The sequence below is a fragment of the Ambystoma mexicanum genome, chromosome 5p (genome assembly GCF_040938575.1).
Source record: "Ambystoma mexicanum isolate Mex_15411 chromosome 5p, UKY_AmexF1_1, whole genome shotgun sequence".
Taxonomy (NCBI): Eukaryota; Metazoa; Chordata; class Amphibia; order Caudata; family Ambystomatidae; genus Ambystoma; species Ambystoma mexicanum.
The window spans coordinates 109,721,645-109,793,733 of record NC_090930.1 but is presented as its reverse complement, the minus strand read 5'-3'; positions in this window follow the sequence as shown (position 1 = coordinate 109,793,733).

Below are 72,089 nucleotides of genomic sequence, written 5' to 3'. Positions count from 1 at the left end.
TGGTCTGTGGGCAGATAACCTCCGTGCAAAAGGTGCAAGAGCATTCTGTGGTCGGAATCTGTACTGGTATTTCATTCTGAACTGTATTTTCATGTGTCGGTGGACGGGCAGGGTCTAACTCAAGCAAAAAGCCCAGATTGAATAAGTCCATTTTTGATTTCCATAGAGCGTTCCAGACCAGGCCCGATTTAATCCATAATCTTACAATTGATAGATTATTTTCACAAATAAAATCAATCTGGTCAAAATCACTCGAGGACAAGTCCTCCGGGGACTGGATAACTCCAAAGATATTCAAAACACTAGAACGACACAAATCATATTGTGGAAAGAATTAAAACGCTGAGTTTTGATGTCTTTTTGGTTATGAGCTTGAATTTTGGACTTCATACCAGAATTCTCATTCGGATCCCTCATGTTTGAGCAAGAGGAAGAGGGTTTAAATTGGGCCCTTGATCTTTGAGCGTTACTTGGGCGGGCCAGAGACGGATCATGGCGGAGACACTCTTCTTGAGCTTTGACAGAATTGGATAAGCTCGGAACGGTTAGAATTTCAGCCGCTCGATTTAGCTCTGGGAGTGCCTCGGACAGTCTTTTGCCAAGATAGGCATCTACAGCCGTTTTCAGGGCGGATAGACGATCTACAAAGCCAACAGATGGTATAGGAAGTATCTGAGGACCAGAGGAGCCCCTATCAGTACCGGTCGGGATGGAGTGAGTCGTGCTGCCTTGAATAAAAGGCTTAAGGGGCAAGGTTGAAGAAGCCTCACGTTCAAAAAGGTCCACCAGTTCATTCAAAGGCGCATAGTCACCCTGGGGGACTTGCGAGGCAGAACTAGATGCAGCCTCAGAGGCAACCGTTACCACTAAGGGGGTAACAAGATCTATAACACCTCCCAAGCCTTGAGGGGGAGGCGCTATAAGCGCTGAGGCGCCAATCACCAAATTGGTTGGTGGAAATATGACCTGCGGATTTTGATTAGGTTCTTTACCGGACTTACGCATTGTTGTTACTTTGGTTGTCAATTTAGACCATTTTGAGATTGTGGTTTTCTCTTGTTTTTCTGAGAAAGAGGCTGACCTTCATTGGTATTACTGATTTTAGTGACATTAGTGCGTGGAAAAGACTGAGGGGAATCAACGCTAATCCATGAATCATTTTTTTGGTTAGTTATGGCATCTATGGACTCCACAGGGTGAATTATTTTTTCAAATGTTGGAACCACTGTTAACACGGTTCTAGCGCACCGTGAATTCGAATTATTGTTCAATTCCGGACCTAACGAACTCTGCAAAATGGTGGACTTGAGGGGGACTGTGGCCAACCGGCTCGCAGTACTCAAATTTTCTAAGGTAGTAAGTCTGTGCATAATAAGGTTTAAGGTCGAGGGGGAGGATGAATTTTGCGAGCATCGTTGCATCCACTCCCCAATTTGATCAATTTTAGCTGTTTGGAGCACTATTTTTCGATCCAACTCTTCAAAGAGTTTGAAGAGACTTAATATTGTTGTGTTCACGGCCCCTAAGGTAATCTGCAAGAGGGCCGGATTTACAGATGAGTCACTAGGGGTTTTTGCTGACAAGCAGCGTCTCGGGGTTGGTTGTATGAAGGACTCTTCAATTGCATGCCTTGTAGAGTCCATAGACCCAGGAAGATTGTAGTCCGTGATGACAGACAGTCTCAAACTTTCTAGGTCAATGTTACACTGGCGTGAGGGTGAATTGATTGTTACAGATTCTTTAGCATTCACGTCAATAATCTCAAACACATCCACACAAGCTGTATCACCTACTGATGGGTGGAAGGTTTGGGGCTGCAAAATTGTTCCAGGCTCGATAATAGACTGTGTTTGAAATGTTGCATTAACAAGTGCGACCGAGTGATCCAGATTGTCTTCCTCAACTACAGTTACCAATTGATTAACCTGAAAAATTTTAATAGGAGTTTGAGGTAAGGTGAGTAGGGTTTGACCAGAAATGATCACAGTAGGGATTGATTCAGTTAGGCCTGGAGATGGGATGTTTTTAAAATCGCATGGCTGCTTGTTTGTTGTCGGCAGCGCACTTTCCAACGGGCCTTGAGCATGGATCTCTACTGCAGGATCATTTATTTTGTCATAGAAATGCCTAATGTCTTGATTTAGGGAGGGTATTTTAACAACAGTAGTAAGAGTGATAGATTTCTTGGAAAATTCACGAGGAACTCTTTTTTTCCTCACTCAATTTGAAGTTATTACCATTTACTGGAGTTTTGAGCGTTACCTTTGGTGCCACAGTCTCAGAGGTAGCTTTACTAATCAACATATCACCCGAAATGTTACTCGTGGGAGTTGCTGCGGATACCTCTGGCATGTCTGTTTTTAGCATATACAGCATGCGAGACATAAGTAGCCTTCTCGTATGGCTACTTCATGGAGTGTATAACAGACAGCTAGTACCAATATAGAATGCGCAAGTGAAAGTAATGAGAAGAGAAATGCACTTTGGAACGCTGATTAAAAAAGCATTACAAGAATTACCATGCAATAAAAAGCGCTTAATAAGTTTAGACGTCTTTGGAACTAGGGCAAAGTACACTCTTATAGTCAGATGCCATGCAATGTATAAAATGCACTGAACCCAAAGATTAGCAAAAATACATACAATAACACAACAAGGACAGTTTGAAACACTATACTCGAATGCAGTAGATATGGGTCTCTTTCAAAAAAATAGAGATAAAATTCCGGGCTGGATATGGGAGCAAGTATATGTACTGAAAAATCTGTTTAAAAAGGACAGACAAGCAGCGATGATCCTGAAAAGCTCCCAGTAATAGGGTAAGGAACGCCTGACAGCTCGAGGAGTGGCCAGAGTCCGACTCTCCCCTCTTACCCTAGTTACAATTTGAAGTTGAGTTGATGGCGGAGCATATGACCTTAGTCAGATGTACTCACACGGCCGCAGGACGAGGACAAGGACAAGTCACAACCAAACAGCAAAACAGCTGCTCCAGCCCTTAGTGCCTCCAGGGCTTAACGCCGCAAGGGTGGTTGGGCCGGGAACTTGTGCTGGGCTGCGGTCACGTGATCCGTCCCGTGAGCGTGGTGGGCCCCGCCTCTTTCAGGAAATACAGTAGGCAGGCAGGCAGCAAGAGCTCCGCTCACAGTGCTGCTGGGGCCAAAGTCAGCCTCAAACAAAGTCCAACGCTCAAATCACAGAGCGCACTTTCAGGTAAATATGTCTTTTCCAAATGCTGATGAAAATGTTGCAAATATCGTTGGTATCATTGATTGGCTATTAGCTGCTTGGGCGTTCGACTGCCACAGGGGCAAGGTCATTGTAGCAGGAGATTTTAATACTTCCACTCTCTGTACTCATCCATTGATTTCTACCACTCCGGAATCCAACACAATATATGAGATTGTAGGATGTTTGATCTTATTGGGGCAAATTTGGGATTTTCTTACCATGATATTTTGCTGGTAAACTGGCATTAAACTGCACTTACATTTAGAGATAGTTTAGTATTACCCTATTTTGGTGATGATATGTTGTTAGATTGTGTTGGTGGTAATTTAGTTTATCTTACTTTGTGGTATTTTCAGAATTACCTTATTTTTGTGGTATAGTGGTGAGCATGGCTTTTTGTACTACAGCCCCATTATAAAACAAATCTTCCCTCTCTATTGGAATATCACTTGGTTGCCTGTAGAGAACCCCCCAAACCTATCACACCCTTACAGAACCCAGTGAGTTTACTCAGAACGCCACTTATTGTGCGTGGCTGGTATTACTGGCTTATTTACATCCAGTAATCTATGTGTCTCATCTGATACTGGCTTCTTTTCAGCATGCAAAGAAGGACTCACTCACAACTCCTACACACACCTTCCTATCTTACAGGTATTTATTCACTTTCCCTTGTTTACTATTTTAGCTACAGTGGTAAATTAGCAAATGCTTTACCGCTCTGGTATAAACATCAAACCCTTGTGATTCCCCGGTATAGAAATTATTCAAAGACGCATGAATAACACCAAAATCCCAGCCTTTTTTTTTTTACACTCATGTAATTACTCACTACATGTATTATACAGCAATAATAAACAGAAATACATCTAACCACATGATATCACAGCATCGCATACAGAATATGAAAGAGAACAGAAAACAACAGGCACATTGTAAAAAATCGAATTTGGTGTTCGGCACTTTTAAACATGGAGAAGTATAAACATGCAATATTGTTTTTCTAACTCCCTGCTGCCAACAAAATATGTCATCTCCCACTCATTCTTTTTCCTCACTTGGCACTAACTAACCCAGGCCAGTGAAGTCTGAAACTCTCATTGTCAGGGCCTTATCTGTACAACCTCGCCGTTCCGCAGACCCAGTGCTAAGGACTCCGTCACATCAAAGCCACTAAATTGACATCTTTGTGTGGGGAGCTGCCAGCTGTTTAAGTTCGTAGCTAGCGCTCACACCCACATGGAGTCCAGCAGCATTTATTATGTAGCACCGTCTGTCTCTCTGTCCCAGCACGATCTGAACTCTTCCCTCTGGTTATTTCTTAAGAAAACTCCTCCTGCATATCATCCCTAGGTCAGCCCTCTATTGACGTGGCCCATCCATCCTCAATCTCTACCAATCAGAATAAAAGAATATGTCCTGTACCAGCCCTCGTTTTTCAAGACAATGAAGATTTCAGCTCTGCAAAGCAACTGTTTCTGTTTTCCTTCTTTCCAGTGGCATATTTGTGCTCTCCACAGAAAACAAACACTCACATTGACTGAGTGTGCATCTCTTCATGGAAAATAAAGTTAATTTTAAACCGTGCATGTAAAAACATAGAATGCATTTCCTTGTGCACAAAAACTGCATTAATAACGTTAGAGGGGTTGAAGTTAATATATTAGAAAGGCAGTTAGTATAAGGTTAATTAATTATGTATTTCTAATGCAGTTCGCACACATGAAAACATCCAATTTGTAAAAATGCACACCTCTTCATTTTAAAATGACAGCACACTGTGCTAAAACATTTTACTAAATGCTCTGAAAAATGTGCCTGCTGGCTGTTTCGGAAAACTATTTTGCACCTATTGTGCACCTATTATGAAATGGCTGCATTTAAATATGGCATATTGCATACTATCAATAAAATCCCCACATATATCCTTACATACCCTCCTTTTTCCGACAATTCTGGCTAATAAACCCATAATTGGAGGAAATTCTCTTTTTCCATTGTTGTTAGATGAATCACGGTTGAAATAATAACATCTTAATGTTAGGCGGAAACCTGTGCAGTTCCCTCTGGGACCACTGCAAAAGATTTAGGACTACAGGTGTTTGGCAGTAAACCCACTTGGTAGCAGTCTGTACCACACAGATTCACTTGGTAGCTGTGGCTGAGCAGTCAGACTTCCCTCAAGAAGAGTTAAGCAGTATGTGGAGTATACAAAATAGGGCAATTCTTCACAGTAAGACGAGCAAACACGGAACAAAGCTCAGTGTAAAGATATTAAGGTATTTATTTATAACGAAACATCTATCAAAAACACTATGGCATTATCACGGCAAACAAATCAATCACAATTACTCTACGAAGAAGAAACGATCAATCCCCCTAACAATATTTCGACAAGTCTAGGTTATACCAGCACCAATTATTTGCAGATAGAGGTGTATGCCTCAACCTAGATGGCACTCTAATATTAGTTAGGACGGGGGAGAAAAATAGGCAGGTTACGAAATCAACACAGTTCAATACTTCACGGGTAAAATGCAAGCCAAGAAGGCAAGAACAACAATAGATCATAAAGTTCAGAGGCCAGGCCCACTCGGAGAGAGGCAAGGCGATATGTCCCAAAAAGTCTCTAGTGGAAATGCGTTCGAGTCTTTGTAGCAAATTGTTATCGGCAGATTGAACCAGTTCAGAACAATACGTGAGAAAGCTTGGAGGTGACCCAACGAAAAGGAGAGGATTAAGACACCTCGCTCGAACCGATCGAAAGGGAAGCCAGGCGGACACAGTACCTTGTTGTGGAGGGCAGCTCCGGCGGGGGCAGTTGTTCCTGGTGGTGGATGCACGTTGGGTCTTTGCCAAGAGTAGAGATGTTCTCGTCGTCAAAGAAAAGTGAAGTCCGGTGCACCACCAGGGAAGAGACCAGCCGCGAAGTGCTCCGTCACTAGGCACCACCTTTTGGTCGCGGTACAGGGGTAGTGGCTATCCGGTTGCCGAGGTGCTCTGCACGGGCAATTCGACCACTACGTCCTGAGGCGAATAAAAGCAAAGGGGACTGGTTGTTCCCACCAGTCAGGGGAAGAGACTCTCCGGCAAGGAGATCTCCTCTGTCGTCGGGAAGTGGTGAGTTGGTTCCGCAGGGCTCCACCGGAGGTGTCGTCGTGCAGTTCGGCTCAGCGTTACCCTCGTCGGATTCTTAGGTCCTGTGGCGACTTGTGAAGATCCAGTCCCAAAAGCCCTGCTTTTATGCAGAAAACCCCCATTCATTCAGCGTAGCTGTCAATCAACACATGCTAAGTGGTGAGCGGGGAGGCTCACCACTTGGGCCAATCACACCAGAGTGCGACCGGAGTTGGCAAGGCAACTCGGTCCAGGGTGCCTAAACCCCCTCCCACGCCCCTGTGGTAACCCAGACAGAATGACACCACTTTGGAGGGTCTCTGTACAGAGCCTGCCAAAAGTGGAACAAAGGACTCACCTTTGGTTTAGGAGTCACAGAGACGAACACAGACGCCATTTTACAAACCGAGCTCTGGCAGAAAATACCATCCGATAAACTTATTTAAGATAAGTAGACCGGTGGTACGTTAGAGATTAACGAGAAAAAGTATCAATCTCCAACAATGGGACGAATCCCATAGGGTTATGTTCGGGGTCGAACATAACAAGTAGTTTCCACTGCCCCCAGCCAAAACTCGATGAGGGGGGACGGCACAGTGCCCCCTCGAATAACAGATCCAGGAGTAATCAAATTACCCCTCCTAGTACGTTCCCAATAAGATGGTTTGTACTAGTTCTGTTAGTAAATTTAGGTCTAGTAAAGCCAATGGTGACTTTACATGCCCGGGGAGACAGTAGTCAGTCTCCGGGTATGGAGTCTATGGTGGGGGTCCGCTAGGACGCCCCAGTGCTACGGCACGTAGGGTGCGGTGTAACACACATAGAAAAACATATGAGACCCTATGGAGTAAAAGACCCCATAGCCCATAGAACACATTGACATTCAAAGGAATTACACACATACATGTCCAAGAGTGGGAGAAAAAGAGTCTCACTCTTGGCAGGATGGTAAAAAACAAACTCCCGAAATCCAGCAAAGCTGCTGGGGGACTCACTAGGTTAGGAAATTCAGCCTAAACAGAGAATTCTCCCTAACTCTTAATAAAATGAATCTTTAAATATTTCATAACAAACCATTGCTTAATCATAACAAAAGTGAAGCAGATCCTAATTGGGGCCCATCAGTCCTCACACACATGTGCATGTGCATGTATAACGGGACATTGTACACGTATATTTCCAACCGAAGTGTCCACGTATGTTTGAATGTCTTTTTCAATCATAGTCTTTATATATGTGTGAAATTAACATTTCTCATTAGTGTATATGTATGACAACAAAACAATAAAATAAAATAAATAAATAAAGCAAATTACTAACATAACCAACTAAAACAATTAAATAAAATAACAAACTTGTTGGTCTAAATTATTCCCATCTTCAGTCACATAGGACAATACTATGCTCCACCAGCAACACTGCAAAATTAAGTTCAACTGACTACTGTTTCATTGGTGGCATTCACCATCTTCATGACCACACCTCTGAGATGTCCTGATCACCTAAATTCCATTACATCATCCATTTAGTAGAATTCTTCTAGCCTGGTGCTCTTGGATGTCTTTCCACAGAAATCATCTCTTTTAGCTACCCAGTTTATTTGTCTTCATCTCCATATTTCGGTCCGGAGGCATTCCTGGGGCTTCATCCAGTGGACTCCAGGAATCAATCATCTCTCGCGTATCCCGGTCCTGTGACCTCCAACCCCTGCCAAGATTATAGTTAAATGTATCTAAATCAAATAGAAAAGGAACAGATTAAGTACATAGCACAATACCAATTTTACCCTTTCTACTACCTGGCCAAAAAAAAAATGTGGCCCAAACATTATGATCCTTTACTTTCGAATACCAGCAAATTAACACGTTATAGAGAAAAAAGCAACATAAATATCCCCCCTTATTACACATTTCCATTGTGCTAGAATAGATCGATCTCACTCAGCATGTTTCATAAATGCATAGTGTCCCACTCTTTTTTTTAATGTGTTTATTTTTTTATTTTTATTTATTATGTATTACTATATTACTATACTACTATATTTTTAGTTCCTCATGAAATAAAACACCACTTATTTTTATTATACATGCATCATATGGGTAACAGTTATTCACTCATTCATTAACATATGACCTTATCGTGTTACCATCAGTTATCTCACTGCTAGTTTTCTTTCCCATGCAGTTAATATACCTAACCCGTTTCCATCTGCTCAAGTCTCTTTACCTCATGCTTTGGATGACAGGGCTTAATTTGATTAACGTGAACAAATATCTCTGTTGCTATCTCACCCTCTGTCTTCAAGCTTTTATATACTACCGGGGAAACTTTCAGGATAATTCATAGAAATTTGCACAAAAGTGGCGCACGCGGCTGGCGCACAGCGTGCCATGCGAATGTCTGCGCCAGCCGCATGCTCTAAAATCGATTTCCGCGCACAGCGTATTCATGGATTTTTGCATCCAAACCCAGCCGTGGCGCAGCGATGCGCAGCGACCCTGCAGCAGCGCCAGTTACGCCCCCAAGAACGCCCTCGCGCAAGGAAAAGCCTTCAAAATCCCCAAATAATCGCAAAGGGCTGCGCCAACCCCGGACCAGTTCACAGGACTGGCAAACAGCAAACGCCAAGCGGGGAACGTGTATTTCAGTGGTTCGCGGGAAGTTCCACACGTGATTGTCCTGTGTACGTGTGCATCAGGGGTCCGCGGGAAGTATCACACGCAAAAGCAGCAGGGTACGTGTATCTCAGGGTTGCGCGGGAAGTATCACAGGCGATTCCATCAGGGTACGTGTATTCCAGGGGTGCGCGGGAAGTATCATGCGCAAAAACAGCAGGGTACGTGTATTCCAGGGGTGCACGGGAAGTATCACACGCAAAAGCAGCAGGGTACGTGTATCTCAGGGGTGCGCGGGAAGTATCACACGCGATTCCATCAGGGTACGTGTATTCCAGGGGTGTGCGGGAAGCATCACACGCAAAAACAGCAGGGTTTGTGTTTTTCAGGGGTGCGTGGGAAGTATCACACATGATCCCATCAGGGTACATGTATTCCAGGGGTGCACGGGAAGTATCAAATGCGAAAACAGCAGGGTACGTGTATTCCAGGGGTGCACGGGAAGTATCACACGCGATTCAATCAAGGTATGTGTATTACCAGGGTGCGTGGGGAGCACCACACGTGAATTGCACGTGTGGGTCCTCCTAGGTGTTCCCTCTACACCCTCCACGGCCCCTGCAGGTGGCCCACACCACGGGGCCTACCCTGCACATGTCCTGCAGGCACCCCATCCACCATGTCCATGCCCCCCAGCCAACCCACATGTTGCACTACTGAACACCAACGCATGTCCCCCTGCACCGCCAGCCACCATGGCAGCCTCCACCAGGCCCCTACCCATGTCTCCCAACACCCCCACCCCCCAGCAGTGCAGGGGCAGCCTCCACCAGGCCCCCACTCATGTCCAACTCATGTCTCCCTGCACCTCCACCTCCACCCCCCAGCCACCAGGGGCAGCCTCCACCAGGCCCCCACTCATGTCCCCTATCACCTCCACCCCCCAGCCACCAGGGGCAGCCTCCACCAGGCCCCCACTCATGTCTCCTATCACCCCCACCCCTCAGCCACCAGGGGCAGCCTCCACCAGGCCCCCACTCATGTCTACCACCACCGCCACCCCCCAGCAGTGCAGGGGCAGCCTCCACCAGGCCCCCACCCATGTCCACCACCACCGCCACCCCCCAGCAGTGCAGGGGCAGCCTCCACCAGGCCCCCACCCATGTCTACCACCACCGCCACCCCCCAGCAGTGCAGGGGCAGCCTCCACCAGGCCCCCACTCATGTCCAACTCATGTCTCCCTGCACCTCCAACCCCCAGCCACCAGGGGCAGCCTCCACCAGGCCCCCACTCATGTCCCCTATCACCCCCACCCCCCAGCCACCAGGGGCAGCCTCCACCAGGCCCCCACTCATGTTTCCTATCACCCCCACCTCCCAGCCACCAGGGGCAGCCTCCACCGGGCCCCCACTCATGTCTACCACCACCGCCACCCCCCAGCAGTGCAGGGGCAGCCTCCACCAGGCCCCCACCCATGTCTACCACCACTGCCACCCCCCAGCAGTGCAGGGGCAGCCTCCACCAGGCCCCCACCCATGTCTACCACCACCGCCACCCCCCGCAGTGCAGGGGCAGCCTCCACAAGGCCCCCACTCATGTCCAACTCATGTCTCCCTGCACCTCCACCCCCCAGCCACCAGGGGCAGCCTCCACCAGGCCCCCACTCATGTCCCCTATCACCCCCACCCCCCAGCCACCAGGGACAGCCTCCACCAGGCCCCCACTCATGTCCCCTATCACCCCCACCCCCCAGCCACCAGGGGCAGCCTCCACCAGGCCCCCACTCATGTCCCCCATCACCCCCACCCCCCAGCCACCAGGGGCAGCCTCCACCAGGCCCCCACTCATGTCCCCTATCACCCCGACCCCCCAGCAGTGCAGGGGCAGTCTCCACCAGGCCCCCACCCATGTCTCCCATCACCCCCAACCCCCAGCAGTGCAGGGGCAGCCTCCACCAGGCCCCCACTCATGTCTCCCTGCACCCCCACCCCCCAGCCACCAGGGGCAGCCTCCACCAGGCCCCCACTCATGTCTACCACCACCACCACCCCCCAGCAGTGCAGGGGCAGCCTCCACCAGGCCCCCACCCATGTCTACCACCACCGCCACCCCCAGCAGTGCAGGGGCAGCCTCCACCAAGCCCCCACTCATGTCTCCCATCACCCCCACCCCCCAGCAGTGCAGGGGCAGCCTCCACCAGGCCCCCACCCATGTCTACCACCACCGCCACCCCCCAGCAGTGGAGGGGAAGCCTCCACCAGGCCCCCCACTCATGTCCAACTCATGTCTCCCTGCACCTCAACCCCCCAGCCACCAGGGGCAGCCTCAACCAGGCCCCCACCCATGTCTCCCATCACCCCCACCCCCCAGCAGTGCAGGGGCAGCCTCCACCAGGCCCCCACTCATGTCTCCCATCACCCCCACCCCCCAGCCACCAGGGGCAGCCTCCACCAGGCCCCCACTCATGTCCCCTATCACCCCCACCCCCCAGCAGAGCAGGGGCAGCCTTTACCAGGCCCCCACTCATGTCTCCCATCACCCCCACCCCCCAGCCACCAGGGGCAGCCTCCACCAGGCCCCCACTCATGTCCCCTATCACCCCCACCCCCCAGCAGTGCAGGGGCAGTCTCCACCAGGCCCCCACCCATGTCTCCCATCACCCCCAAACCCCAGCAGTGCAGGGGCAGCCTCCACCAGGCCCCCACTCATGTCTCCCTGCACCCCCACCCCCCAGCCACCAGGGGCAGCCTCCACCAGGCCCCCACTCATGTCTACCACCACCACCACCCCCCAGCAGTGCAGGGGCAGCCTCCACCAGGCCCCCACCCATGTCTACCACCACCGCCACCCCCCAGCAGTGCAGGGGCAGCCTCCACCAAGCCCCCACTCATGTCTCCCATCACCCCCACCCCCCAGCAGTGCAGGGGCAGCCTCCACCAGGCCCCCACCCATGTCTACCACCACCGCCACCCCCCAGCAGTGCAGGGGAAGCCTCCACCAGGCCCCCACTCATGTCCAACTCATGTCTCCCTGCACCTCAACCCCCCAGCCACCAGGGGCAGCCTCCACCAGGCCCCCACCCATGTCTCCCATCACCCCCACCCCCCAGCAGTGCAGGGGCAGCCTCCACCAGGCCCCCACTCATGTCTCCCATCACCCCCACCCCCCAGCCACCAGGGGCAGCCTCCACCAGGCCCCCACTCATGTCCCCTATCACCCCCACCCCCCAGCAGAGCAGGGGCAGCCTTTACCAGGCCCCCACTCATGTCTACCATCACCCCCACCCCCCAGCCACCAGGGGCAGCCTCCACCAGGCCCCCACTCATGTCCCCTATCACCCCTACCCCCCAGCAGTGCAGGGCAGCCTCCACCAGGCCCCCACTCATGTCTCCCATCACCACACCCCCCCAGCCACCAGGGGCAGCATCCACCAGGCCCCCACTCATGTCCCCTATCACCCCCACCCCCCAGCAGTGCAGGGGCAGCCTCCACCAGACCCCCACTCATGTCTACCACCACCCCCACCCCCAGCAGTGCAGGGGCAGCCTCCACCAGGCCCCCACCCATGTCTACCACCACTGCCACGCCCCAGCAGTGCAGGGGCAGCCTCCAACAGACACCCACTCATGTCTCCCATCACCCCCCAGCAGTGCAGGGGCAGCCTCCACCAGGCACCGCCCATGTCTGCCACCACCGCCACCCGCCAGCAGTGCAGGGGCAGCCTCCACCAGGCCCCCACTCATGTCCAACTCATGTCTCCCTGCACTTCCACCCCCCCCAGCCACCAGGGGCAGCCTCCACCAGGCCCCCACCCATGTCTCCTATCACCCCCACCCCCCAGCAGTGCAGGGGCAGCCTCCACCAGGCCCCCACTCATGTCTCCCATCACCCCCAACCCCCAGCCACCAGGGGCAGCCTCCACCAGGCCCCCACTCATGTCCCCTATTACCCCCATCCCCCAGCAGTGTAGGGGCAGCCTTCACCAGGCCCCCACTCATGTCCAACTCATGTCTCCCTGCACCTCCACCCCCCAGCCACCAGGGGCAGCCTCCACCAGGCCCTCACCCATGTCTCCCATCACCCCCACCCCCCAGCAGTGCAGGGGCAGCCTCCACCAGGCCCCCACTCATGTCTCCCATAACCCCCACCCCCCAGCCACCAGGGGCAGCCTCCACCAGGCCCCCACTCATGTCCCCTATACCCCCACCCCCCAGCAGTGCAGGGGCAGCCTCCACCAAGCCCCCACTCATGTCTCCCAGCCAACATGTCACCACAATGTAGATCCCTGGCCCTTATGGTCAGCCTCCAAATGGCAAACACCCACCCGAGTATTGCATCCACCCACTTAGAAATGGCAAAAACATGAAAGAAGCCCAATTGCAAGTTTTGAAATGAACAAATGTCCCTCACATACACCCAATGGGTGTCAGTGAATGTCAAAACCCATATCATGATATGCATGAAACCATTGAGATGATACTACACATTGAACTTTGAAGAAAAAATATGTATTAAAAGCAACATAAATTGAATCAAAAATAAACAAACAATAATAGAAATTTAACAACAAAAAAAACAGCAGGCCCGTGAAAAAATGCTAAACCACAAATCGTAATGCAAAGGAAAGGTGTCCAAAGTCACAAATTAAAATCGAAAACCATTGCTCCATGGCGAAATCATAATAAAAATTGAAAATCCAAAAGTCAACTATGTACAGATAACTATCCAGGGTCCATGATCCCAACCGAAGAAATGAAACCTATCTAATAACACTACCTAAAAAAAATAACTATATACAAAAATGTGGCCCATTGTCCAAAAGGTCAAAAAATAAAGCCAAACCAAAGGAAACCTAACACTAACTATATAACTATTTACAAGGGCAGCGGGCTAGTCCGACGGCTCACTTCGGGATGTTCCGGGCAAGGGCATCATCGAACTCCTGCTCAATGTCCCGGAGGTGCTCCTCCTCCATGGCCCGAGGGTCCGCAGGGCCGTCCACATGTTCCCCCCATACTCCCTGCGGATTGCCTCGAGGTACTCGGCACGCCTCAGGGCCCTCTGCATGGAGTTCTCCACCCTGACCATCGTGAGCCGTGCCTCTTCTGACCGCTGCCGCTCCGCATCTATGGCGTGGCCCAACCGCTGCCACACGGAAGACACTTCCCGTCCTGGGTCCTCCTGCCCTCCGGCCGATGCCTGCCCCTCCGATGTGGAAGGCCCCGAGCCATCATGGCTCCCACCATGTTGATGCTGCTGCTGCTGCTGCTGCGCCTCTGCCCGTGCACTGCCTCCTGCTGCCTGCACATCCTCCGCTGGCTGGGGTGCAGTCGTTGATGTGGCCACCCCTGCTGGACGTCCGACTCCCGACTGTGGCAGGGATGCCTCCTCCACCAGCCTGGCCGCACCGTCAGAGGCAGCTCCACAGGGCACCCAGGTGACTGATGGGTGGGAAGATGGCACGGAGGACGACTGGCGCATAGGGGGTTCAGTTGAGGAAGGGGTCTGAGCAAGCCCCATCAAACGGAGGAATCCGGCCTGGGTGACCTGTCCCAGTAGGCCGACGCGGTCAACGAGCCATTCGAGATGACGTGCAGTCTCCTCATGAAAAGACTGCAGGTCACCTCACATGGCCCGTTGACGCAACGCCACACCAGTCAGGACAGGCTCAACCCGGACCCGGATAGCCACATCCGCAGGCAGAGGAAGGCCAGTTGTCGTGAGCTCATTGTCATGATCTCTGCTTCCAAAAGGTCAGGGTTTTCCCAACTCCCTTGGAAGCAGATCCATAACCCAGGTTCCGAGTGCCAACCAGTCCCAATTGGGACCTTTTGGACCCAGTCCTGGCGCCAGTGGCACCAGGCTCATAAATATGCCCAGTCCCAGCGCTGGAAGCGCCGGGCTCATAATGCTTGGGTGGACTTACCTGCAGTAGACCATGCTGCTTACTTGCCTGCCAGTTGAGCCTCTGATCCTCTTCTGTTTGGAACTACTTTTCCTGTTGGATGGGGCAGGAGCCCCTCCCTAGATTCAGAACACTGGAACTCTTCTGGAAAGCAGGAACTCTTTTCTTACCTAGGCGTGGCTGTGGAAGGAGACACCTAAGCACTACAGGAGGCTATTTAAACCACACCCGATGGATGAATCTTGCTTTGCGTTATTCTGCATCCTCTGCAGCAGAACGCTCATCGTGTCTTCTGCATCTGATCCTGGGCCTAAGGAAAAAGGCTTACCATCCTGAATCCAGTCTTCAGCAACACCTATAAAGACAAGAAAAAACAGGTTAGCATTACGGTCTTCAGTGACAGCTCTTCACTTACCTGGTCCATCGGCTGTCACCAACACCTCACGCTGCATTCCGGCATCTGAAAGACAAAGGCTTACCTACTCTTCGTGCGCTCTGGAGGTCTTCACACTGCATTCCGGCATCTGAAAGACAAAAGCTTACCAACTCTTCGCACGCTCAGGAGGCCTTCGGCGCTGCATCCCGCATCTGAAAGACAAAACAAGGTGCGTTTAAAGACATTGGGGAACTTTAATACTCACGTGCCATTACTCCTTTCCACATCTAACCCAGTGGGTATTCCGGCACCCTGCAGCCGCTCCGAACTTGTAACTGCAAAATAAAAAGAAAGTTAGAGCGCATCGTGAAGCAGGCAACAAGCGCTTACTTACGTGCTTCCAGGCGCTTCTATTCATCACACGGGCTCCATCTTCAACTCACTTCAGCCCGTCATCCGCCATCGCCGGAACCCTGCAAAACAAGAAACATCATTACTAAAGACTTTAAAGACATTAGAATTACTTGAAACTTACCGTTCGTGCAGTAAACGACGGACAGCAGTCCTCTGAAGTCAAGAGGCCTGCTCCCCTTATCCAGTGAAGAAACTGGTTACAGCACCCTGCCCCAAGGCAGATGGAGAGCACGGCGTTCACTTACCTAAGGTGAGAGCGTTAACCTTTGGGGTTCTACAGGAGAAGAGAAAAGGAAGAAGAGAGACATTCAATAACCCAGTTCCTTAATCCCATATTTTCTATCTGCAGACATCTTACCCTTCGAGTCAGACATACAGTGCACAGAGGTCCAGCCCAAAGAGCCAGCCGTGTGTTACACATCACCTTTGAAGATACGGTATACGCCCAGTCAAGACCGGCGCCTCTACGGGAATCAGGTGAGCGTTACAGAACGCAAAGCCTACCACAAAACTCCCGTCCAGGCGCTATGGAAACCTCGGATACCGACCAGCTAGCCCAGTTACTTGGGGAACTAAGGGCAGAAGTGCATGCAGCCCGTCAGGAAACGAACGCTCTAAGAAGGGAACTGATTATTTCCAAGGAGCGAACAGATGATCTCGCTAGACAATTGCTACAGTCACAAGCCGGACAGACCCCATTACCCGCATCTGGGGGAAATCTTCCTTCTACATCCTCAATGAATCCAGTGCAGATCAACCTACCTGGGAATGTACCTCTGGCTCCGCCCGAACGATTTTCTGATGACCCAAAGAGGTTTGCAGTATTTATCAATCAGTGCCGGTTGCATTTCTTATGCCGGCCAGCAGCCTTTCCAACTGATCAAGCTAAAGTAGCTTTCGTGCTTTCGTACCTTAGTGGCAATGCGGCAGACTGGTCGATCCCTCTAGTAAATCAAGATGATCCGGTCCTCCATGATTTTCAAGCTTTTCAGCTCAGTATGGAAAAACTGTTCGCAAGACATTCACAGGGGCAGGCCTTGGACAATGAGCTTCTTTCGTTGCGACAAGGTAATCAAGACCTTTTGGCTTATATTGCGTCTTTCAACAGACTGATAGTGGAAACTCAATGGCCTGAGGACAAAAGGATTACGCTGTTTTATAGAGGTCTACGTGGAGAGCTCAAAGATGTGTTAGCCCAAGTAGTGAATCCCCCACAAGATTGTTCGGACTATATAGACTTAGTCGTTCAAATAGATCACAGACTGCAGAACAGGAAGGCCGATCGTTCCAAGTTTGATGCTCGAGTATTTTCCAAACCGCCAACTCCTTCCAAAGGAGTAGACTCCGGGGAACCCATGCAAATAGGGGGTCTGAAAGGTCCTCTAACACAAAAGGAGCGGGAAAGGAGAAAACAGTTGCAATTATGCCTCTATTGCGGAAACTCAGGGCACTTTCTTCGAGACTGTCCGGTGAAACCTGCCAAGAAGGCAGTAGGAGCTGCAGTTACCAAAGTTACAAACTCTGAGCAGGGAAACGACCTCGCCCGACAAGAATAGAGGTCCTCTTGCCGAGCGTGAAAACCAGTTCTGTGACCTCGCATTTCGTGATACCTATAGTCCTCATTAGCCCTGATAATCCGGATCGATTACATGCAATTGAAGCTTACGTCAACAGCGGTGCCATCGGCAATTATGTGGATCATGAAATGGTTTTGAGGATGAATCTAACTCTTTGTCCCAAGGCTGTAAAGGACGTCATTACTACGGTGGATGGTACGGAGATAGCCTCCGGGCCAGTAACGCATACCACTCAAGAGGTGACGCTAGTAAGTCAAGATGGACACCATGAGAAGATCGTGTTCGATGTGATCAAGGCCCCTCAGTTTCAGATTATTCCAGGAATACCTTGGTTAGAGAAACACAATCCTCTGATCGATTGGCGAGCAAGAACGGGCCAGTTTCCAGAATGTGTCTCTACTTGTCACCCTCCACCTGGTGTTGCACTGGCAGCAATTTCTTCAGAGACTCCCCATTTACCTCCCGAATACCTAGAATACCAAGATGTTTTCCGGAAGGATCAGGCTAACTCTCTACCTCCTCATAGGTCTTATGACTGCCAGATAGACCTGATACCGGGATCTACTCCTCCTTGTAGTAGAATTTATGCCCTCACCGAGCCTGAGAACCTTCACCTTCGACAATACCTGGATCAATACCTGGCAAATGGGTTTATTCGTCCTTCCAAGTCCCCTGCTTCTTCAGCTTTGTTCTTCGTTCCAAAAAAGGAAGGAGACCTTAGAACTTGTATAGATTATCGCTCCCTGAACCAGATCACCGTTAAGAATAGATATCCGTTACCTTTGATCCCTGAACTCCTGGACCAAGTCAGAAAAGCATGCATATATACAAAGCTGGATCTTAGAGGAGCTTACCACTTGGTACGAGTAAAAGAGGGCGATGAATGGAAGACGGCCTTCCGCACCAAGTATAGGCTATTTGAATATCAGGTCATGCCCTTCGGACTTTGCAATGCCCCGGCCGCCTTTCAATATTTTATGAACGATGTCCTCAGAGAGCTCATAGATGTATGTGTTGTTGTTTACATTGACGACATCCTCGTTTATTCTTCATCGGAATCTGAACATCGGAAACACGTGAAAATGGTCCTCGAAAGATTACGTCAACACAAACTTTTCGCTAAGTTGGAAAAATGTGTTTTCAACGTGACTGAAGTTGAATTCTTGGGATTCATATTATCACCTGGCGGAGTGCGTATGGATTCAAAGAAGGTCGATGCAGTTCTCAAATGGCCATCACCATCCTCTGTAAAAGGTGTGCAAAGCATGTTAGGCTTCGCTAACTTTTACCGCAGGTTTATCCCCGAATTCTCTCGAATAGTCCAGCCCATCACTGCCTTGTTAAAGAAAAACAAACGTTTTGAATGGTCTACCGAGGCGGAACAAGCTTTCCAGGATTTGAAGACTAAATTTATCTCTGCACCAATCTTAAAACACCCTCGCCCCGAACTCCCCTACATCGTGGAAACTGATGCTTCAAGCCTTGCCATGGGGGCAGTTCTATCACAAAAGGACCCGGTAACCAATCAGTTGCATCCCGTGGCATTTTGGTCCCGCAAATTCCCCCCTCCTGAAATCAATTACACGATTACTGACAAGGAACTTCTGGCTATCAAGTCTGCCTTTAAGGCTTGGCGGCATTATCTGCTGGGGGCCCGACACACCGTTACTATGATTACGGATCACCGAAACCTGCAATATTTGAAAACCGCAAAAGCCCAATCCTCTAGACAACTCTGTTGGGCATTATTCTTTGCCGAGTTTGACTTCATAATTACCTATCGACCTGGTACAAAGAACGGTAAAGCTGATGCCCTTTCTCGGATGGGAGTGGAAGAACACTTGATCAACCCTAAACCTGTACCAATCATTCCCGAACAAAGAATTCTGGGTGTAATCGCCACAGAATCCATAGAGGAAGTTAAGGATAAAGCCAGGCAACTTGTAACTCCAGCAGACATACAGAATTGGCATCTGCAGGGAAAGGACTTTGCAGTAAAGGACAACTTATTGTATTTCCAAGAACGATTATACCTACCCAGCACAGATTTACAGAAAAAAGTAATCTCTTGTTATCACGATTCTTTAAACGAAGGACATCCCGGTATGGCCAAGACCTCAGAAAAGATCAAGCGCTACTTCTGGTGGCCGTCTTGGAAAAAAGATATCAGAGACTTTATAATGTCCTGTGGAGTATGCGCCCAAAACAAGAGTCAAAAGGAAAGACCAGCAGGCCTCTTACGCCCTATTGACATCCCACCTCGCCCTTGGCATACGCTTTCTATGGACTTCATCACCGATCTACCTCCATGCTCCGGATACAATACGATTCTAGTAATCGTGGACTTATTCTCCAAGATGGCGCATTTCATTCCGCTCAAAGGCTTGCCAACAGCAGCAACTCTGGCCCGAGAATTTCTCGAAAACATCGTCCCACTGCACGGTTTTCCTTCGGTTCTAATTTCGGATCGAGGTAGTCAATTTATTTCTCATTTTTGGCGAAGTTGCTGTCGGTCGGCTCAAATTGATGTGAGACTATCGACCAGTCACCACCCTCAGACCGACGGACAAACCGAGAGGACCAATCAAACTCTGAAACAGTATTTACGCTGCATGCTGCAACAAACTGAAAAAACTTGGAAAGACATCCTTTGGATAGCCGAATATGCCTACAATAACTCTGTCCATTCGGGAACTGGGAAAACCCCGTTTTTTCTTTTGTACGGCAGTCACCCTCGAACCTCGGAGTTGGATCCCCTCCAAGATCTTGAAACACCAGCAGTAGACTACCTGCATTCTACAATCACCCAAGCCTTTAAGGAAGCTGTTTCTCACCTTCAAAGGGCTAAAGAACAATACAAGAAAGGAGCAGATCAACATCGGAAGGAAGCCCCTCAATATCAAGTAGGGGATCAAGTCTGGTTATCCACCAAATATCTACCTCTAAAAGGGCCACGCACATTCAACCCAAGATACTTTGGTCCCTATTCCATCACTACCATAGTAAACCCAGTAGCGGTCAAGTTGGACTTGCCCCCGCACATGAAGATACATCCGGTCTTCCACGTCTCTCTATTAAAACCCGTGCAACCTCAAACCCGACTAACTAAATCTCCAAAACCTATCCTAGTTGATGGAGAACTCGAGTTTGAAGTCAAAAGCATTCTGGACTCCAAGATCTCCAAATCTAAACTATTTTACCTAATTGACTGGAAAGGCTACGGCCCCCAAGAGAGATCCTGGGAACCTGCTGAATATGTCCACGCTCCTCGCCTAATCAAAAGATTTCACCGAACATTTCCTGACAAGCCAAAACCCCCGGAGAAGCCCAGTTTTGGAGGGGCCTTGAGAGGGGGTACTGTCATGATCTCTGCTTCCAAAAGGTCAGGGTTTTCCCAACTCCCTTGGAAGCAGATCCATAACCCAGGTTCCGAGTGCCAACTAGTCCCAATTGGGACCTTTTGGACCCAGTCCTGGCGCCAGTGGCACCAGGCTCATAAATATGCCCAGTCCCAGCGCTGGAAGCGCCGGGCTCATAATGCTTGGGTGGATTTACCTGCAGCAGACCATGCTGCTTACTTGCCTGCCAGTTGAGCCTCTGATCCTCTTCTGTTTGGAACTACTTTTCCTGTTGGGTGGGGCAGGAGCCACTCCCTAGATTCAGAACACTGGAACTCTTCTGGAAATCAGGAACTCTTTTCTTACCTAGGCGTGGCTGTGGAAGGAGATACCTAAGCACTACAGGAGGCTATTTAAACCACACCCGATGGATGAATCTTGCTTTGCGTTATTCTGCATCCTCTGCAGCAGAACTCTCATCGTGTCTTCTGCATCTGATCCTGGGCCTAAGGAAAAAGGCTTACCATCCTGAATCCAGTCTTCAGCAACACCTATAAAGACAAGAAAGAACAGGTTAGCATTACGGTCTTCAGTGACAGCTCTTCACTTACCTGGTCCATCGGCTGTCACCAACACCTCGCGCTGCATTCCGGCATCTGAAAGACAAAGGCTTACCTACTCTTCGTGCGCTCCGGAGGTCTTCACACTGTATTCCGGCATCTGAAAGACAAAAGCTTACCAACTCTTCGCACGCTCAGGAGGCCTTCGGCGCTGCATCCCGCATCTGAAAGACAAAACAAGGTGCGATTAAAGACATTGGGGAACTTTAATACTCACGTGCCATTACTCCTTTCCACATCTAACCCAGTGGGTATTCCGGCACCCTGCAGCCGCTCCGAACTTGTACCTGCAAAATAAAAAGACAGTTAGAGCGCATCATGAAGCAGGCAACAAGCGCTTACTTACGTGCTTCCAGGCGCTTCTATTCATCACACGGGCTCCATCTTCAACTCACTTCAGCCCGTCATCCGCCATCGCCGGAACCCTGCAAAACAAGAAACTTCATTACTAAAGACTTTAAAGACATTAGAATTACTCGAAACTTACCGTTCGTGCAGTAAACGACGGACAGCAGTCCTCTGAAGTCAAGAGGCCTGCTCCCCTTATCCAGTGAAGAAACTGGTTACAGCACCCTGCCCCGAGGCAGATGGAGAGCACGGCGTTCACTTACCTAAGGTGAGAGCGTTAACCTTTGGGGTTCTACAGGAGAAGAGAAAAGGAAGAAGAGAGAGACATTCAATAACCCAGTTCCTTAATCCCATATTTTCTATCTGCAGACATCTTACCCTTCGAGTCAGACATACAGTGCACAGAGGTCCAGCCCAAAGAGACAGCCGTGTGTTACACATCACCTTTGAAGGTACGGTATACGCCCAGTCAAGACCGGCGCCTCTACGGGAATCAGGTGAGCGTTACACTCATCCCCTGCCTGAAAACGGGTCTGGACATAGGCATCCCTGCTGGTGCAAGATGATGCAGTGACAGGATCAGGGACAGGATTGCACACAGGCACCTCCGCGGCGACCTGTGCTGCCTCCTGTCCCTGGTCCTGCACTGCACCACTAGCACCAGTGGAATCCCCACCTCCAGACCCGTCTCTGTTGCTTGCACGACCTCCTCCTCCACCAAACCCCCCACCAACCTGGATGACTCCGTGCCATCTTCCCCCGTTGGGCCCTGTGGGGTCCCAGCTGCCCCTTCTGCTGCAGAGGAGTCCAACTCCGACCTCCGCCTCTTGGACCTCCCCCCGGCAGCTGTGGCCTGGGACGCGGCACCGGACTCCTCACTCCCCGACGAGATCACAACCTGGGAGGGGAACCGGGCCTTTCGTCTCCGGCTGCTGGTGCGATCCCCGCCGCTGTGCTCCACAGCACCTTCTCCGCCCTCTTCATCAGTTGACGCTGCAGACAGGGAGAAATTAAACACAGGCATCAGGGCACTGTACAATGGACACATACACACATGACAGTTGCAAATGAGTGGCATTGGCAAACCTCAGACATGGCATCACAATCGGCAACACACATGTCATTTCAACTTGCACACATGAGCCATACCACAGCCACATCCCAACTGCCAGCACCATCCATACACATACAACAGCATGAGCAGGCAAAGGTGAGCCAGACATCACATGCAACACAGGGAGTGCACTACACATGCACGCACACCACCACACTTGCATGCATGTGTACACCTCAGCCAACTGTCGCAGTGTTCCGATGGGCATCCATGTCACATCTGCCAATCAGGCTTCCACATCCCGGCTGTCACATGCATCCATGTTTCATCACTTTTGCACCCTTGTCAAATACACACACATGCACATGTACACAGTGCTGATACATGCAGCTGAAAACAACATACATGCGTGACATCACGAACATGCCCACTTACATACACATTCATCCAAACATGTGTGCCCACATAACTGCATTTGGCATGCAAGCCTACACACACAAGCACCATCCATGTCTCACACATGACAGCCCTCGCATGTGTTAGTCTCACAGCCCTGTACACCGCGACCAATACTCGGCCCCATACAAACAGATGTGCAACCGGCACACTACTGGCACATCACCACACGCACAGCTTACAATCATGATGCATGTACACTTACCGCTCGACTCCAGACGGGTCTGCCTCTCAAGGACCTGGACGTGGTGTGCTGGGGATATGCGTTCCAGGACCCTCATCTGATCTTCCGACAAGTGGCCCCTTGTTCAGGGTCCTGGAACTGAAGTCCTCCCAGCACTTCTTGACATGTTGGAAGTCGCGGACTGCCACCCCCTCCGCGTTGATGGCAGTCACGATGTCTGTCCATATTCGAGTCCGTCCTTCCTTGTCGGCGCGCACACTTCCGTAGAGGGCATCATACTGCCCCAGGACTTGCTCCACCAGGACACCAACTTCCCTGGCACTGAAGCTGGTGCCCCTCTGCCTCTCTGGCCGGGGGTTGTCAGTGGTGCCAGATGTTGCAGTGCCCGACATGACAACCTCAGAGGCAGGAGTGGGTGGGCAACTGGGTCCTGGGGCTGGGCTGTGGAGCGATGGAATCCCAGTCGGGAGTCTTCGGTTCCAGCAGGGGTGGTCACAGCAACAGCACCCCTGGCTGATGTGCAGGCAGCAAATGGCAGGGCACGTGGGCAGCAGGCAGTCAGGCAGCAGCAGATGGCAGGTGGGAGCGTGCTCGGGGCTCTGGGGGGCAGTAATTTGGCCTTCTGGGCAGGAGCGTGGTCTTCCGTGTGCTTACACGTGGCCAGCTTGATATGGAGTGATTTGGCACGTGAAAATCCTGCACATCTGCGAGTGAATCGAGGAAAGGCCCTTAGCGCGTATGCACGTCAGCACGCATATGCGATTTCATTGGACCAAAGGCCCTTAGCGCGTAAGCACGTCTGTGACGTGACACGTGCGGGTGTTTCCCTCATTACAAGTGATGACAGAGCACACGTGGATTTCCACCAATCGCGTGTGGAACTTCCTCGGCACCCCAGAAATACACGTACCCAGGCCAATCGCGTGTACGCTCACTTCCCTCCGATTACACGCGATGACACTCGGACGTGCAGTTTTACCACGTGTGCTCGCATATGCGATTTCATTGGCCCAAAGGTCACCATGTGCAGCTGTGACGTCACGCGCATGGCCGTAGAGAATGTCACGTGTAAAAATGAAGAGATACACGTCCGAGTGTCAAAGCGCGTAATCAGTGGAAATGTCCTCATCGCGTATGCGTGTCTGTGACATGGGTATAAAAGGTACGTGTAGAACGCCATTTCCTTGTAAGTGCTTTTCGTGTTGAGCGAGTGGGTGAATTCTGTACTTCTTGTCCTTTCACACGCGATTTATTTCACGGCGTTTCCAGCTCGTACTCCCTGTTACCTCTGACAGCTTTTTCTCTTTTCCTCTTTTTCCTGGGCCTGTTACCTCAAACAGCGTTCCCTTCTACTGTTGTCCTGTCTCCTCAGACAGCGTACAATTCTTCTTTTGGCGGGGGTGTTGCCAACGCGCACACGTGCATATTTTTCACGCTTTTGTTCCTGGCAGACGGTGAGTCGCGCACGTATTTAACATCTGTGCTTGCCCCGTGTGTTGCATACCCCTTCAGAGGTCATTCTAGGCTGCGTGTGACACGCATACGTTCATTCTTGTGTTTCTGGGTGCCACAGCATAGTGCAGGTTTATTTTTCCATGCACGTGGTCTAGGAGGGGTTGCGTGCACCTTACTTCGCTTTTTTGGGGTGCCTGTGCGTTGCGTGATGTTAGGGAGAATTCTCTGTTTAGGCTGAATTTCCTAACCTACTGAGTCCCCCAGCAGCTTTGCTGGATTTCTGGAGTTTGTTTTTTCCATCCTGCCAAGAGTGAGACTCTTTTCCTCCCACTCTTGGAAATTAATGTGTGTAATTCCTTTGAATGTCAATGTGTTCTATGGGCTATGGGGTCTTTTACTCCATAGGGTCTCATATGTTTTTCTATGTGTGTTACACCGCACCCTACGTGCCGTAACACTGGGGCGTCCGAGCGGACCACTACCATAGACTCCATACCCGGGGACTGACTACTGTCTCCCCAGGCATGTAAAGTCACCATTGGCTTTACTAGACCTAAATTTACTAACAGAACTAGTACAAACCATCTTATTGTGGACGAGCTAGTAGGGGTAATTCGATTACTCCTGGGTCTGTTACTCGAGGGGGCACTGTCCCGTCCCCCCTCGTCGAGTTTTGGCTGGTGGCAGTGGAAACTACTTGTTATGTTCGACCCCGAACATAACCCTATGGGATTCGTCCCATTGTTGGAGATTGATACTTTTCCTCGTTAATCTCTAACGTACCACCGGTCTACTTATCTTAAATAAGTTTATCGGATGGTATTTTCTGCCAGAACTCGGTTTTTAAAATGGCGTCTGTGTTCGTCTCTGTGACTCCTAAACCAAAGGTTGAGCCCTTTGTTCCACTTTTGGCGGGCCTCTGTACAGAGACCCTCCAAAGTGGTGCCATTCTGTCTGGGTTACCACAGGGGTGTGGGAGGTGGTTTAGGCACCCTGGACCGAGTTGCCTTGCCAACTCCGGTCGCACTCTGGAGTGATTGGCCCAAGTGGTGAGCCTCCCCGCTCACCACTTAGCGAGTGTTGATTGACAGCTAGGCTGAATGAATGGGGGTTTTCTGCATAAAAGCAGGGCTTTTGGGACTGGATCTTCAGAAGTCGCCACAGGACCTAAGAATCCGAGAGGGTAACGCTGAGCCGACCTGCAATGACGACACCTCCGGTGGAGCCCTGCTGAACCGACTCACCACTTCCCGACGACAGAGGAGATCTCCCTGTCGGAGAGTCTCTTCCCCTGACTGGTGGGAACAACCAGTCCCCTTTGCTTTTTCTTCGCCTCAGGACGCGGTGGTCGAATTGCCCGTGCAGAGCACCTCGGCAACCGGATAGCCACTACCCCTGTACCGCGACCAAAAGGTGGTGCCTTGTGACGGAGCACTCCGCGGCTGGTCTCTTCCCTGGTGGTGCACCGGACTTCACTTTTCTTCGACGACGAGATCATCTCTACTCTTGGCAAAGACCTGACGTGCATCCACCACCAGGAACAACTGCCCCCTGCCGGAGCTGTCTCTCCACAAACAAGGTACCGTGTCCGCCTGGCTTCCCTTTCGATCGGTTCGAGTGAGGTGTCTTAATCCTCACCTTTCCGTTGGGTCGCTTCCAAGCTTTCTCTAACGTGTTGTTCTGAACTGGTTCAATCTGCCGTGGGGGTGATGGGAGACATGAGTGGGGGCCTGGTGGAGCTGCCCCTGCACTGCTGGGGGGTGGGGGTGATAATGGACATGAGTGGGGGCCTGGTGGAGGCTGCCCCTGGTGGCTGGGTGGTGGGGGTGCAGGGGGACATGTGTGGGAGCCTGGTGGAGGCTGCCCCTGGTGGCTGGAGGGTGGGGGTGCAGGGGACATGTGTGGAAGCCTGGTGGAGGCTGCCCCTGCACTGCTGGGGGGTGGGGGTGGTGGTAGACATGAGTGGGGGCCTGGTGGAGGCTGCCCCTGCACTGCTGGGGGCTGGGGGTGATGGGAGACATGAGTGGGGGCCTGGTGGAGGCTGCCCCTGCACTGCTGGAGGGTGGGGGTGGTGGTAGACATGGGTGGGGGCCTGGTGGAGGCTGCCCTGGTGGCTGGGGGGTGGGGATGGTGGTAGACATGGGTGGGGGACTGGTGGAGGCTGCCCCTGCACTGCTGGGGGGTGGGGTGATGGGAGACATGAGTGGGGGCCTGGTGGAGGCTGCCCCTGCACTGCTGGGGGGGTGGGGGTGATGGGAGACATGAGTGGGGGCCTGGTGGAGGCTTCCCCTGCACTGCTGGGGGGTGGGGGTGATGGGAGACTTGAGTGGGGGCCTGGTGGAGGCTGGCCCTGGTGACTGGGGGGGTGGGGGTGGTGGTAGACATGGGTGGGGGCCTGGTGGAGGCTGGGGGGTGGGGGTGCAGGGGAAAATGTGTGGGAGCCTGGTGGAGGCTGCCCCTGGTGGCTGGGGGGTGGGGGTGCAGGGGGACATGTTTGGGAGCCTGGTGGAGGCTGCCCCTGGTGGCTGGGGGGTGGGGGTGATGGGAGACATGTGTTGGTGATCAGTAGTGCAAGGTGACATGTGGGTTGGCTGGTGGGCATGGCCATGGTGGATGGGTTGCCTGTGGGACATGAGCAGGGGTGCAGGGTAGTACCCTGTGGTGTGGGCTGCCTGCAGGGGCCGTGGAGGGTGTAGAGGTAATATCTGGGAGGACCCACATGGCCAAATCACGTGTAGCATTCCCCGGCACCACCGAAATACACGTACCCTGCTGAAATCGCATGTGAATCTTCCCGCGCACCTCGGAATACACGTACCCAGGCCAATCACGTGTGGAACTTCCTGCGCACCCCGAAGTACACGTACCCAGGCCAATCGCGTGTGGAACTTCCCGCGCACCCCCACCTACCCAGGCCAATCGCGTGTGGAACTTCCCACGCACCCCGTAGTACATGTACCAGGCCAATCGCGTGTGGAACTTCCGTGCACCCCGAAGTACATGTACCCAGGCCAATCGTGTGTGGAACTTCCTGCGCACCCCCACCTACCCAGGCCAATCGCGTGTGGAACTTCCTGCACACCCCGAAGTACACGCACCCAGGCCAATCTCGTGTGGGACTTCCCACACACCCCCACCTACCCAGGCCAATCGTGTGTGGAACTTCCCGCGCACCCCGTAGTACACGTACCCAGGCTAATCGCGTGTGGAAATTCCTGCGCACCCCGAAGTACACGTACCCAGGCCAATCGCGTGTGGAACTTCCCGCGCACCCAGGAACACGCGCACACGCCATTTTTCACACAGCGGGTGTGCGTGTTTGTCGGTGCCCCTTTGCACCTCATTTGTCCTAGAGGGCCACTGTATGGCCCATTCATCATGGCTGTATATGGGTACTTTTTGTTAGCGCACATTTTGGCGCACATTTTTTTAAGTCGCAGGGGCGCTACCGCCTGCTTTCTTGTGGCGTACTTGTTTGGCCCTGTGCGCGTCTTTGACCGTGCGCTGGTTTGCCCTATTCGATTCCATGAATACGGGTTGTAGGCGAGCGTGTGGGCGTCACTTGCCTCCTGTACTTCCCCCGTGACGCCCATATTTTCACGCGTTGTTCCCCATTCCGAGTGTTACGCCCCGTGTTCCGCCTACTTCTGTGATGTGCGCCGCACTATGTGCGATTTCGCAGTGGCCGTGGCGCACGCTGTTGGATGACCTGTGCGCCGGCCTGCACGGTGCACATTTTTAGCGCACATCCAATGTTTTTCTCGCGCACGGACTTCCATGAATCACTGTGCGCTGGTTTCCCTTCGATTTTCGCACTTGCACTGCGATTTTCACACTTTTCCTGTGATTCGCACGTTTTGGCACCTCTGCGCGGGAATTTTCGGCGCACATTATTTCCATGAATCGACCCCTGAATCTATTATTTCAAAGGGACCTTGCCATACCGCAAGAACTTTTGAGTTTTTATGTTTACCTTTCCTGAAATGAAACTTATATACTCGATCACCTATTTTATACTCTTTCACAGATGTCTTTTTATCATAGTAGGACTTTGCACTATCAACAGCCCTTTCTAAATGTTGCTGCACAAATGCAAATGCATGTTGTAAATGCTTTCTCGGTTCTTCCACATACTCGTGAACTGTAGTACACTCACAAGTGTTTGCTCATGCGCTCTCTATAATAAATGTTGTGGCAGTACCATTTTCCTTCCTGTCAACACCCTATGAGGATGACACTGTCGCTTTAGCAGGAGTCAACCTAATGGTCTTCAATACTAAAGGTATTTGCAAATCCCAACTAGAACCTGCCTCCGCTAAAAACTTCATTAGTATTTCCACTACAGATCTATTGCAATGTTCAACATTCCCAGAAGATGCGGGCCGATATGCGATATGCAATTTCCTTTTTACCCCAATAACTGTCACACCTTGCTCATTAAGGTGCTTGTGAAATGACTTCCTCTGTCTGACTCTATTCTTTGTGGTAACCCGAATCTTGAAAATATGTGATTTATCAGCAATGTAGCTGCTGTTTGCGCACTACAATCTGGTGCAGGAATACATTCTACCCATTTCGACATTAAACATACCACTGTCAAAAGATAACAGTTCCCCCTACTCTATCTCTTTACAGGCCCTCCTTAGTCGATTTTCAAATCCGACCATGGAAGAGTTAAACTTCTTTTCATTAATGGAGCTCTATGCATTGGTGAAGCAGGTTTAAATTGTGCACATACCAGACACCCCCTGGTATATAATTGCACATCTTGGGACATGTGTGGCCAGTAAGCATAATCTTTCAGTATCTCTAAAGTTTTTTGTGAACTTTTGTGTCCTACAGTTATCGCATCATGTGCATGGTGTAACATTAGCATGTTAGGCGGAAACCTGTGCAGTTCCCTCTGGGACCACTGCAAAAGATTTAGGACTGCATGTGTTTGGCAGTAAACCCACTTGGTAGCAGTATGTGGAGTATACAAAATAGGGCAATTCTTCACAGTAAGACAAGCAAACACGCAACGAGGCTTCAGTGTAAAGATATTAAGGTATTTACTTATAACGAAACATCTATCAAAAACACTATGGCACTATCACGGCAAACAACTCAAACACAATTACTCTACGAAGAAGAAACGATCAATCCCCCTAACAATATTTCGACAAGTCTAGGTTATACCAGCACCACTTATTTGCAGACAGAGGTGTATGCCACAACCTAGATGTCACTCTAATATTAGTTAAGAAGGCGAGAGAAAAATAGGCAGGTTACGAAATCAACACAGTTCAATACTTCACGGGAAAAAATGCAAGGCAAGAAGGCAAGAACCACAATAGATCATAAAGTTCAGAGGCCAGGCCCACTCGGAGAGAGGCAAGGCGATATGTCCCAAAAGTCTCTAGTGGAAATGCGTTCGAGTCTTTGTAGCAAATTGTTATCGGCAGATTGAACCAGTTCAGAACAATACGTGAGAAAGCTTGGAGGCGACCCAAAGGAAAGGAGAGGATTAAGACACCTCACTCAAACCGATCGAAAGGGAAGCCAGGCGGACACGGTACCTTGTTGTGGAGGGCAGCTCCGACGGGGGCAGTTGTTCCTGGTGGTGGATGCACGTCGGGTCTTTGCCAAGAGTAGAGATGTTCTCGTCGTCGAAGAAAAGTGAAGTCCGGTGCACCACCAGGGAAGAGACCAGCCGCGGAGTGCTCCGTCACAAGGCACCACCTTTTGGTCGCGGTACAGGGGTAGTGGCTATCCGGTTGCCGAGGTGCTCTGCACGGGCAATTCGACCACTGCGTCCTGAGGCGAATAAAAAGCAAAGGGGACTGGTTGTTCCCACCAGTCAGGGAAAGAGACTCTTCGGCAGGGAGATCTCCTCTGTCGTCGGGAAGTGGTGAGTCGGTTCCGCAGGGCTCCACCGGAGGTGTCGTCGTGCAGGTCGGCTCAGCGTTACCCTCATCGGATTCATAGGTCCTGTGGCGACTTCTGAAGATCCAGTCCCAAAAGCCCTGCTTTTATACAGAAAACCCCCATTCATTCAGCCTAGCTGTCAATCAACACATGCTAAGTGGTGAGCGGGGAGGCTCACCACTTGGGCCAATCACTCCAGAGTGCGACCGGAGTTGGCAAGGTAACTCGGTCCAGGGTGCCTAAACCCCCTCCCACACCCCTGTGGTAACCCAGACAGAATGGCACCACTGTGGAGGGTCTCTGTACAGAGCCCGCCAAAAGTGGAACAAAGGGTTCAACCTTTGGTTCAGGAGTCACAGAGACGAACAGAGACGCCATATTACAAACCGAGTTGTGGCAGAAAATACCATCCGATAAACTTATTTAAGATAAGTTGACCGGTGGTACGTTAGAGATTAACGAGAAAAAGTATCAATCCCCAACAATGGGACGAATCCCATAGGGTTATGTTCGGGGTCGGACATAACAAGTACTTTCCACTGCCACCAGCCAAAACTCGACGAGGGGGGACGGGACAGTGCCCCCTCGAAAAACAGATCCAGGAGTAATCGAATTACCCCTACTAGTACATCCACAATAAGATGGTTTGTACTAGTTCTGTTAGTAAATTTAGGTCTAGTAAAGCCAATGGTGACTTTACATGCCCAGGGAGACAGTAGTCAGTCCCCGGGTATGGAGTCTATGGTGGGGGTCCGCTAGGACACCCCAGTGCTACGGCACGTAGGGTGCGGTGTAACACACATAGAAAAACATATGAGACCCTATGGAGTAAAAGACCCCATAGCCCAACGAACACATTGACATTCAAAGGAATTACACACATACATGTCCAAGAGTGGGAGAAAACGAGTCTCACTCTTGGCAGGATGGAAAAAACAAACTCCCGAAATCCAGCAAAGCTGCTGGGGGACTCACTAGGTTAGGAAATTCAGCCTAAACAGATAATTCTCCCTAACAATCGCCCCCCCCAGACTAAGGGACAGGAGGATTTAATCCACTCCTGGATGAATCTCATACCTCTAGTCGATGACATACATCCTGGAGAGACCATCAGCATTTTGGTGGTGACACCCTGACCTGTGCTCAATGGTGAAATCAAACCCTTACAGGCAGATCGACCATCTCAATAGTTTTGGGTTTTCCCCTTTCATTTGCATTAACCATCTCAAGGGTTGGTGGTCAGTCTGAATGACAAAAGTGGAACCATACAAGTATGGCCTAAACTTCTTCAGAGCCCACACGATAGCAAAGCACTCTCTTTCGATTTTTGCCCACCTTGTTTCAGGATCCTTCAGCTTGCGGCTGATGAAGCAAACGGGGTGCTCCCTACCTTTCCCATCCAGTTTACTGAGTACGGCACCTATTCCTACATTTGAAGCATCTGTCTGCACAATGAAGTGTTGGCGGTAATCAGGAGCTCTGAGTACTGGGGCCAAAGAGCCTTTTTCAGGTTTTCAAAAGCCTGATTGCACTCCTCGTTCCATCTAACCTTCTTAGGAAATTTGGGCGAGGAGATGACATTCAGTGGAGAAGCCATGGTCCCATAGTTCTCTATGATATTCCTGTAATACCTAGTGAGGCCTAGGAAGACTCTCACTTGGGTTTGAGTAGTCGGTGTTGTCCAATTTTGCACAGCTTCAATCTTACTGAGCAAAGGCCTTATTTCTCCACCTCCTACCTCATGTCCAAGATAGACAACCTTACTCTGTCCAATTTGGCATTTACTCGCCTTTATGGTCAGATTGGCTCGTCCAAGAGCCTGCAAAACATCTCTCAGGTGGGTTACATGTTCTTCCCAGGAATTGCTGAACACTGCGATGTAATCCAAGTATGCCTTGCAGAAGTCCTCCATCCCATTCGGAACCTGGTGTACCATCCGTTGAAACGTAGCAGGTGCATTCTTCAATCCGAAAGGCATTACCTTAAACTGGTATAAGCCAACGGGTTTAGAAAATGCAGTTTTCTCCTTGGCATGGTCTGTCAGGGCTATTTGCCAATAGCCTGACGTCAAGTCAAATGTGCTGAGGAACTTGGCGGTGCCAAGTTTATCCACCAACTCATCTGTTCTTGACAAAGGGTGGGCATCAGTCTTGGTGACTGCATTAAAAGCTCTATATTCCACGCAGAATCTAAGTTCTTTAGATCCGGCCTTTGGTACTAACACAACTGGGCTAGACCATGGACTAGTAGAGGGCTCTATTACCCCGAGATCAAGCATCTTGCTGACCTCACCTTTGATGTGGGTTCGTACGTTTTCTGACATCCGGTATCCTCTGTTTTTGACTGGCAGACAGTCACCAGTGAGTATGTTGTGCTGGCCCCAAGGGGTCAAGCCTGGTGAAAGCGAGAACAGAGAGGCAAACTGATTCAACATACATTTTCACTCTTCTTGTTGCTCGGGTGTCAGATTGGAGTAGAGATTTACTCCTTCAATTTTTTCATCTAAAAGTAAGCCTCTGAGGAGATCCGGAAGAGCTTCACTCTCTTCTTCTTCCTCTGATGATGCTAGAATCAACGCTCCTACATCAGGTCGTGAGACATACGCTTTAACTCGGTTGGTGTGAAAGACTGTTGGAGCCTCCTTGGGATTGCCCAAGTCCACCAGATAGTTGACCTCTCCGAGTTTATCCACAACTCTGAAGGGTCCCATCCACTTATCTTGCAAGTCCCTCTGCCTTGTTGGGATCATAACGAGAACGAGCTGGTCTTGAGCGAACTCAACCATGTTAGCCTTTTGATCGTGCCAGTGCTTGACCAATGCTTATCCAGCTTTCAAGTTATCGCTTGCTTCTGTCATCATGTGCGACATTCTCCTCCGGAGACCTATCACGTAGTCAGTCACTCTGACTGGCTTGGGGGAAGGAGCACTCTCCAACCCCTCCTTAATCAGGGCCAATGGACCTCTGACGGGATGACCATAGAGTAGTTCGAAGGGAGAGTAACCTACTCCCTCCTGAGGGACTTCTCTATAAGCAAAGAGAAGGCATGGCAGTAGAAGGTCCCACTTACGCTTAAGGGGTTCTTCTAAAGCACCTATCTGTAACGCTCACCTGATTCCCACGGAGGCGCGGGTCTTGGCAGGAAGCTGTCTGTGACTCGAAAAGTGATGTGCAGGACTCGATTGGCTTCTGGGGTCGAACCTCTTCGCACTGTGTGTCGAACTCGAAGAGTGAGGTTTCTGCAGGTGAAAGAATATGGGGGTTAATGGTCTGGGTTGTTGAATGTCCCTCTCTCTCTCTCTCTTCCCAGCTTTTTCGTAGAGCCCCCAGGTCAACGTGCTCTCCTTATATAGGTAAATGCTGGGCTCTCCATCTGCGTCTGGTGCAGGGTGCCGTTGCCAGTTCCTTCACTGGTGAAACACAGGCCTCTTGAATTCAGAGGATGGTTACCGTCGTTATCTGCACGAGCGGTGAGTTTCTGGACACCTTTGTCTTTATAGTCTTTACATGCGTGGCACGTTTATATGCAGACTCTGGAATACTGGGTGTATTTTCATATACGTAGGTAACTCCAATTTGACAGCCACCGGATTAATTATGGCAGATATGAGATAGGGTCCAAGGTATCTCGGGATGAAGGTGCGGGGTCCCTTTAGGTATAATGCTTTTCCCTTATGTATTGCAGGGCTCTTGAGATGAAAGATGAAGTGAGGCGCCTGGAAGTTCATAAGTATGGCAAGCGCTCTAACTGTCTCTTTCCTTGCAGCTTAGTTCGTGTTAAAGAGACGCCAGAGTATTCGCAGGCGTTATATTGCGACGAGCGTGATGGACGTAAGTAAATACCTGCTTAATGTCTTTTCTTTTGCCTTTCAGATGTTGGGCCGTAGTCCGCGGAATGCCAGTAAGTTGTTAACGATACTTTGTCTTCACAGGCGGCGATGCAGAACGAAGAAATCCGGAATTCACAGCGTGCCGGTAAGTATGGCAATGCTTTTGTTTTTGCAGGTGGAGGTGCGGCGTGAAGAAACGGCCGCAGCCGATGGATCAGGTAAGTAAGCACTGCGTGTAAAGTTCGCGTTGCTAACCTGTTGTTTCTGTTCTTTGCAGGTGCTGATGATGTCTGGATACTGAAATGGTAAGTAGGATTCTTGCAGGTCCAGGATCGGAAGAAGAAAGGCCGGAGCAGACTCGGTGAGCGTTCTGCTGCAGATGCAGAATAACGCGAAGCACGCTTCATCTATCGGGTGTGGTTTAAATAGCCTTGGAGTGATGAGGCGTCATCTTCCACGGCCCCGCCTAGGTAAGAAAAGAGTTCCAGTTTCCAGAAGAGTTCCAGTGCTGTATCCAGGGAGTGGAGCTGGCCCACCCAGGTAAGAAAGTAGTTCCTGTTCTCAGATGGCTTCTAAGTGGCTGGTAAGTAAGCAGCATGGTCTGCTGCAGGTAAGTCCACCCAAGCATCTTCACACCTATTATGAGCCCGGTGCTTCCAGTGCCGGGACCAATGGTTTTGATGAGCCTGGTGCCACCGACGCCAGGACAAGGTCCAAAAGGTCCCAGTGGGGACCGGCTGGTGCTTAGGGTTAGGGTTAGGGGCCTGCTTCCAAGGACGTTGGGCTGGTCCTGGCTCCTTGGAAGCAGTGATCATGACAGTACCCCCCCTCAAGGCCCCTCCTAAGCGTGTCTTCTCCCGGGGTTTTGGCTTGTCGGGGTGATTCAGATGGAATTTCTTGACCAGACGAGGTGCGTGGACATATTCTGAAGGTTCCCAAGACCTTTCCTGGGGGCCGTAACCTTTCCAATCAACCAGATAATATAACTTAGATTTGGAGATCTTGGAGTCTAGGATGTTCTTAACTTCGAATTCAAGTTCTCCATCTACTAAAACCGGTTCTGGGAATTCAGTCAATTGGGTTTCTGGTTGTACTGGTTTTAATAAGGAGACATGGAATACTGGGTGTATTTTCATATGCTTAGGTAACTCCAATTTGACAGCCACCGGATTAATTATGGCAGATATGAGATAGGGTCCAAGGTATCTCGGGATGAAGGTGCGGGGTCCCTTTAGAGGCAGGTGCTTAGTGGATAGCCAGACCTGATCTCCTACAGCGTAGTGAGGAGCCTCTTTACGGTGTCGATCTGCTCCTCTTTTGAATTGAGCTTTAGCTCTTTGCAGATGGGCCGAGGCTTCCTTAAAAGCACGGGTGATCTCCCAGTGCAAGTGATCCACAGCACGTGCTTCGAATTCTTGGGGAGGATCCAGGTTAGAGATTCTAGGATGGTGTCCGTATAGTAGGAAGAAGGGAGTCTTCCCTGTTCCAGAATGAATCGAATTATTGTAAGCGTATTCAGCGATCCAAAGAATATCCTTCCAGGGGTTTTCAGTTTGTTGGAGCATGCAACGTAGATATTGCTCTAGAGTTTGATTTGTCCTTTCGGTTTGTCCGTCAGTTTGGGGATGGTGACTAGTTGAAAGTCTAACATCAATTTGGGCTAGACGACAGCAACTGCGCCAGAAGTGAGAGATGAATTGACTTCCCCTATCGGAGACTAAAACCGAGGGAAAACCGTGTAGCCGAACGATGTTTTCTAAGAATTCTCGGGACAATACTGAGGCTGATGGTAGACTCTTCAGGGGAATGAAGTGAGCCATCTTGGAGAATAGATCTACGACTACTAAAATGGTAGTATACCCCGAGCATGGAGGTAAGTCCGTGATGAAATCCATGGACAGGGTATGCCATGGACAGGGAGGGATGTCTAGTGGCTGTAATAGGCCGGCTGGTTTCTCCTTCTGACTTTTATTCTGGGCACACACACCACAGGAGATTACAAAGTCTCTAATATCCTTTTTCCATGACGGCCACCAGAAATGTCTTTTAATCTTTTCCATGGTTTTGGTAATGCCAGGGTGACCCTCCATTAGAGAGTCGTGATAACAGGAGATTACTTGTTTTTGTATTTTCTCACAGGGTAAATGCAATCGTCCTCGTAAATATGGTAGGTCTTGATCCACTGAGAATTCTTTCCCCTTTAATTGCCAATCTTGCAAATCGCCCGGAGTTAGGAGTGATTTAACCATGGTCTTGATGTCTTCAAAAGATTGAGCGCTGACCAAACCCAAAATTCTTTGTTCTGGGATTATGGGTATTGGTTCTGGATTGGTCAATTGTTCATCTACTCCCATCCGGGAGAGAGCATCTGCTTTTCCGTTCTTACTGCCTGGTCGATAAGTAATTATAAAGTCAAATTCTGCTAGAAACAGAGCCCAGCGGAGCTGTCTGGAAGACTGAGCTTTAGCTGTCTTTAGATATTGTAAATTGCGGTGATCAGTCATTACGGTGACTGTGTGTCTGGCTCCTAGAAGATAATGCCGCCAGGCTTTAAAGGCCGATCTGATGGCCAAAAGTTCCTTGTCTGTAATTGAATAGTTGATCTCGGGAGGCGAAAACTTGCGGAACCAAAAGGCAACAGGATGTAGTTGGTGTGTGACCGGATCTCTTTGTGATAAAAATGCCCCCATAGCAAGACTAGAAGCATCCGTTTCCACGATGTAGGGGAGTTCTGGGCGAGGATGTTTTAAAACAGGTGCAGAAATGAATTTAGCTTTTAAGTCCTGAAAAGCTTGTTCTGCTTCAGAAGACCACTCAAAACGTTTGTTCTTTTTCAACAGAGAGGTGATGGGCTGGACTATCCGAGAAAATTCAGGAATTAATCTGCGGTAAAAATTAGCGAACCCTAACATGCTTTGAACTCCTTTTACAGAGGTTGGTGATGGCCACTTGATGATTGCATCAACTTTCTTTGAATCCATATGGACTCCGTTAGGTGACAACATGAATCCCAGGAACTCGACTTCCGTTACGTTGAAAACGCATTTCTCAAGCTTAGCAAAAAGATTATGTTGACGCAATCTCTCGAGAACCTTTTTAACGTGTCTCTGATGTTCCTCTTCAGATGATGAATAGACGAGGATGTCATCAATGCAGACAACAACACACACGTCTATGAGTTCTCTAAGGACATCGTTCATAAAATACTGGAAAGCAGCTGGAGCATTACACAGTCCAAAGGGCATCACTTGATATTCGAATAGCCCGTATTTGGTGCGGAAGGCCGTTTTCCATTCATCGCCCTCTTTTATCCGTACCAAGTGGTAGGCTCCTCTGAGATCCAACTTTGTGTATATACATGCATCTTTGACTTGATCCAGGAGTTCAGGGATCAAAGGTAACGGGTATCTGTTTTTAACGGTGATCTGATTCAGGGCGCGGTAATCTATGCAAGTCCTAAGGTCTCCTTCCTTTTTCGGAACGAAGAACAAAGCCGATGAAGCTGGAGATTTTGAAGGACGGATAAACCCGTTAGCTAGGTATTGGTCTAGGTATTGTCTGAGGTGAAGGTTCTCTGGCTCGGTGAGGGCATAAATCCTGCTGCAAGGAGGAGTTGTTCCAGGTATCAGATCTATTTGACAGTCGTAAGACCTATGAGGAGGCAGGGTGTTGGCTTGATCCTTCCGGAAGACGTCTTGGAATTCCTGGTATTCGGGAGGTAATTTGGGCACCTCCTCAGAAGAGATTGCCGCCAGTGAAACATCAGGCCGAGGATAACAAGTGGTAAAACACTCTGGAAACTGAACCGTCTTTGCTCGCCAATCGATCTGAGGATTGTGCTTCTCTAACCAAGGGATTCCCAGAATGATCTGGAACTGAGGGGCCTTGATTACATCGAACACCATTCTCTCCCGGTGTCCATCTTGACTCACTAGCGTCACTTCTTGGGTGGCATGCGTTACTGGTCCGGAGGCTATCTCCGTGCCATCCACAGTAGTGATGACGTCTTTCACTGCCTTAGGGACAAGGGGTAGATTCATCCTTGATACCATTTCACGGTCCACATAGTTACCGATTGCTCCGCTGTCAATGTAAGCTTCAATTGCATGCAAACGATCCGGACGTTCAGGACTAATGAGGACCATGGGTATCACGAAATGCAAGGTCACGGGACAGATCTTAACGCTCGGCAAGAGGACCTCTACTCTTGTCGGGCGAGGTCGTTTCCCTGCTCAGAATTTGTGGTACAGGTATCCGCGGCTCCTACAGTCTTCTTAGCTGGTTTCACTGGACAGTCCCGAAGAAAGTGTCCTGAGTTTCCGCAATAGAGGCATAATTGCAGCTGCCTTCTTCTTTCCCCCTCTTTCTGGGTTAAAGGTCCTTTCATGCCCCCTATTTGCATGGGTTCCACAGTGTCAGCTCCCTTATTCGAGGTCTGTGGTTTAGAAAACACTCGGGTATCAAATCTGGAACGATCTGCCTTCCTGTTCTGTAGTCTATGGTCCAATTGGACAACTAAGTCAATATAGTCAGAACATTCTTGTGGAGGATTCACAACTTGCGCTAACACATCTTTGAGCTCTCCACGCAGGCCTCTGTAGAAAAGCGTTATTCTCTTGTCCTCGGGCCATTGTGTTTCCACTATGAGTCTATTGAAGGAGGCTATATAAGTCAAGAGGTCTTGATTACCCTGTCATAATGAGAGAAGTTCATTGTCCAAGGCCTGCCCTTGTGCATGTCTTGCGAACAGTTTCTCCATGCTGGACTGGAAGGCCTGAAAATCATGTAAAACCGGATCATCCTGGGTGACTAAAGGGATCGACCAATCTGCGGCGCTGCCACTGAGATAAGAAAGCACGAAAGCCACCTTGGTCTGGTCTGTTGGGAATGCAGCTGGTCGACATAAGAAGTGTAGGCGGCACTGATTGATGAACACTGCGAATTTCTTTGGATCACCAGAAAAGCGTTCGGGCGGAGCCAAGGGAACATTACCGGGCAGATTGATTTGCACTGGATTTGAAGATGATGCAGAAGGATAACTTCCTCCTGGAACAGGCAAAGGTGTCTGTCCTGCCTGCGTTTGTAACAACTGCCTAGCAAGGTCCTCTGTTCGCTCCTTGGAAATTATCAGTTCTCTTCTTAGAGAGTTCGTTTCCTGACGAGCTGCATGTACTTCTGCTCTTAATTCCCCGAGCAACTGGGCTAGTTGATCAGTGTCTGAGGTTTCCATTGCGCCTGGGTAGGAGTTTTGTGGTGGGCTTCACGTTCTGTAACGCTCACCTGATTCCCACGGAGGCGCGGGTCTTGGCAAGAAGCTGTCTGTGACTCGAAAAGTGATGTGCAGGACTCGATTGGCTTCTGGGGTCGAACCTCTTCGCACTTTGTGTCGGACTCGAAGAGTGAGGTTTCTGCAGGTGAAAGAATATGGGGGTTAATGGTCTGGTTGTTGAATGTCCCTCTCTCTCTCTCTCTCTTCCCAGCTTTTTCGTAGAGCCCATAGGTCAATGTGCTCACCTTTTATAGGTAAATGCTGGGCTCTCCATCTGCGTCTGGTGCAGGGTGCCGTTGCCAGTTCCTTCACTGGTGAAACACAGGCCTCTTGAATTCAGAGGATGGTTACCGTCGTTATCTGCACGAGCGGTGAGTTTCTGGACACCTTTGTCTTTATAGTCTTTACATGCGTGGCACGTTTATATGCAGACTCTGTATAATGCTTTTCCCTTATGTATTGCAGGGCTCTTGAGATGAAAGATGAAGTGAGGCGCCTGGAAGTTCGTAAGTATGGCAAGCGCTCTAACTGTCTCTTTCCTTGCAGCTTAGTTTGTGTTAAAGAGACGCCAGAGTATTCGCAGGCATTTTATTGCGACGAGCGTGATGGACGTAAGTAAATACCTGCTTAATGTCTTTTCTTTTGCCTTTCAGATGTTGGGTTGCAGGGCCGGAGTCCGCGGAATGCCAGTAAGTTGTTAACGATACTTTGTCTTCACAGGCGGCGATGCAGAACGAAGAAATCTGGAATTCACAGCGTGCCGGTAAGTATGGCAATGCTTTTGTTTTTGCAGGTGGAGGTGCGGCGTGAAGAAACGGTCGCAGCCGATGGATCAGGTAAGTAAGCACTGCGTGTAAAGTTTGCGTTGCTAACCTGTTGTTTCTGTTCTTTGCAGGTGCTGATGATGTCTGGATACTGAAATGGTAAGTAGGATTCTTGCAAGTCCAGGATCGGAAGAAGAAAGGCCGGAGCAGACTCGGTGAGCGTTCTGCTGCAGATGCAGAATAACGCGAAGCACACTTCATCTATCGGGTGTGGTTTAAATAGCCTTGGAGTGATGAGGCGTCTTCTTCCACGGCCCCGCCTAGGTAAGAAAAGAGTTCCAGTTTCCAGAAGAGTTCCAGTGCTGTATCCAGGAAGTGGAGCTGCCCCACCCAGGTAAGAAAGTAGTTCCTGTTCTCAGATGGCTTCTAAGTGGCTGGTAAGTAAGCAGCATGGTCTGCTGCAGGTAAGTCCACCCAAGCATCTTCACACCTATTATGAGCCCGGCGCTTCCAGTGCCGGGACCAATGGTTTTGATGAGCCTGGTGCCACCGGCGCCAGGACAAGGTCCAAAAGGTCCCAGTGGGGACCGGCTGGTGTTTAGGATTAGGGTTAGGGGCCTGCTTCCAAGGACGTTGGGCTGGTCCTGGCTCCTTGGAAGCAGTGATCATGACACTATCATGCTCTTAATGGTTCGGTTGAACCGTTCTACCAACCCATTGGTTTGTGGGTGGTACGCTGTTGAGAACTTGTAAGTAACTCCACAGGTTTTCCACATGGCTTTCATGTAGTGGGACATAAAGTTTGACCCCCTGTCAGAGGTTATTTCCTTAGGAAACCCAACCCTAGTAAAAATACCAAGGAGGGCCTTAGCCACAGCCGGACCGGTAACAGTCCTCATAGGAATTGCCTCAGGATACCTAGTAGCATGGTCTGCTACAACAAGTATAAACCTGTTGCCTGAGGAGGTTGGAGGATCAAGGGGACCAACAATGTCAATCCCTACTCTCTCAAACGGGACTCCCACAACTGGGAGAGGCACTAAAGGTGCCAAATTCTTGGAGCCAACCTTACCAGAGGACTGGCAGGTGTGGCAGCTCCTGCAGTGTTTTTCTACTTCGGCCCCCATCTTCGGCCAATAGAAGTAGAGAGAGAGCCTTTCCTTAGTCTTCTTGAAACTCAAGTGACCAGCCAAAGGAATCTTGTGGGCTAACTGCAAGAACTGTTGTCTGTTCTCTTGGGGTACTACAAGTCGTTTGTAGTCTCCAGGTGCAGACTTGTCGGTTCACTGTAGAAGAGGCCATCTTCCCAGTGCAACCTGTATTTCCCAGGTTCTTGCCCTTCAGCCTGAGCTGCTGCCTGGTGGCGAAGACCTTCCAGAGTTGGACATTCCCTCTGTCCCTTACTGAAGTCTGCCCTGCTGGGTCCACCTTCTGCCAGTAAAGACTGCAGCTCAGGATGGTCAACAGGATCCAGATCTCCAATGAGTTCCTGGCCTTCCATTAGCTCTTCCTCAGAGTCTAATTCTACCACACAGGGTTGTACCTCCCTCTCAGCCTCGGCTGGAGGTGGAGTTACGGGTGTAACTTTGGACATCCGCGGGGAAGTCCGTGTTGGCTGCACTGGAATGCTGGCTGCTGGTTTCGGGATAGAAGTCTTAGGTTTCCCTTTCGCTTCTGATTTCTTGGAGACAGCGGCCGACAATTCCAGTGGAGCAGGAGTGATTTCTTTCTTCATCATCTCCTGGAGAGTACTGCGCATGGTCCTCTCTCTTGCGGGTCTGGTTAGCTCCTGTAACCGTTTACTAGGAGGTCTGGGAGTATGCGATACAACTCCGAGAGTTTTCAAATCGTTACCCAACAGTACGCCTCCTGGTACCTCACTCAGTATGCTGACAGGTATCTTCACAGTCATGTCGTTACACTGGATGAGAACTGGTAATTGGGGAAGCATCTACACAGGCCGTCCAGCTAACTTGGTGAGGCGTTTGGGTGCCTTAGCAACATCCTCAGGCTGAAAAAACGATTTATCCACCACAGTTATGCTGGCCCCAGTGTCCCTAATGGCAGGAGTCTCCTGACCATTCACCTGGACACTGTCCTTATAATACTCTTTAGTATTATCGGGGATAGAATTATAGACATCTAAATTCTGTTGTTCCCACAACCCCAGAGATACTAAAGAAATGCTGGCTGAGACTCCAATGGGTTTGTCAGCTAGCAGTAGAAAGTTTCCACTTGCCATTTGGATTTCCTCCTCTGGAGCGAAGGCTAAGGAGACAAGCTGGACCCCTGAAGGTTTACCCTTACATCTGGGATCTCCTTTCACGTGGTCATTCGAGCCACAAACAAAGCATTTACCGAATGCTTTCTGGAATGGTCACTTGTTCTGACCTCCTTCCGGTTTAGCACCAAAAGACACACTATGCTACTGTGGTTTTCCCGGTGGCTTACCCTTCTGGTTTTGTTTGGGGCCCTCTTTGGAATTTGAGTTATTCGAATTCTCTTTTGAGTCTTTTTTGGGCTGTTTTCCTTCATCCTTTTTCTGAGTTGCCCCAGAATCCTTATGAGTAGCCCTGTTGGCAACCCACAAGTCAGCAGCCTTAGCTAGCTTCCGGGAATCCAATTCCTTCGAATCAGCCAAGTGCTGTCTGAGCTCAGGAGAACAGGCATCATAAATAGACTCCAGCATAAAAAGATTCCTGATACCCTCATAAGTGTTCACTTTGTAACCCTTAATCCATCCCTCTAAGTTTTTCAACCCTTCACTCACCCAGGTAGCCCAAGGGGTACCATCATGCTTTTTGAGGGTTCTAAACCTCTTAAGATACTGGGAAGGGGTCTTCCCGAATCTAGCTATCAAAGCTAGTTTCACACTTTCGTAATCCGTCTTATCCGCCTCCCCCAACTCCATTACCACATCAGTCGCAACAGGAGGGAGCCTAGAGAGTAACCAGGGTAGTAAATCATTCCCGGTGATGTCCTGGAGCCCATGATTGTACTCAAACAGTTTTAACCAATCCAACATATCCAATCTTGGTTCATACATACCCACTAATTCCTTCGGCATCCGGGGTCTTTTGGGACTGGAGCTCCTAGAGGAACCAGAGGAGAGAGAAGCATTTTCTATAGACAACTTTTTCATCTCTAACTCGTGATTAAGTTCTATTTCCCTGAGTCTTAACTCAGCTTGCTTCTGCTCAGCCTGGGCATTCATCCGTCTGAACTCAAGCTCTTGGTTTCGTTCAGATTGAGCCAAGAACCGTTTGTATTCTAATTCGAGCTTTATTTTTTCAAGTTCAAAATAAGCAGGGTTACTTGTGGGACCTGGTATGGGCCCGTTAGGCACAGCTGGCAAGGCAGGTAGAGGAGCAGGGGAGACAGTTTCGTTAGCCTCTCCGTCCTCGTCAGCCTCTTCATCGCTATCATCAGAATTAAGATTTAGATCAAAACCATCACTGTTATCTACATTTGCTGGAGAGATTGGTTCCTCTGAACCAGTACCCAGACTTTGGTTCGCCAGCAATCTCTCTATTAGTTCTAACTTCTTGCCTCTTACAGGAAGATTCTCTTGCCTACAGAGAGCTCGCAAACTCTCAGTATTTTCACCTGACAAGGATTCTTGACTTTAAGTTTCCATCATAGACATGTTTTTTGAAAGTTGCTTTTTAGTGCTAAGTTTTGTGGTTAGTTATCCTAAAGTGTCGAAAAGCACTCTAAACTGTATACTCGATACAAATCCCACCGCTGTACACCAGTGTTAGGCGGAAACCTGTACAGTTCCCTCTGGGACCACTGCAAAAGATTTAGGACTACAGGTGTTTGGCAGTAAACCCACTTGGTAGCAGTCTGTACCACACAGATTCACTGTTGGTAGCTGTGGCTGAGCAGTCAGACCTCTCTCAAGAAGAGTTAAGCAGTATGTGGAGTATACAAAATAGGGTAATTCTTCACAGTAAGACAAGCAAACACGCAACAAGGCTTCAGTGTAAAGATATTAAGGTATTTATTTATAACGAAACATCTATCAAAAACACTATGGCACTATCACGGCAAACAAATCAAACACAATTACTCTACGAAGAAGGAACGATCAATCCCCCTAACAATATTTCGACAAGTCTAGGTTATACCAGCACCACTTATTTGCAGATAGAGGTGTATGCCTCAACCGAGATGGCACTCTAATATTAGTTAGGACGGGAGAGAAAAATAGGCAGGTTACGAAATCAACACAGTTCAATACTTCACGGGAAAAAATGCAAGGCAAGAAGGCAAGAACCACAATAGATCATAAAGTTCAGAGGCCAGCCCCACTCGGAGAGAGGCAAGGCGATATGTCCCAAAAGTCTCTAGTGGAAATGCGTTTGAGTCTTTGTAGCAAATTGTTATCGGCAGATTGAACCAGTTCAGAACAATACGTGAGAAAGCTTGGAGGTGACCCAACGGAAAGGAGAGGATTAAGACACCTCACTCGAACCGATCGAAAGGGAAGCCAGGCGGACACGGTACCTTGTTGTGGAGGGCAGCTCCGGCGGGGGCAGTTGTTCCTGGTGGTGGATGCACGTCGGGTCTTTGGCAAGAGTAGAGATGTTCTTGTCGTCGAAGAAAAGTGAAGTCCGGTGCACCACCAGGGAAGAGACCAGCCGCGCAGTGCTCCGTCACAAGACACCACCTTTTGGTCGCGGTACAGGGGTAGTGGCTATCCGGTTGCCGAGGTGCTCTGCACGGGCAATTCGACCACTGCGTCCTGAGGCGAATAAAAAGCAAAGGGGACTGGTTGTTCCCACCAGTCAGGGGAAGAGACTCTCCGGCAGGGAGTTCTCCTCTGTCGTCGGGAAGTGGTGAGTCGGTTCCGCAGGGCTCCACCGGAGGTATCGTCGTGCAGGTCGGCTCAGCGTTACCCTCGTCGGATTCTTAGGTCCTGTGGCGACTTCTGAAGATCCAGTCCCAAAAGCCCTGCTTTTATGCAGAAAACCCCCATTCATTTAGCCTAGCTGTCAATCAACACATGCTAAGTGGTGAGCGGGGAGGCTCACCACTTGGGCCAATCACTCCAGAGTGCGACCGGAGTTGGCAAGGCAACTTGGTCCAGGGTGCCTAAACCCCCTCCCACACCCCTCTTGTAACCCAGACAGAATGGCACCACTTTGGAGGGTCTCTGTACAGAGCCCGCCAAAAGTGGAACAAAGGGCTCAACCTTTGGTTTAGGAGTCACAGAGACGAACACAGACGCCATTTTACAAACTGAGTTCTGGCAGAAAATACCATCCGATAAACTTATTTAAGATAAGTAGACCGGTGGTACGTTAGAGATTAACGAGAAAAAGTATCAATCCCCAACAATGCAACGAATCCCATAGGGTTATGTTCGGGGTCGAACATAACAAGTAGTTTCCACTGCCACCAGCCAAAACTCGACGAGGGGGGACGGGTCAGTGCCCTCTCGAATAACAGATCCAGGAGTAATCGAATTGCCCCTACTAGTATGTCCACATTAAGATGGTTTGTACTAGTTCTGTTAGTAAATTTAGGTCTAGTAAAGCCAATGGTGACTTTACATGCCCGGGGAGACAGTAGTCAGTCCCCGGGTATGGAGTCTATGGTGGGGGTCAGCTAGGACGCCCCAGTGCTGCGGCACGTAGGGTGCGGTGTAACACACGTAGAAAAACATATGAGACCCTATGGAGTAAAAGACCCCATAGCCCATAGAACACATTGACATTCAAAGGAATTACACACATACATGTCCAAGAGTGGGAGAAAAAGAGTCTCACTCTTGGCAGGATGGAAAAAACAAACTCCCGAAATCCAGCAAAGCTGCTGGGGGACTCACTAGGTTAGGAAATTCAGCCTAAACAGAGAATTCTCCCTACCATAGCCCTCTGAATGAAAGAGGTACCACCCACTGTATCTGTTATATTATGGATTCGCTGATCATCAGAGAATCCTGTAGTTTAATTTGTTCTTTATTCTTTAATAACACCCTCAACTCTTCTTTTCCTGTACAATCATTTTCAGTTAAAGGATTTTGTTTGGGGTCCATCATATGATTATAATAGACCCCCAATACAGTGTCATCTGTTTGTGTCTTAATCAGATCCTGATCTGGTGTATCATAACTCCATTGCACTATGGGTTGTTCAATTTCTTTTGGTGCTTTAGAGCGTGTAACTGAATCTATTTGTATTTCACCAATTAAGTATTCAATGGGCAACAATTCTCCCATAACAGACGCAATCTTGGCCAATTGATCTGCTGTATCATTTCCCTCCTTATCCTCTCCTGGTGTTTTCAAATGTCCACAAATGTTGCTTCAGTATACTGTTAAATCATTCTCTGACACTAATTTGTCTATAGCTTGGATCATTTTCCCATGTTTGAGGGGCTTTTTGTTATATGTGAGCATGCTTCTTGCTTTCCAGCCAGGTACATATTCTACAAAGCTATTTCGTGCATAATCAGAATCAGTCAACAGGACAATTTCACTGAATCTGTTATCAACTGCAGTAGTAATTGCTTTATACATTTCTGCTAACTCTTCTACCTGGCTACTCCTAGCCCCAATTCTCATTCCTATACTAGGAATGTCCTCACATCTCAACCAGACATTTCCTATCCCTGACACCAACTGTTTATTGCTGTCATTTTCAATGTGAAAAGCACATCCATCAACATACATAATTGGCAATTCCTTTCATGTATTTTCATCAAAAGCTTGGTGTGGTGATTGTTCAAACTCCTGCAAATTGAACTCCACCTCTAGCTCATCTGATACACATTCAGCTGCACGGTCATGTAGATCTGCCAACCCTGGAGCAATTGGGCTCTTTTTATTCTGGCCATATCTCACTTCTACAGGAAAGCCCTGCAATGCCAATGTCCATGAAGTAATTCTAGACTGTGCTATATTGCCTGATCTAATCCTTTTACTCTGTAAAAACTGCAATGGTTGATGATTTGTCTCAATGATCACCTTCTCCCATTGAACAATGGGACGAAAATGTTGCAATGCCCATACAGTGGTCAAAAGGGCCTTTTCACATTCACTGAATTTAATGTCAACCTGAGAAAATGCCTTACTTGCATAAGCAATAGTTGTATGGTTCAAATCATGTTTTTGAGACAACACTGCTGACATACACTGCTCAGTGATTCCTATTTCTATGAAAAAATCTTTATTCTTTATGGGATAGGCCAAGCATTGCGCCTTTATGAGACATTCCTTCAATTTAGCAACTGCCCCAGACTGCTCCTTTTCCCATTTCCAGGTTGTACTCAGCTTCAATAGTTTAGACAATGGTTGAGTGATTTCAGCATAATTTTCAATGAACTTCCTGTTATATTACGTCATTCCTAATAAACGTTTAAAACCTTTCATGTTTCTAGGATCGTTCAACTTCTGTATGCCATCTATCTTTTTCTTTTGTGGATTTAACCCATGTTCAGTTACCTCATGGCCTAAGAAATTCACCTTTTTCTTGCACTATTGGGCTTTCTGTAAAGATACTTTGGCAGCCGCCTTTTGCAATTGGTCAAGTACATGTCTAATTTAATCAAAATAACTTTTTTAAGTTTTCATTTTTAATCAGGACATCATCTACATAAACTATGGTCCCGCTTTCTGCTGCATCTGGCATAGCTTTTCTCAAAAATATGCCAAATTCGCTCCCACTATTGACATACCCAAATGGTGTTCTGGACCAAGCGTATTGCATTTTCTCAATTGAAAATGCAAATAAATTCTGAACGTCCTCTGCCAATGACACACACCAGTACCCAGATGTAAGATATAATGTGGTAAACATCTTTGACCCATGCACCTGAGCAAGGCCTTGATCAATGAATGGCAGCAACCATGTAGATACTGGCACTCTTTTATTTAATTCCCTCAGGTGGTGGATGCACGGATGGTGGTGCACCGGACTTCACTTTTCTTCGACGACAAGAACATCTCTACTCTTGGCAAAGACCCGACGTGCATCCACCACCAGGAACAACACACCCTGTGCATCTAGATATCTCTCAGGGATATTTCTAATCACCATATTGTAGAAATCTGCAGTATAATGTGATTTTTGTATGGCCATTCAAAGCACAGAATTATCTTCTATATGAACATCTTGACATCCTCTATTATCCACCATGATTTTGATGGACCCCTCCCTAATATCTACCAATGGGGTATATTCATAATCCAGCCTTTGCTGTTTCATGGATTCATTCAAGCACACACACAGATAGAGATAGAGGAGGGGAAGGACCCAAGTTGGACCTGAGAGGGTCGATCAGAGTGGAAGGAGGTCAGTCAAGCCAGGGCCTCATCAGTGATACCCAGGTTATCACAGAGACAGTTGAGCAGGATGGCATGGTTGACCATGTCAAAGGCAGAAGAAAGATCATGTTAGATGAGGACACAGGGTGTGTTGGAATCGAGGTTGGAGAGCAGGTCTTCACAGATGTTCTGGAGAGTAGCTTCCATGCTTCTGACAGCTCTGAAGCCAGACTGATGGTCATGGAGTCAGCCTACAGATTCAGAGTGAAGATTAAGCTGGGAGATGGCCAGCTTATCCAGGAGTTTGCTTTGGAACGGGGTGATGGAGATTAGACAAAAGTTAGCAGGGCAGGAAGGGTTGGCAGAGGGTTTTCTAAGAAGAGAGTGCACAAGGAAGTGCATTGGGGGGAGGCGGAGACTCCAGTGGCGAAGGAGTGGTTGCAGAAATCATCCTGAGCAGGAGCCAGGGTGTCAATATCGTTCTTGATAGTTTTGGAGGAACAGGGGTGAACTTTTTTAGACAAGACTTTCATCGATTGGACTTGTCTAGAAACCTCCTCTGAGGAGAATAGGGGAAAGGCAGAGAAGGAGGGAGGAGGGGGTGGCCGTAGAAGGGCCAGTGGAAGAGCAGGGAGACTTTGTCTAGGCATTCCATTCAATACCTCAAGCTCGCTTGTGGGGAAAATTATATTTTTTGGGCATTGATTCCCAATTGTTATATTTCATCATGCCCTTATACACTGGCACCTATGGTATGGTACGTGTTAAGCAAGATGGCCAATGAACTCAAGTCATCTCTGCTAATCATGGTCTGAAGCAGGGTTATCTTCTTGCTTCCCTGCTATTTAATGTGTGTATCTCAGATATGGCATGGCGATCAGTTCAGCGCCTCATTTATTCACCATGCTTAGGAGTGAACCAGCCCCCTGGTTATGTACTGCAGATGATACTGTACTGTTGGACCACACCTTGATTGGCTTTCAGCGCTCGATCAATGCCTTGGTATTTTATGCAAATCAAAAATTAACATCAGTAAAACTAAAATAATCAGGACAGGTTCTAAATCTAAGTGCAAAAACCATTTGTTTGGAACATTAACAGTACACCACTAGAAGCCGTAGAGAGTTATCCTTATCTTGGTGTGCCCATCACCTCATGCCCTGGATGTAAATATAACAGCGATTTTCTTATGCCCAAGGTCTTAAAAAATTGCCTGGTTTAAACAAATGTGTTAGTAATAACAGGGGCAACATTACTGAATGATTCACTTCTATTTATAGAACTAGTATAATACCTTGTATTTTATATGGCATCACTCTTGTACCTGAGTCTATTATGAAGTGGCTAGAGGTCTTGGAAGGAAAGATTTTGAGATCTATAATTGATGTGCCTTTCTCAGTGCCAGTAGAAGGCTTGAGGCTGGAGTTTGGACTGTCGTCTCTGAGGTCTATCTGGCTTCTCCAGCGTTCTGCATTTGTCTTAACTTTGCATATTGCACGGCCACCTCCCAATTGTCCTTTTGGCTTAATTGCCAAACATTATGAGCATTCTCAAACAAATGCATATTTGTCTGATCTTCACGCCACCCTTTTGAATCATTTAGTAAACATAGGATTAACCATGGCAGACATGGTTGACTCTACTAATGCTATCTGCCCGAGTTGGTGACGTTGACTCAACTTTATGCCGTCGTGCTCATATCTGGTTAAATCATGTAGTACGCAATTGAAAAGAATAATTGCTTACTTAAGATCTAATATACTACGCACTAGGTAACACGTTGGCAGCTGGGCGGGAACCTCGTATAAGGATAGAACCTGCCGATTATGTAACACCAACATTGACATTTCTCTCCATGTTCTTGTATTGTGTTGTTTTGTTCATTCATTTATAGAGCGCATGGAGCCCAAGGGCATCTTACGAGTTGCCCGATTGCTAATGAGCACATACTTGTAGTGATATTCTCACTTCTCATCTCATATTGAATGTATTGAATCAAACCAATTTTGGAACAGTATGTATTGTGCCAACTCAATTGTAGTGACGGCTTTGCTTTCCATATTTGGAAGGAGGCTCTTTGTGCATTAGTATTGAGTAGACATGATTTGTATGATTTTTTAGTATGTTTACCTTGATTGTCTGTTACTGGATACATTTTTTTAGACTGCTTTTATTTAATTCTTAACTGTGTTCAATCAACCTCTCTCGCTTTAGTATTCAGGTGCGATGTGTTTTCTTCTCTCATGTTATAATTAAATGTATGTATATTATGTGCTGAAGGTTTTTAATGTTTAACCAAATGCACCATAAAAACAAACCACTTTCTGGGGTGTTGGGAGGGGAGCAAGACGTGTAGAGCACTGGAGAGGGTGTGGCCGGGGCGCAACACTGGTACTTTGGGAGATGGTGGTGCTTAAGTTGGCTCCATAACGTCACCTCTGAATGTTTACTGGTCACCACACCTTTGGATCATGGAATGTTTCCCAAACCCTAATTCCATAACTCATCAAAAGCAAACATTGCATCGATTTCAATTGAATACTTACTTGAATACAACGATTATTTTACAAAATCGTTCACAGAAGAATCAATATTTAGCACGTACGCCAGAACTGTTGAAGAATGTCCCCTTATTGTAAAATGTTCACTGTGAGCAAAAATTAAATTTTTGATGATTGAGGTTCAGAAACCAGATGTTCAGTCTCAGGCCCTGCTTTGCTTGAATTATTCATCTTTCAAGGTACTGCGCTGTGATCTATGTGCTTTATTTATATATTTATTTAATAGGGTTTTGTAAGGCACCATCCAAGGCAATGTAAATGGGTACAGAAACAGATTATGTGCAGATTATTTGCAGATTAGTTGCAGGGTTGCAGGATTGGATTTGCAGGCCTCCTGATCAGTTAAATGTAAGCAAGGGGGGGGGGGGGGTGTGCAATGCTAATAATAAAGATTCAGCGATACATGAATGTAAAACAGGATCATAAATCGTAAAGGCAAAAACCCTGTTGATGTGGAGCCAGTGAAAGTGTAAAGCCTTACGGAAGAATTAAAGGTAGAGAGGCAAATGGCAGGGAGGGACAAGGCACAAACTGTAGCCAGAGTATGAATTACTCGTGGCCAGAGGCGGGGCAGGTGGCTCTAGGGCTCAGCGTGTTTGGTTACTTGCAAAAGCGCTTTTTTGTTTTTTCCTGACCTGCTTACTGTTGTTGACTTCAAGACTTTGGCTGGTCTGTGCCCAGACTGATGGTCATGCAGAAGATTGTGTGATTTGCTGCACTCCTGCAGCATGTGTGTTGCAGCTTTCTCACATTGATTTCAAATGACAGGAATGTTTTAATAGGTCGATTATTGCTGACTCAGGTCTCCATCTGACTCTAAGGGTCAGTTAACCAGAGCAGTTAGAGGAGGTGACAATGTTGTATTTAATGATCTTTGCAGGGAAAGAAAACTCCGGCTATCATAATGCATTCATTCGTTAGGCCGTTAGTTTGAAAGCTGTCTTGGAGACTGTCTTGAAGTAGAAGAAATTGACGTCAGATGTTTTGTCTGTGCTAGTGAGTGCCTGAAGAGTTGGCAAGAATATATGCAAATCAAGTGCCTTGAGAAAACTAAAAAAGATAATAACAAGTAAAAAGTTATAACAATTTAAGGGACAACGACAGTGCATCTTAACGAAGTACAGGTATTTGAGCCACCTGCAGCTACAACAGGCAGGGCACAGGAGACTCAACACAAAATATCATAAACCTCCATAGTGGATCATCCCATATAACTGAATGTACACATCACATGATTTTCATTTGCCCGGAAGAAGGTCTAGGCACGAAAATTGAAGACCATCTAGGCTGAAACTTAAGTTGACAACAAACTATGACAAACGTGTGCAAATTCGGTTTTCATGTTATTATAAACAAATTAAAAGTTCAATATGGCAATAGAGATGTTTTAAATATACGATCAGAGTTATAGTCCTTAGTACATAGGCGGAGGAGGTATATGCTACGCTTCAACACTGTGTTTTATGCTCACATGTGCATGTTTGTTATATCAATTGCCTCCTTCTTGCTATGCCTAGCTAAGGACTGGGTGGGTCACATGCAGTTGGATTTGCGCTGCTGTTGGTTAAATGAAGAGCTGGCCAGACGGGAGATGGCCTCTCACTGCTACTGGAGAGGTGGCATATTCCAAAGTTATTTATAGCCTAGATAGTTGTGAGGAGCCAGGAACAAGACACAGACACAGTGAGTTCATGGTTTTGGCTATGAACTTTTATTCCATATAAAAAGGGGTTGGAAAAGTGCTTACAATCCCTACTCTAGCTGGTGTTTCCCTACCTCACCGCCACATTCTACAAAACAACTCTAATATGTGAAAGGCAATGCCTTTGACCTTGTAAGTGCCCAAACGTTCAAGTTCAAAAGAAATGTATAACTCCCACATTAAAGTTCCCAATGGATAAAGGTCACAGTTACAGGGGACAACTCCTTTCCTAAGGTTTCTCTTCAAGACGCTTCACATTCCTAAGGGCATGAATCTTCCTTAGGGCTCTTTGTTCATCAAAATACGTGGATACGAAAGCAAAGTTGGATGTAAGTGTCAGCCTCCTAGGATACCTGGTGTACGCCCATGTTAGGTACTTTTTGACTTTGTTTAACTCTGCATTCAGACTTGACTTTGCCGGGTGAAATCTTGCCCACTATGAGACCTGTGGGTGTGTAATGCTATTTAAGAAATGTATTGTTATTATTATTATTATTATTATTATTATTATTATTATTATTATTATTATTATTATTGTTATCCCATGCCAGGACTTTTTTATGTGATTGTTTTGTGTACCCTTGCAAACTTGACCTTGGCCTGGTGTACTTCCCTGCCAGGGCTTTTCACATGATTTACTTTGTAGGCTTGAAAACGTGACTTTGCCTTTGCCTGGTATACTTTCCTGCCAAGGCTTTTCGTGTGATTTTCTCCACACACACATGCTTTCCCCTGGTATACCCTTCTGCCAGGGATTTCCATCGGATTTACTTAACATAATTGCAAACTTAAATTTGCAAGGTTTACTTTTGTGCCAGGGCTTTTCATCTGATTTACTTTATGCGATTGCAATCTTGCTTTCACTTTGTTTACTATTCTTCTTTTCATCTGATTTATTGTATACAATTGAAAACATTGCTCTTCTTTCACATTAATCTGTAAACCCTTTTTGGGAAATATTGGATTTCATATTCCTTCTGATTTGCTTCATACACCTTTGTCTTGCTTTGGCAGCCTTGCCGAAGCACCCCAGTGTCATTTTCTCTATCTCTAAGACTCACCTATTTCTTGTGGTGTCTTTGGTTCTCTTGAGGTAGATGGGAGGCAGAACTCTGTTTTTCCTCATCCAGATCGCAGCTCCCCGGTCTCACCGAACATCTTCCACGTCCTTCACAGTGCCCGCTTTCCTCTGGTCTCTCACACAGTGTTTGGGTGGTGGTGAGGCAGTTTCCAGGTTCCTGTGGTGGCTAGGAAGCTTCTTCTTCCTTCTAATATCGGGTTCACCGCACAGTGAACAGGCATCTCCAGTTTTCAGTCTCCTACCTTCCCCCGGAGCCTGCTGGCTCCAAGGTCATTTTGACATCCTCACAGTCCTTCGGTCAACACAGAGAGGGCTTGGCTTTCCCAGGTAGCATTGTCACACTTAATTCTGGGGAAATCGTTTAAATGTCTTGGCACCTATCATATGCTCACAATCACGAGAGCGTATCTGGTGGTTCTCGTTCCTGGTGATATGAATTACTCCATACAGCCTCCTTGTCCCAGTTTTTCTAGATGTATGGGATTAGCAGACGGTTCTTGGTGTTTTATGTGTACAGTATTGGAAGGTGTTACCAGTAGGTTGATTTATGAAGAGGCATTGTGTTGAGCTTCTCTTTGAGGAATGTAATGAGTATATCTATGGTTCCCTAATCTCATTATCGAGTTGTGTCAGAAGGGCCTGTGGAGAACCTATAGCTATATAAGGATTTATGAAGGTACCCACAAAAGATTCAGTGGAACCCCAATTCATTGGTCTCACTTGAATGGTCCTAGGTTCTGAGATGAGTGTGCAGTTGCATGGTTCCTCTGGTTTTGCTAGACTTGTTAGTACTAGGTCTGTGTTTGACCTGGATTTACTTTATTATTATTGCAAATGGCAGTCTGAACGAGACACAGGGGTGACAATAGACCTGCAATTCGCTTAACTCCATAAAAATTAGGAATAGGGCAACTCAACACTGATGAAACTGCCAAGCAGGGAAAGAGAAACTCAAGCCCGGTAACCAGAGCTCATTCTGCACTAGACTGAGAATCTCTCTCAGAAAACCAATACTCCAAATCTCTAAAAGAGATACTGTCAGATCAGCGGGCAGTGAAAGGTAATCTGAAATAGTGGCATCCCACCAATCCGCGCAGACACTCACACATACTGATATGCTCACTCTCTCCTCTACACTAACAAACAATAGAATGCAGCTATACCCATCAATCAATTTCGGCCTAGCTGCACACATACCGGCACACCTCAACAGTCTTAAGAACACAGCTATACCCCAGGAAAAAAATTAGCCTAGCTGCACACATAATCTCATACAAAAGCTCTACCACCGCCGGAATGCAAACTGCAAGGTCAATGGGCTTGCTGCACACATTCTACTGACCTCATACAACCACTGCACCACGCCAAGCATTAGAATGAAGCTACACAACACGTAAACCGCACTGGCTGCCTACATACTGAGGGCACCCAAACACTATTTACTATCCTACTCGCTCCACTGCCCTGGTCTACGGTCCCTGAGGGCGTTCAGCCCACAGCGCTTTGAGATCATACCAATGGTATATAAGGTGCTATACAAATGCACAATAACATAACATAACACGGCCCTTGCGTCTCATTTCATCTCTAAAACCCAATACATCCTGTCCTATCTCTCTTCCTTTCCTCCTCCTCTGTCTACTCCCTGCTCTTCCTCTGGCCCTTCTTCAGCCACCTCTCCCCCCTGCTTCTCTGCCTTTCCCCTGTTCTCCTCAGACAAGGTTTCTAGACAAGTCTGATCTATGAAAGTCTCGTCAAAACAAGTTCACCCCTGTTCCTCCAAGACCATCAAGGACCACATTGACATGCTGGCTCCTGCTCTGGCTGATTTCTGTAACCACTCCTTTGCCATTGCAGTCTTCCCATCCCCCTGAAGAACTTCCTTGGCCACCCTCTTCTTAAGAAACCCTCTGCCGACCCTTCCTGCCCAGCTAACTATCATCGAATCTCCATTACTCCTTTCCTGGGCAAACTCCTGGAAAAGCTGGCCATCTCCCAGCTTAATCTTCATTATGAATCTCTTGGCTGTCTCTATGACCATCGGTCTGGTTTCAGAGCTGTCAGAAGCACGGAAACTGCTCTCCTGAATATCCGTGAAGACCTGCTCTCCAACCTCGATTCCAACACCCCCTGTGTCCTCATCTTACTTGATCTCTCTTCTACCTTTGATACGGTCAACCATGCCATCCTGCTCAACCGTCTCTGTGATAACCTGGGTATTACCAATCAGGCCCTGGTTTGGCTGACCCCCTTCCTCTCCGATCGACCCTCCTAGGACCAGCTTGGGTCCTTCCTCTCCTCTATCTCTTTCTCTACCTGTGGTGTTCCACAGGGGTCTAACCTCTCTCCCTGGCTGTTCAACCAATACCTGGCACTTCATGCCCACTGCATAGCTGCTCTCTGCCTCAACTTTCAGTGCTATGCGGATGACACTCTGCTCATTTTCAGGATACCTTCAGCCACCTCTTCTCCTTCTCATCACTGACTGTCTGTCTGCCATCCAGGAGTAGTGTGCCGCCAATGATCGCTGCCTTGATGCCAGTAAGACCGAGATTCTCCGCATTGGCACACCTGATCCCTTCTTTCCTGTCACTCTCTGGCCAGCCTCTCTTGGCCCTCTTCCTGCTCCCACCTATGAAGCTAAAAACCTTGGGGTTATCTTCGACTCCACACTTTCCTTCTCTCCTCTCATCTCTGACGTCTCTAAGAAGTCACACTACCAGCTGCACCTGCTCAGAGGTATTCTTCCTTTTTCTCTCCTTCCCCTAGAAGCTCACTGTCTCCAGAGCTCTGGCTCTCTTTAGGCTGAACTACTGCAACAGCCTCTTTCTAAATCTGCCTGCCTCTACTCTCCACCCTCTGCAACTCATCCAATACAGGACTGCAAGACTTGCGTTTGGCCTCAAGCCCAGTGATCGTATCTCTCCAGGACCGAAATCTCTGCACTGGCTCTCAGTGGTGGCAAGGATTAAATTCAAAACCCTCTACATTGGTCACAAGGCCTTCTGGGGCCTGGGACCTCAATACCTTCAACTCTCTCTTTCTAAAAGTCTTCCTTCTCGAACTCTTCATTCATCCGCCTCCAACTCCCTAACGGTTAGTCGCTTCTCCAAGCGGCGAGTTGGTGGTAGATCTCTTTCTTCTGCTGGGGTATCCCTCTGGAACAGCCTCCCTGCCTCTCTGAAACTTGAGGAGAACCATCTCAGATTCCAGAAGCACCTTAAGACCTTCCGCTTTGCTTCGCTTTCTCTCCTCCTCTCCCCTACTGATCTCCTGGCTGAATCTGAAACTGCACTAGTTTACCTAGCTACTCTCTGATCTCGGGCCCAGGTCCCTCTGACAGTTGCACACCTGCACTGCCCCCATGGCAACCCTTGGTCTCGGGGACTGTTTCTGTATCCCTAAAGCCCCTACTAGCACTTGACACCTGATGTCCACACTCACCCTTGCACTTGCCACCAGCTGGCTGCACTGTACTGCTCTGCCCCCTCCCCTTTCCCCGCACTTTTCCTCTTCCCCCCTTGCCTGCACTTGTGTGATCTCAATTTCACTTGGCCTAGCAGGATTGTTGTCTCTGTCTTCCCTCTGTTTCCCCTCCCTTGCCTCATCGCACCTTGAAACACTTGTGTATAGGTGTGTTACAAATGCCATATCATATCATATCATATCATATCATATCATATCACTATGCACTAGAGGATTTATAACTAACTCTTGTCGCTTTGTGTTCACTGATGTATACATGAGTGGCGACTAGTAGGAATCCATCCAAATACCAAGTATTGGACCCTATCAGGTATTTCTGAGTTGTTACTATGCCTATCTAAGTTTTACAGCTACAAGTCAGTCAGAACAGGTGCATTTATCAATGCATGCCAATTGACAGGTGTTTTGTATTGATCTTGAAAGTTAAGTGCAGGGCTGCGCGCTCCCAAGAATCTTCCTCCATGTTTGATTTTGTTTGAAAGTTGGTTAGTTGACCTTGTATTTTCAGAGTGCAGTTTCTTGGCTAGTTTAAAGAGTAGTGTGAATTACTCTATATATTGTGCATCCTGTTCAAGAGGTTTTATGAACCATGTAGAGTATGCTGAATTTAATTATGGACTTTGCTGAAGAGTTTAAAGAGCAGATTTATCATTGTCTTGGTCATGGAGGCTCAGGTACGTTCATCCTACCTGATCCTTCAACACTTCATTATTTTGCAGGATTCTGTCTATTATCATGTAATATTCCTGTAGGCATCAACAGAGCTTTCATTTGGGCAAACAGGATGTTTCTTTCTAACATAGACACTGGTGGTTCAATAGGATGGGTGAATAAAGGCTTGCATAGAATTCACATCAAGTTTTTTTTTTTGTTATCTTATGTGGAATTGTATGGTCCCTCTGTTCATGACCCCTCTGCTTTATCTAATGTCCGCCCAATAAATAACAACCCTTAAGTGGCCAGATTAAATGAGAGAAAGTAATGGTCCATCAGCCTTAAAACATTGCACACCCTAAAAATATCTTGGATCCACTGCAGATGTGGCATAACACAAGAGCCGTGGACCGTGGTGATCACTGTTTCCATTTCGGGTGACCTTTGATTGTAAAGTGACCAATGTTGCCCTGTGGCACTGCTGCTCATTGATGTACCGGCTGACTTTACTACCATATCTTATGAGATATTTTCCTCCAGGAAATCAGACTTAATGGCGATCTTGGAAAGGATCTGCTTATACTTCTCAAGTCGGGCAAAAGATCGCCTCCTCTGAGAATAATATTTGTCACGAGAATGTGGGATTCCATGGGGGCTGGCATTGTTTAATTTTATATTCACTATGTTATGTATTTATTACATTTGTGTAACGCCCATACCCGGAGGTATCACAGTGTGCATACAGAAAAACATGAAGGCCCTCATTACGGCCCTGGCGGAAATCGAAAAACGATGTCGGAAATGCAATACCGCCATCGAATAGCGCTCGGTGCGATTATGACCCGTCACCGTAAAGTACGATGCCATTAGCGACACCGTAGTGAACGCCAACGCTAACTGCACCAAGTACGCGCGCCATGCCAAACCGTAACTACCACCATGGCGCAATGGTAAGCGAATTCTGACCCTAGCGGACATGTACCTAACGCCATCAAGCATGGCGGAAAGTACCATTCCGCCATGGTGAGAAGTACGGCATCGCGAATCAACCGTAAACGGCCCTACTGAGTGCCTGTACACCACTCCCTGGCCACATTGCACAACTCCCCGTAGGTGCAATGAAGGCACACAATGCAACCAGTGAAATGTACAAGTCACCCATGCATGCCAACAAACAAATTAATCTAGGGGCTCCAAGTGCCTTGTGAGTGGCCATCCATATTTGCCATGGCACCATTGCCGCACTGATGCAGCACAGGCATGTGAAGGTTCAAGTACAGCAACATGAACTGAAATAGGAGACAAACAAAAACAGGCCCCCCCATCGCTTGACACCAGTGTAAGGCAACATCCAAAGCAGTATCCTGAGTGAGACTGCACCAGCCCTGTACTCCTGCCAGTAAACAAACCAACCATCCGCATAAGCATGTACCACACAAGTTGGCAGAGTGACTGAGCAGCCAGGCTCACCTCAAGAGGGGACAATGGGAGCTGCACGGCACAGATGGCACGAATACAGAAGCTATTCCAATGGACATGACCTCAGTCTCCCTCCAAGAAACGCACGCAAACACAGGCACCTGTGACCAGCCATATTCTGATAATCACATCATTCCACCAATCCACCTGGCTGACCGGCATCTGTTACACAAAAGCTAATCCCCCGCCCATGAGCATGACATCATTAAAACAGTCATAATGGTAGCCCCTATCCCTGACCACACTGTGCTTCGTAGGCAAACGCGGCCAGTACAGTACCACGCAACTATAACCAGAAGCCGGAACCCAATGCAGATCTCCTCACAATACATCGCACCACAAATAGGAATATGCTACATTACTTGCAAAGAAGAACGCTACACGGTTAATATCAGAATAGAAATTTAATGCACCACAAAATCACCAAGCCCATACAGCCATTAGGTCATGAACCACAAAATACATTTCATCATTGTGGGCTGCATCCGCAATAAATGACCAGCTTCTTCTTGTGTGACGCCCTGTTCCTCCATGGTACACAGGGGCTACATTCACGTTCAAAAAGGCAACATGGAAGCGCCTAGAACCGCAGGGCCGTCCCATTAGGTAGGCACTAATCCAGCTGAAGGGTCGAAATGTTGCTCCTAGACACTAGAACTGCGTAAGGGCATGTGGCCCATTGTCGATCGTCCCATAAGATCGTAATGGTGCTCCACTGATTAACTCGAAGCATCAGGTGTCGGGAGTAAAAGCCATCTGCAGGAGTGGCATACAGATGGCAGCGGCAAAAGGGGATGAGATACCTGTCACCCAAATGAAATGAAAAAGAATAGTAGGCCATCAGAACTTGATTAGTCTTACTCACTTCAATCACCACACTAAATCCACAGCCATATGCATGCTAGCCCACTCCAAAGGATTATTCCCACCCAAAAATCACCTGCGAATCATAACTATGAAAATCGAGGTGAAAACACTATTACAAACGAGTGTTTGTGTGCATGCGTCTGTCAAACCAGAATCCATTCGATGGGATTAGTAACGTGCATAGACACAAGTGTCTGAAGGCGCGTCGAGACAGGGAGGGTTCAACAAGGGCAGATAGACGATGGTCCCACTATGGCAGCTCTGCATCACATAGCGCAGGGGAGGTGGATAGATCCCAAAAAGCCCTGTAAATGGCAAACTCTCCATCAAATCATCTGTCCATGCATCCATACATCATTCCCTCATCCCGGTATGAAAACGCCTGATTATTTACTCACATAACATGTGAATTTTCCATTGAGTCCGTGCGTAATGCAGTCAGCAAAATCCACTGTGCTCCAGGCAGGAATTCCAGTGTTGTGAAGTAACATGTATTTGGGAACGTCCTGCCTTATCGTCCACTACGCTATTGCGCATCCCATACTATTCATATCAATCATTGCATTCTCGCCATGGCCACTGTCCCAAGGACATTAAACAATAGAACGTTTTATTTGCAGTCAGACCTGTGGGCGTCTCCTCGCCGCTAGCTGAAGACCGAAAGCGCCGTCCTTCGAATTCCCCATTTGCAACATCACGTCGAAAAGGCATCTGTGACCGCTCGAAATCACAAATCCATCCATGTAGTGCGGCAATGTGTGAAAATGCAAAGTGGCTTCACTCACAAATGAGACGCCCCGCCCGTCGGTGAACCGCGGTACAGTGCTGCATGAGGGTCCACCGTTAATCGAGTACTACATTCCACTGACCCTTCACACGTTTGTTCGCGACTGCAAAGATAGTATGTGAAACAATGGGACCATAGCAGAATGAACATATGAACCAATATTCCACTGCCATCGGGATCAAATACATGATTGGAATAGCAAGATGCCATGCGTCGAATTGCTGCGTTGTGTGCGGGACGTGCTCGCCCAAAGGGGATTGCAGCTTGCGCAGGTGGAATGAATCACCACAGGTGGAGGCAATACAGCTTGAAAACACATAAATTGCACACCCAACCCCCTCCCACAACCACACCCACTCCAAAATGCTACCGGCAGGACTAGCGATGTTGGCCCTGGGGGACCTGATAGCACTGCAAGTACTCCAACTTCAAGAAGAAGACGAACACCAACTACTACAACAAACAGCCGCACAGAGGAGACGCAGGAGGAGGAGGAGGGCAAGGCAGGCCCAGCAAGGCCCGCCAGCACAGCCACTACCACCACGCAGGCAGCCCGCAATCCCACGCCTCCGAGCACATCCGTTCGACCTCACGGATGAGCAGATCCACACCCTCTACCATTTGGACCGGGACACCATAACCGCCATTGTGGACATGACACAGGCTGACCTTGTCAGCATGATAGATAGCCCAACCGCCATTCCACCCCTACTGAAGGTGGTGTCTGTACTCCACTTCCTGGCCACAGGCACCTACCAGCACACAGTCGGACAGTTGCATGGCATTTCACAGCCATTGTTCTCACGGACACTATTGCAAGTGCTCGATGCCCTCCTGAAGCACGCAGACGACTACATCTCTCTACCACGCTCGGAGCAGGAAATTACGAACACAAAAGTGGGATTCCATGCACTTGGCGGCATACCGGGTTGCATTGGTGCCATCGACTGCACCCATGTGGAATTGGTCGTCCCACATGCCATGGAGGCCCAGTACCGCAACCGAAAACAATTTCATTCTCTGAATGTACAAATGGTGTGTGACTCCAACAGGATCATTACACATTGTTGTGCATGATTTCCAGGATCAACCCATGATTCTATGGTCTTGAGGAACTCTACAATACCACGCTACATGGAGCGACACGCAGGGAACAGATCCTGGCTACTCGGTGAGTCTCATTTCATGCATGATAATGTGGGGTATGTGATGCGGCAATGACCTGGCAGGAAGGCGGGGGGGCCTACGTAGCAATGTCATTCCACAAACATCCTTTATTGTCCACATACAGGTGATGCCGGGTATCCACTGAAGAGATGGCTCCTTACACCACTCCGGAACCCACAGAACCAGCCTGAGGAGGACTACAACCATGCCCACTCACGTACCCATGTAGTCATAGAACAGGCATTCGGCCTACTGAAGACTCGTTTTCGCTGCCTCAGCAGGTCTGGCGGGGCACTCCTGTACCGCCATGTGAAGGTTTCAAAGATGGTCATGGCATGTGTCATGCTACACAACATGTGCGTACGTAGAAATGTGCCCATGCCCCCTGACGCAGAACTGCAAGCACCTGAAGATGGTCATGATGAGGGTGGGGATGTGGCAGCACCTCAAGGAGTCTGCGAGGCACAGGAGGGCCGTGACATTCGTCAGATTCTCATTGATTCATGCTTCTAGCACTCACGCCTGGTGGCTGATACATGGACACGGGACTTGTGGCACTGTGTGTGTCTGGAACATGCACAATATGGACTGTACGCCTATAAAGGCCTCGTACACAAAGATCAATGTCCACACATCTCATTGGATGATCGTGCATTGTTTATAGCATATGTGAAATTATGTTACACACCCCATCGACCCGCCACCCAAGTGAGCCCAACACACCCCCTCCACCCTCCTACCTCCCCCCCGAACACCAGTGTCCGAAGATGCTCATAGTCAGTGGGCAGACGCTATTGCAAGCCCCCTCTCCGGGTATCAGGGGCACCCCTGCCTGTGGAGCGCAGGTTCCTCCCAGATCTACGTTGGGGGCTGCCCTGGATGGAACTTGCAACGGATGATGTCTCTGCCTGCTCACGTCCATGCATGTCCCTAAGGGTTTGTGAGAGCTCAGTGAGCACACGGCGCACAGCTGCAAGTTCAGCACATATGTCTTTGGACGTCGCATGCAGTTCCCCCCTCAGGCTCTCGGTGCTTCTCTCCATTTGTACTCTCAGGCTCTCGGTGCTTCTCTCCATTTGTACTCTCAGGCTCTCGGTGCTTCTCTCCATTTCTGCCCTAAGTGTCTCAGTTGATGTTTCTATGGCTGCCTTAGTAGCCCCACATTCATCAGCATGGTCCTTGAGGAGCGTGGCCAGTTGCTGCTGTTGCACGATCACCAGGTCGAGGGACTGTTGCCTCTGCTGTGCCATGGCCATTTGCGGTGGTGTCACAGAGGGGCTGGTCACCTCATGTTGCCTTGCCACAGGGCTTGTGGGGGATGGCCAGTCGTCGTCTTGTGGGTGCCCCTGCGTGGTATCCTCATGGTGTACGGGATGAAACAAACAGGGGGATTGAGACAGGTCATGGATGGATCTTACTTCGACATCCCCGTTTTCTGTGTCGGAGCATGCTGCCATTAATGCAGTGTCACCTATGGTGCTGCTGCCACCAGAAGCAGTGCCTTCTGTGGCATCCATTGGGGGGACCAGTGGTGGTGCTGAAGTGGGCATGCTGGCTGCTGGGGTGCCTGTTGGAGTTCCCTCCTGTGTGCTGCCACTTGATTTGTGCTGCTGCCGTGTCTTGATGCGTGCAGCTGAGGTGGAGGGTCTTTGGCCGTTGGTCTTGGCCCTCTTTGCAGGTGTGCTGGTAGGGGTGTCCTGGAGCTCGTCGTTTGAATCGGACCCTGTGGTGGAGTAAAGGAGGGCGAGCGTTATTAATGGGTCTGTTGAAATTGGAATGGCAATGTATCACATGCATTGGGGTGGTACCTGAGGGTGATTTGGGTCGGGGCCTTGGAGGTCGTTTCATTTTTGTGTGGATTGAGGATGCAGTTGTTTTGCAGCCTGCAGTTAGGGTGTGCCTGCTGCACGTGTAGAGGGTGTTTTTAGGATTTTTAATTATTTATGTATTTAATGTGAGTTTTAAAGTGCGCTATCAGGCCGATGTATGTGGACGTTCTCCTGGACATGTGTTACTGTTGGACTATGTGGACACATGGTACTTCACATGATTGGACATTGTGGATTTAGCATTGTTTAATTTGGCCCACCTACCTGATTCTTCGGATGTCTGCAATCCTTTCTCCATCCCTCCGACTCCCTCTATACTCTACATTCCAATGGTGGAGGCACAGATTTCTTCCCAGGGGGTCAACTTGATGGGTGATTCCGATCCTCCCCCGGTAGCTGTGGCAATGTTTCGGTTGGCAGAAAGTATGCTACGGACGCGGATCCGCAGGTCGTCCCATCGCTTTCTGCATTGCTGTGGGTTGCGGGGTGCGGTCCCCACCGCACTTACCCTCTGTGCCACCAGGGCCCATATGGCCTTCTTGTTCGCAAGTGCCGTCCTGGTCATTTGCGTCGAGAAGACGACGGCAGCATTCTCCTGGAGGGTCTCTGTGAGCACGGTGAGTTCCTCACGGGAGAAGTGGACCTGCCGCTTGCAGCTTTTTTCGCTACTTTTCCCATTTTTATTGGTTTCACTAGGGTGGATGACGGGTTGGGATGTGTCTCAGGGTAGTATTTTTAATGGTTGTGTGGGAATTCTGATTTTATAGGTGTACGGCGTGCTGTTTCCCGTTCCAGGACCATGTTTTTACTACCGTTTCCGTATATTTACGGTCACCGTATTTTCCGATTGCCGCTCATTACGGTGACCGCTAAGATGGGTGGCGGAATTGCACCTTGGGCGCCGTACGACGGCGGTGAGGGGCGTTTTGGGGTCATTTCCGCCATCGCGGACTTTGCACTTCCGCCATGGCGTAGTGCTCGTGCCCGATGGGTCGGAATTAGCCGCACTTTGCTCCGTCGTGCAATGGCGGAAACGCTATTTACGCTATGGCGGTCAGGTCAGTCACTTTCCGCCAGGGTCGTAATGAGGGCCGAAGAGTTCAGACAAAAGTTAGGGATACAAAGTGACAATTAGCCATATTTATTAAATGCAATACCATGCCAACAGGACATAGCAAAGAGTTTCACTAATTCTTCTGTAGGGAAGCACTCTGCATGGCCCAATCAACTTCTGTGACTGGCAGCAACAGGGGAGAAGATTAATGTTGGCTCTGCCACAGTTAGTGTACTTAAGATTCTAGTGTAGTGTACTGACTGGCTGCTGAGACTATTGGACTGAGCGCGGGCCAGAGCACCATTAATAGGTGACAGCTTTGTGGTCCACTAACAGAGAAGCCCACATGTACAATATGTTCTTCCTACTCATTGAATCTTTCCCATTGCAAGGAAGTAGTATATTAAGTTTGCAATAAGGACTCCACACTCTGATTTATCTTACGTTGGCTGAACAGTGAAGCAGGGATTTTAACCCACTCTTCAAATGTTATCACATACTTTCCAAGCTGCTTTAGCTGGTATGATTATATATGTTTTGGATTCAAAGGTCTAAAATAATACTGGGTTCATTCCGAGTTGGGCAGTAAGGGTTTACAGGCACTGGCATCCTTACCGGTGCCCGTAAACCCTTAGAGGTCCCTTAGCGGGAACCCGCAAAGGGACCATAGTGCTAATAATAGGCCTGCTATTTGCAGGCCCGTAATTAGCGCCTTCACCATTCCCATTGAGCCCTATCGGGGCTCAAATGGGAATGGGGACTGGTTTACTGAATGGGGACTTAACGGATCCTCCAAGGTCGGAATGACCCGGCAAGTCCCCATTCAGTGAGACCGGACCCGGACCCGGGTTTCTCACATTGATTTCAGATGACAGGAATGTTTTAATAGGTCGATTATTGCTGAATAGGTCTCCATCTGACTCTAAGGGTCAGTTAACCAGAGCAGTTAGAGGAGGTGACAATGTTGTATTTAATGATCTTTGCAGGGAAAGAAAACTCCGGCTATCATAATGCATTCATTCGTTAGGCCGTTAGTTTGAAAGCTGTCTTGGAGACTGTCTTGAAGTAGAAGAAATTGACGTCAGATGTTTTGTCTGTGCTAGTGAGTGCCTGAATAGTTGGCAATAATATATGCAAATCAAGTGCCTTGAGAAAACTAAAAAAGATAATAACAAGTAAAAAGTTATAACAATTTAAGGGACAACGACAGTGCATCTTAACGAAGTACAGGTATTTGAGCCACCTGCAGCTACAACAGGCAGGGCACAGGAGACTCAACACAAGATATCATAAACCTCCATAGTGGATCATCCCATATAACTGAATGTACACATCACGTGATTTTCATTTGCCCGGAAGAAGGTCTAGGCAGGAAAATTGAAGACCATCTAGGCTGAAACTTAAGTTGACAACAAACTATGACAAACGTGTGCAAATTCGGTTTTCATGTTATTATAAACAAATTAAAAGTTCAATATGGCAATAGAGATGTTTTAAATATACGATCAGAGTTATAGTCCTTAGTACATAGGCGGAGGAGGTATATGCTACGCTTCAACACTGTGTTTTATGCTCACATGTGCATGTTTGTTATATCAATTGCATCCTTCTTGCTATGCCTAGCTAAGGACTGGGTGGGTCACATGCACTTGGATTTGCGCTGCTGTTGGTTAAATGAAGAGCTGGCCAGACGGGAGATGGCCTCCCACTGCTACTGGAGAGGTGGCATATTCCAAAGTTATTTATAGCCTAGATAGTTGTGAGGAGCCAGGAACAAGACACAGACACAGTGAGTTCCTGGTTTTGGCTATGAACTTTTATTCCATATAAAAGGGGGTTGGAAAAGTGCTTACTATCCCTACTCTAGCTGGTGTTTCCCTACCTCACCGCCACATTCTACAAAACAACTCTAATATGTGAAGGGCAATGCCTTTGACCTTGTAAGTGCCCAAACGTTCAAGTTCAAAAGAAATGTATAACTCCCACATTACAGTTCCCAATGGATAAAGGTCACAGTTACAGGGGACAACTCATTTCCTAAGGTTTCTCTTCAAGACGCTTCACATTCCTAAGGGCATGAATCTTCCTTAGGCTCTTTGTTCATCAAAATACGTGTATACGAAAGCAAAGTTGGATGTAAGTGTCAGCCTCCTAGGATACCTGGTGTACGCCCATGTTAGGTACTTTTTGACTTTGTTTAACTCTGCATTCAGACTTGACTTTGCCGGGTGAAATCTTGCCCGCTATGAGACCTGTGGGTGTGTAATGCTATTTAAGAAATGTATTGTTATTATTATTATTATTATTATTATTATTATTATTATTATTATTATTCCCATGCCAGGACTTTTTTATGTGATTGTTTTGTGTACCCTTGCAAACTTGACCTTGGCCTGGTGTACTTCCCTGCCAGGGCTTTTCACATGATTTACTTTGTAGGCTTGAAAACGTGACTTTGCCTTTGCCTGGTATACTTTCCTGCCAAGGCTTTTCGTGTGATTTTCTCCACACACACATGCTTCCCCCTGGTATACCCTTCTGCCAGGGATTTCCATCTGATTTACTTAACATAATTGCAAACTTAAATTTGCAAGGTTTACTTTTGTGCCAGGGCTTTTCATCTGATTTACTTTATGCGATTGCAATCTTGCTTTCACTTGGTTTACTATCCTTCTTTTCATCTGATTTATTGTATACAATTGAAAACATTGCTCTTCTTTCACATTCATCTGTAAACCCTTTTTGGGAAATATTGGATTTCATATTCCTTCTGATTTGCTTCATACACCTTTGTCTTGCTTTGGCAGCCTTGCTGAAGCACTCCAGTGTCATTTTCTCTTTCTCTAAGACTCACCTATTTCTTGTGGTGTCTTTGGTTCTCTTGAGGTAGATGGGAGGTAGAACTCTGTTTTTCCTCATCCAGATCGCAGCTCCCCGGTTTCACCGAACATCTTCCACGTCCTTCACAGTGCCCGCTTTCCTCTGGTCTCTCACACAGTGTTTGGGTGGTGGTGAGGCAGTTTCCAGGTTCCTGTGGTGGCTAGGAAGTTTCTTCTTCCTTCCAATATCGGGTTCACCGCACAGTGAACAGGCATCTCCAGTTTTCAGTCTCCTACCTTCCCCCGGAGCCTGCTTGCTCCAAGGTCATTTTGACATCCTCACAGTCCTTCGGTCAACACAGAGAGGGCTTGGCTTTCCCAGGTAGCATTCTCACACTTAATTCTGGGGAAATCGTTTAAATGTCCTGGCACCTATCATATGCTCACAATCACGAGAGCGTATCTGGTGGTTCTCGTTCCTGGTGATATGAATTACTCCATACAGCCTCCTTGTCCCAGTTTTTCTAGATGTATGGGATTAGCAGACGGTTCTTGGTGTTTTATGTGTACAGTATTGGAAGGTGTTACCAGTAGGTTGATTTATGAAGAGGCATTGTGTTGAGCTTCTCTTTGAGGAATGTAATGAGTATATCTATGGTTCCCTAATCTCATTATCGAGTTGTGTCAGAAGGGCCTGTGGAGAACCTATAGCTATATAAGGATTTATGAAGGTACCCACAAAAGATTCAGTGGAACCCCAATTCATTGGTCTCACTTGAATGGTCCTAGGTTCTGAGATGAGTGTGCAGTTGCATGGTTCCTCTGGTTTTGCTAGACTTGTTAGTACTAGGTCTGTGTTTGACCTGGATTTACTTTATTATTATTGCAAATGGCAGTCTGAACGAGACACAGGGGTGACAATAGACCTGCAATTCGCTTAACTCCATAAAAATTAGGAATAGGGCAACTCAACACTGATGAAACTGCCAAGCAGGGAAAGAGAAACTCAAGCCCGGTAACCAGAGCTCATTCTGCACTAGACTGAGAATCTCTCTCAGAAAACCAATACTCCAAATCTCTAAAAGAGATACTGTCAGATCAGCGGGCAATGAAAGGTAATCTGAAATAGTGGCATCCCACCAATCCGCGCAGACACTCACACATACTGATATGCTCACTCTCTCCACTACACTAACAAACAATAGAATGCAGCTATACCCATCAATCAATTTCGGCCTAGCTGCACACATACCGGCACACCTCAACAGTCTTAAGAACACAGCTATACCCCAGGAAAAAAATTAGCCTAGCTGCACACATAATCTCATACAAAAGCTCTACCACCGCCGGAATGCAAACTGCAAGGTCAATGGGCTTGCTGCACACATTCTACTGACCTCATACAACCACTGCACCAAGCCAAGCATTAGAATGAAGCTACACAACACGTAAACCGCACTGGCTGCCTACATACTGAGGGCACCCAAACACTATTTACTATCCTACTCTCTCCACTGCCCTGGTCTACGGTCCCTGAGGGCGTTCAACCCACAGCGCTTTGAGATCATACCAATGGTATATAAGGTGCTATACAAATGCACAATAACATAACATAACAGGGCCCTTGCGTCTCATTTCATCTCTAAAACCCAATACATCCTGTCCTATCTCTCTTCCTTTCCTCCTCCTGTGTCTACCCCCTGCTCTTCCTCTGGCCCTTCTTCAGCCACCTCTCCCCCCTGCTTCTCTGCCTTTCCCCTGTTCTCCTCAGACAAGGTTTCTAGACAAGTCTGATCTATGAAAGTCTCGTCAAAACAAGTTCACCCCTGTTCCTCCAAGACCATCAAGGACCACATTGACATGCTGGCTCCTGCTCTGGCTGATTTCTGCAACCACTCCTTTGCCATTACAGTCTTCCCATCCCCCTGAAGAACTTCCTTGGCCACCCTCTTCTTAAGAAACCCTCTGCCGACCCTTCCTGCCCAGCTAACTATCATCGAATCTCCATTACTCCTTTCCTGGGCAAACTCCTGGAAAAGCTGGCCATCTCCCAGCTTAATCTTCATTATGAATCTCTTGGCTGTCTCTATGACCATCGGTCTGGTTTCAGAGCTGTCAGAAGCACGGAAACTGCTCTCCTGAATATCCGTGAAGACCTGCTCTCCAACCTCGATTCCAACACCCCCTGTGTCCTCATCTTACTTGATCTCTCTTCTACCTTTGATACAGTCAACCATGCCATCCTGCTCAACCGTCTCTGTGATAACCTGGGTATTACCAATCAGGTCCTGGCTTGGCTGACCCCCTTCCTCTCCGATCGACCCTCCTAGATCCAGCTTGGGTCTTTCCTCTCCTCTATCTCTTTCTCTACCTGTGGTGTTCCACAGGGGTATAACCTCTCTCCCTGGCTGTTCAACCAATACCTGGCACTTCATGCCCACTGCATAGCTGCTCTCTGCCTCAACTTTCAGTGCTATGCGGATGACACTCTGCTCATTTTCAGGATACCTTCAGCCACCTCTTCTCCTTCTCATCACTGACTGTCTGTCTGCCATCCAGGAGTAGTGTGCCGCCAATGATCGCTGCCTTAATGCCAGTAAGACCGAGATTCTCCGCATTGGCACACCTGATCCCTTCTTTCCTGTCACTCTCTGGCCAGCCTCTCTTGGCCCTCTTCCTGCTCCCACCTATGAAGCTAAAAACCTTGGGGTTATCTTCGACTCCACACTTTCCTTCTCTCCTCTCATCTCTGACGTCTCTAAGAAGTCACACTACCAGCTGCACCTGCTCAGAGGTATTATTCCTTTTTCTCTCCTTCCCCTAGAAGCTCACTGTCTCCAGAGCTCTGGCTCTCTTTAGGCTGAACTACTGCAACAGCCTCTTTCTAAATCTGCCTGCCTCTACTCTCCACCCTCTGCAACTCATCCAATACAGGACTGCAAGACTTGCGTTTGGCCTCAAGCCCAGTGATCGTATCTCTCCAGGACCGAAATCTCTGCACTGGCTCTCAGTGGTGGCAAGGATTAAATTCAAAACCCTCTACATTGGTCACAAGGCCTTCTGGGGCCTGGGACCTCAATACCTTCAACTCTCTCTTTCTAAAAGTCTTCCTTCTCGAAATCTTCGTTCATCCGCTTCCAACTCCCTAACGGTTAGTCGCTTCTCCAAGCGGCGAGTTGGTGGTAGATCTCTTTCTTCTGCTGGGGTATCCCTCTGGAACAGCCTCCCTGCCTCTCTGAAACTTGAGGAGAACCATCTCAGATTCCAGAAGCACCTTAAGACCTTCCGCTTTGCTTCGCTATCTCTCCTCCTCTCCCCTACTGATCTCCTGGCTGAATCTGAAACTGCACTAGTTTACCTAGCTACTCTCTGATCTCGGGCCCAGGTCCCTCTGACAGTTGCACACCTGCACTGCCCCCATGGCAACCCTTGGTCTCGGGGACTGTTTCTGTATCCCTAAAGCCCCTACTAGCACTTGACACCTGATGTCCACACTCACCCTTGCACTTGCCACCAGCTGGCTGCACTGTACTGCTCTGCCCCGTCCCCTTACCCCGCACTTTTCCTCTTCCCCCCTTGCGTGCACTTGTGTGATCTCAATTTCACTTGGCCTAGCAGGATTGTTGTCTCTGTCTTCCCTCTGTTTCCCCTCCCTTGCCTCATCGCACCTTGAAACACTTGTGTATAGGTGTGTTACAAATGCCATATCATATCATATCATATCATTATGCACTAGAGGATTTATAACTAACTCTTGTCGCTTTGTGTTCACTGATGTATACATGAGTGGCGACTAGTAGGAATCCATCCAAATACCAAGTATTGGACCCTATCAGGTATTTCTGAGTTGTTACTATGCCTATCTAAGTTT